The sequence below is a fragment of the Tamandua tetradactyla genome, chromosome 16 (assembly GCF_023851605.1).
Source record: "Tamandua tetradactyla isolate mTamTet1 chromosome 16, mTamTet1.pri, whole genome shotgun sequence".
NCBI classification, from domain to species: domain Eukaryota; kingdom Metazoa; phylum Chordata; class Mammalia; order Pilosa; family Myrmecophagidae; genus Tamandua; species Tamandua tetradactyla.
Window position 1 is genome coordinate 77,035,301 of NC_135342.1, and position 72,089 is coordinate 77,107,389.

General features: G+C 42.8%; 1 long non-coding RNA gene across 2 annotated transcripts; it reads right to left on the reverse strand.

Annotated features, from left to right (window-relative positions):
- Window positions 1-31,924: 31,924 nt before the first annotated feature.
- Window positions 31,925-54,142, reverse strand: LOC143659823 (uncharacterized). Of its 2 annotated transcripts, XR_013163767.1 has the most exons (7): window positions 53,636-54,142; window positions 52,926-53,046; window positions 52,117-52,819; window positions 49,461-49,515; window positions 44,270-44,411; window positions 43,132-43,211; window positions 31,925-32,262 (listed from the first exon to the last, which is right to left on the reverse strand). It is a non-coding gene; the product is annotated as an uncharacterized LOC143659823 (long non-coding RNA). The 2 variants fall into 2 exon arrangements; XR_013163766.1 differs by lacking the exons at window positions 43,132-43,211; window positions 44,270-44,411 and having other exon boundaries at window positions 53,636-54,137.
- Window positions 54,143-72,089: the final 17,947 nt, after the last annotated feature.

Genomic DNA, 72,089 nt, shown 5'->3' on the forward strand with positions numbered 1-72,089 from the left:
CCCAGTGACAGCTAGTTGACCACCAGATGTGTGAGTGAGGCCATCCATGGCCAAGCAGCCACCAGCCAACTTGCCAGCTGCCCACAAACACATGTGCTGGCCCTGCTGAACTCAGCCAAGCCTGGCCCCAGTCTTCAGAAACACCCGTCTGACTAAGACCCATGAGCGGTGTTAAATGCTTATGGTTTCAAGCCACTAGATTTTGGAGTGGTTGATTTTGCCACAGTAACTGACTGATCCTGGTCCAAATTTGGCAGCAATTCTTTTAGTCATTTTTGCATCATGGAGTAAACTGCTAGTCAACAAATATTTAAGTATCTACCTATGCCAGACTCAGGGGATATAATGGTGAGAAGGAAAGAGGTCTGGCCCTCACAGTGCTTACATTTGAAGATTAGAGAAGTAGAAATAGTTAGAAACTTAAAGGGATCTATGCAACCACTGGAGTGCCACCAGGACTGGGGACTGTGTTACCAGGCTCCTGGATTATGACTGTGAAGTTTTATTTTTATGGCATTAAAAAACCCCTCACATAGTTCAGAACATTTATTTGGATGCATTCTCCTCCTTGGCAGGGATTGCCTCCCAGGCTCTCAATGTCCTGCTGTATCTTTGAACCAGGACATACCTGAAGGCTACAGATGGGCTTGTGACATCTTTCCCTAGCTGCTTTTGCAGGTTGGAGACACCATGGTCAAGACACTGAAGAGCTGTCAGCACTTGAAACTAGAACCCTGAAAATGGTGAAGGAGCAGTTGTGGTTGGAGCTACTTTGTAGTTACTGCTGCCTGCTTGGTCGAGGTCCTTGCTTTCAAACTCAAACACTAAGTTCAGTCTTAACTAGTTCATGCCTCCAAGGGATGGGAGGGTTCCTGGAGAAGGCACAGAATCACAGAGAGGTGAACACTTCCCAGTTATGATGGTTCTCTTCCTTCCACGAGAACTTGAGTCTGAGATGTATCTTTGGCTAAGGGACTGTCTGTAAGAGGGTCTACCTAAAAATGATCCCTTGGAGAGCATCAGCAGGTGTGGAGTAGGGCTGTTCACAAGTCTACCACCGCTCATCCACTGTGTCAACTTTTTCGGAGCACCTGCTAGTGCCCCATAGATGTGGAGATGAACATATTCACAGCCCTTATCCTTCTCACAGGGTTTGGTCTAATATGGGACACGGATAGGTACTTAAGTTCAGCACCATGTGCTAAGTGTGTCTGTATATGTACGCATGTGTGTATGCGTACATTTATGCTATTAGAGAGAGTGAGAAGGGACCGGAAAAAAAACAAGGACTAAGTTTGATGACATTATAGTGTAGTGCTGGAGAACTTACACTCTGCAGTTAGGGGACCTGGTTTTAAACCCTTGTTCTGCCCCTTAGTAGCTGTGTGGCTCTGGGTACATCTCTGAGCCTCAGTTTCCTCATCAAGGAAATGGGGATAAAAATAGTGCTTATCTCTTAGGGCTATTGTGAGAATTAACTGGGTCAATATATTTAAAGTGCTTAGAATAGTACCTGATATGTACATAAGTACTGGATGAAAGTAAAAAGCAAAGTAAAACCATGTCTTGAAACATAAAACAGGGGGATAAGGAAAAGAGAAATTTAGGGCAGAGGCAGAGGAAGGTAGGTTCAGGGGCAGTCCCAAAAATGCTTTGAATGTTCCTGTGGGATATTCACACTTATTCTAGGTAGTAGTTCCCAAACTTGCCAAAAAAAAAAAAAAGAAGGATGTGTTAAAACAGATTTCTGGGTTCTACTCCCAGTTTCTGATTCAATGCGTCTGTGTCAGGGCCTGAGATCTAAGATTTTGCATTTGTAGTAAGCTTCCAGATGGTGCTGCTGTTGCTGCTATTGGCAATCCACACTTTGGGAATCCCAGGGCTTTACCTCCAGGGTTTGCATGTGCTTTTTAGTGGCCCACCAGCTCCCACCTCCATTTGGTGAACTCTTGACTTGAAGTCTCTGCTAAAATAAGCCACAGGAAACCATCTTTGAGGGCCTTTCCCTATTAATGTCTCCCTATTGATATTTCTATAATGTATTAATATAAATGTATATTAATGTTCCCTGTTAATATACATTTCTCCTCGGGAAGGGAAATCAGCTCATTCCCTGGTATCAGGGCTGGAGGAGCAGGGTGAGGGCAGAGGAAACCCTTGGTAGGTTCTAGCTGGGACTTGGACAACACATATTGTGGACTCTAAGTGCAGGTCGCCACCTACTACTATACCCAATACCACCTTCAAACCTACCTCCTTCCCTTTTGCTGCTTGGCCAGGTCCCACTGAGGCTACTCAACTATTGTACAGGGTCTTCAACATTTTCTATTTTCACAAATTCATCCCCCTGAAAGCTGACCTCTATTTTAAAGTCAAATTTCTGTCCATTTTACACTCACCCCAGTTGCTTCTTGGTCAGTGGTAAGAGGTGGGAGGAATTGCTGATTTAAAAATGTATCCTTCTATCGAAATTAACCATAATCTTGAGTACAATGATTTTTCTGAGTTCCATGAGTCTAAGGGTGGTTTTGGGGACCCCTCAAACTGCAGTAGTTGGTACACTGTTAGTGTCCAATTAATGTTCATTGGATGCTTAAGAAACTGCTTGAGATCTTTCCCATGAACCCTTGAAGAAAGTAGATTTGCTCAGCTGTGGCCCATCATGTAGTCATGCACAAAGAGAACAATTTCTATGGAGTCAACATCTTTGTAGGGCCCATCTGTGGTCTTTTCCTCTCCTGTAATACCTGTTATAGATGCTCACAGGGCGTAAAAGAAATTACTAAGGGTTCCAGGATCGAGGTTCCTAGAAACTGTTGCAAATTGATATTCCAGGGTCATTGTGTTGGTCCTTGAGGGAGGATTAGTGGGTTGCGGTGCCAGCTCAGGGAGCAAGATCTGATCTGATGGAACACCTTAACAGTCATGAAACATGTACTTTAATTTTTCAGCACTTGGAGATTGATTTGCATTGATCCACCTCATCAGTCCAAATCTCTGGCTGCAAGAAACAAAAGCCCATCAAGGTAGCTTAAGAGAAAAAAAGTCTTGTTATAAGCATATGTATGCACTCACAAATGCAAAAATAAGCCAGACGTCATGGATAATAGAAAGTTGGGAATGGGAAGGACAGTCTACTTCTCAGGGACTCCATGACATTATGTTCTCTCTATTCTTTTTTATCTCATACCTGCCCCAATGTAGCTGCCAGACCTGACTACATTAGAAGTCAGCAAACTTTTTCTGTAAGAGGCCATATAGTAAATATTTTTGGTTTTGCGGCTGGACAGTCTGGGTTGCAACTACTCAATTCTGCAGTTGTAGTGCAAAAGCAGCCATGAACAATATATAAACAAATGGGCATGTCCACGTTCCAAAATTTTTGACTCACAAAAACAGGGGGCAAGCCAGTTTTGGCCCATGGGCTGTAGTTTGCTGACCACTACCTCATATTATGATCTCAAGCATCCACTGTCAACAGATAACAGTCTGTGTCCTCTTTGATCAGGTCCCAGGAGGACCTTGGCTCAGCTCTATGGAGGGGCTATTCCTGGATCAGGTGGCTCCCCAGTCCCATCAGCCAAAGAGGGGTGGGCTCATATGCTATAAGCTTGGTTGTGACACTCTCATTCAATTCCCTCCTTTAACTTCTTGAGCTTTTATGGTGATCCAAGTCATGCATGAGCTCATGTCAATCCCATCATTTCACCATTTCCAGTCATCCACCCATGGTATAGGTGTTCTGTTGTTAGGAATAAAAGCAAGTGAGAGGACTTTGGGTCCTACTTTTGGCCTCAGAGGCTATGGATCAATGACATTTATTCATTCACTCATTCATCTCTGTGTTAAGTTCCTATTACGTTTCTTCCAGAATGCTGGGTGCTGTGTCCCTGCAATAACTGCATTCCCTCTGTGGTGGTTAAATGGGATCCCTTTGATCTGCTTTTGCAGATTGACCCTGTCAGCTGACAAGGTTTAATGGTAAAGTGTTGTTCAGTTCCAGAGGTCCCTAATTTGCCTGAAGATTGTATTTCAAACTCTGGGAAAAGCCATCCTGAAAAATGTTCTCATGTTCTTGCCACATCCCTTAGGAAAGAAGATACCCTGAGTGTCTTATTCAGATTTTTAGAGAGAAGTCTTTGGGGCAGATGTAAGCCTGCTGGCTAAGCTTTCTGAGTCTCAATCCCAGTACAAACATCTCTTTAGTCATTCAGCTCTGAGCCAGATCCAGGGACATGTGTGCAGGTCAAACGACTCACACGTAATGGCTCTGTGAAGCTGTTCTCCAGGAGGTAGGATTGCGACCCAGAAAGGAGTATTTGAGATCTTCAGCCTACTGTCTATAAGACACTTCCCTGGCACCCATCTTTTCTGCCATTAGTGGTTGGTAATTGCCAAAATAACTTGGATTGACAGCTAGGTGAATAATGGGGCAGATGCTCCTAGCATCTTAGAGGCCATTTCTTACTGCACTATAAATCAGAAAGCAGATGAAGACAGCATTGAGTTATGTTGTGTTCCTTCACCTTATAGGAGGATTTAATGCACCCAGGAGCATCATGCTTTGGCAAGCCTGAGGCAGTCTGCCTGTTGGTGATCAGGCATCAGGGCTGTTCTATCCATTTACAAGCATTTATTGAACACCCATCACTAATGCAGCCCAGGCAAGCTAAACAAGCATGGCTTTCTTTGTTCAGTGCATTTCTCTATAGGAAGTACTGGTATGCAGAAATGCTCCTTTTAAAATGCATCCAACAAAGACCTTGTCTGTGCTATCATACTCTCTTGACTGGTTTGCTACAAAAGCTTCTTAAGAAGTCTCTGTTGCTCCACACCGCCACCAGGCTATTCTTTGCACTGCTGCCAGAGGACCTAGATCAGAGCATGCCACTGCCTGCTCAGAACCCTCCAATGTCTTTTCTTAGAATAACATCTCAACTCCTTGCAGTGGCCTGAATGATCCTGCTCTGAGCTTCCCTTTGACCCCTTTGCTCAGTCTTCCCTTACCCCTGTACTGTAACCATGTGGCACTCTTGTTGGTCTTCTCTTAAAGCCTGGAAAGCTTCAGGGCCTTTGTGCTTCCTGCTCTCTCTGCCTGGGAGGTCCTCTCCCTCCACCTTTAGCATGGTATGTCCTCACACTTCATTCAGGTCCCAGCTAAAGTTTACCCCCTTGGGGACCCCTTTCCTGACCACTCTATCCAAAATACCTTCTGCTCTCCTATCCTTGTCTCCATTTCAACCTTTTTGCCCACAGTCCTCCATACCGTTGAAATCCTACTCCATGATTCTATGTTTCCTTGTCTTGCACACTGGAACCTAGCCCTGTGAGAGTGGAGACTTCCCTGTCTTATAAACCACAGCAGCAACAGCCCCCGAATAGGACCAGGCTTGGAGTGGGTCCTCGGATAGTTGAAAGTACAGAAAGTACAATCCAGGAGCCACTGATCCAGGAACAGCCCCTTTATAGAGCTGAGCCAGGGTCCTCCTGGGACCTGATCAAAGAGGACAGACTGTTATCTGTTGGCGGTGGATGCTTGAGATCAGCACAGGGGAGTGAATGAACTCCAACAGCACCGTAGGAGGTGACAGATAGAAATATGCTTAATTCTCTCACAGAGTGTTGGGAGAACCTATACTGAGTCTTAAAGGAAACATCATTCATCCATTCATTCATTCAGCCACTGATTTAAAAACGGACTGAGCCCCTTCTGTGTGCCAGGCACTGAGGTTCTAGAGGAGACATAGTAGACAAGGTCTCTGCTTTTGGGGCTTATATTTTAGCTACCATTGATTAGACAAGTCTTATGAGCCAAGCACTCTGCTAAGGGCTTTCAAACCAGCGTGAAGCCATGGTGTGAGCAAGACACCAAGACAGAAAGTACAACCCAGAGCCCATGGAAACACTGAATGCAGCCATCTGGGAGCACCATGCATTTTCTGGGCTGACTGGGGCTCCCTGGGGAAACTCATAAATTCAGAGGCCCTCAGGGGGCCCCCACTCTTAGGTGAATGCTCTGCTGTCACTGTCTTGACATTCTTAATTTATTTCTGAACGTGTGCTTTGTAAGTGAAGTCTGAAGACAGATTGGATTTGTACAATATGTGTGCCAGCCAGTGCTGGCACCTTTGCATATAGCATGTAGCAGCCTCATGAGTACAGAATTCCGGACAGTTCAAACCAGAACCTGCTTGGGACACAGAAGGAGACCACTGGTCTCAGAAAATGAAGGACCAAAGAGCCCCATCCTATCCTTTCTTATTCACTTTACTTCCCTGTACTGGACAACCCTGATGTGGCAAATGATGTCATAGAAGGAAAGGGAAAGATGGGGCAACTCAGGGGTTCTTTCCTTTCAGCCTTTCCTTACTTGTCAGAGAGCCAAAGGGAGAGAGGGCTGGTGGAATGTTTGTACATCAACAAGGGAAATAAAAGGAGTTGAATTTGTTTCATGCAGTGTTTTCACCTTCCTGGTAAGAATGAAATATATATTCAGGCATGAGCTGTGAAATATGAATTATGTAATTTTGGTGATTCTGCCTATGAGTCAAATGCTTCTATGTTTGCATTTAAGAACTGGCATTGCACAAAACATGGATGGTAAAATTCATGTTAATAATGTAAAAATATTAATTTTTCTTTACTTAGAACAATGTTAAATAGCAAATAAAACGTCCTAAGCAATTGAGAAAGACTGTGGAAGTAAGGAAAAAATCCTTTATATTTTTAGTGTCTTTAATGGCACCTTTTTTTCTGATTTTGAACAGGGGCCTGCAATTTCATTTTGCACTGGGACCCACAAATTGTATGGGCAGCTCTGCTCAGAGGACAGCTGGGGCTGAACCCTGCAGGTCCTTCAGGTGTGTGGCCTCTGATGTCCCTACTCTGCTAGGCTGTGACAATTGTGTATCTCTAGCTTCACTTCTGAGGCAAGCAGCACTTGTTTTTCTTTTCTTCTCTACTTTGCCACTGTTTTTCAGATGATTTTAAAGAACATCTGCCCTCCCCCCATTTCTGCCCTCTCCCCTTCCACCATCTTCCGACATTTCCACTTCCGACATTTCAGAGAAAAATACAGACACCCCAAGTAACCACCATACACCCTCTGGTCCTCTGCTGAGTGTCACCACTGCAGAACCCTGGCTAACACTTCTCAGCAGGATGTGTTTCCTGGTATGTTTGAGGGGAAATGGTTAAAACAGCTTGCTCTCTCAGGAACCTATTCCTTTGTGGCTGGCAAACTCCACATGCTTTCTGAAAAGAGGACCTTTTTTTTTCAGTGAAGACAATTTGTTTCATGAGAATAACATGAAGGGCCTATCGTATTTCTGTAACTCATTCTTTGCTCTGCTAAACAGGCTCTTTGCCTGCCCCATTAAATACATAAAGTACAGGACTGAAATTTCAATGTGGTTGGGAAATTGAAGACTGGCGTGATGGTCCATTTTATGTGTCCACTTGGCTAGGCTATGGTGCCCACTTGTTTGGTCAAACAGGAGAATAGATACTACTGCAAAGGGATTTTGTAGCTGTGGCTAAGATCTACAGTTAGCTGACTTGAAGTAAAAGAGATGCCATCAATGTGGGTGAGATTTCCTGGGGAAGAAGAAATTCTGTCTCAGGAGTACAACATCAACGCCTATCTGAATTTCCAGTCCGCCTAGTCTGCTCTCTGGATTTTATTTATCTATTTATTTTTTGCATATATACAACCTAAAATTTCCACCTTTAACCACATTCAAATAAATAATTCAGTGCTGTTAATTAAATTCACAATATTGTGCTAATATCTCCACCATTCATTGCCAATACTTGTCCGTCATCCCAAGTAGAAACTCCACATTCTAAGCCTTAACCCCTTATTTCATACCCGCCACACCATCACTTAGTAAGCTAGACAGAATAGTATAGTAAGCTATTCTTATAGAAGCTTATTCTATAAGAATTCTAGATTCTTATTATATGAGTTTGCTTGTTCTAATTATATCTTATCAGATCATACAATATTTGTCTTTTTTTGTGTGTCTGGCTTATTTCACTCAACATGCTGTCTTCAAGATTAATCTGTGTGATAGCATGCTGAATTGCATTTCCCTAATGGCTAATGATGAGCATCTTTTCATGTGCTTCAGGGCTATTTGTATATCTTCTTTGGAGAAATGTCTATTCAAATCTTTTGCCCACGTTTTAATTTGGTTATTTGTCTTTTTATTTTTGAGTTGAAGGATTTCTTTGTAAATTTTGAATATCAAACCCTTACTGGATGTGTGGTTTCCAAATATTTTCTCCCACTGTGTAGGCTGTAGTTTTGCTTTCATGATAAAGTCTTTTGAGGCACAAACGTTTTTAATTTTGATGAGGTCGCATTTACCTACCCTGCAGATTTTAGACTTGCCAGCACCTACCATTGTGTGAGCCAGTTCCTTAAAATAAATTTCCACATATAGCCATCCCATTGGTTCCTTTTCTCTGGAGAGCCCTGACTGATGCAAGTAGATTGACTTTTTTTTTAATTGAAGGTATCATGTGAGGGACAAGATAGAGAGACATGTGTCCTAGGAGGTGCTTTCTCAGACCTGGACCCATTTCTGTCTGGCAGAATGAGAGGCAGTGCTTCTTACACTTGACTAGACCCCAGCCTCCACACTGATAGAGATGGGTGAGGACAAAACAATGCTCTTGACTCTGTAAAACTGTGGCATATCTTGGGCTTCTGTTCTTGCTCCTGTTGACTGTCAGTTTGGATCCTAGCCAGATCCAGGCAGGGAATCAAGCTCTCAGAGTAAGTGTGGTAGTACTAACTGAAGAGCCTGAGGAGGGAAAGCTAATAATACGTGTTGAACACAGCTCTATTCCAACGGCAGGACCTTGGTAGGCAGGCGCTGCATAGTGTCCCCCAGATGAATGACTGAAGGGATTTGAGCTATGGTCAGGCACAGTCAGACATGGGGCTGGCCATTATGGAATTTGCCTCCCTTAATTCTCATCAAGCAGCATTTGAAAAGGGGATTATGACCCCATTTCATGAGCAGGAAACCGAGGCTCACTGAGAGAAGGCAATTAATTAAAAATCATTTAAGTAATAGAAAACAGAGTTGAAATTTCTATCCAGGTCTTTCTCCTTCTAAAACATGGATTCTTTCTAATATGCCATGTGGTCAAATCCCAAATTAGCAATCCTTTTTTTGCTCCCTCCCTCCTTTCTTCCTTTTTTTTTTTTTCCTTCCATGCTTCCTTCCTTCCCTCTTCCTTACTTTCTCCCTCCCTTCCTTACCCTCTGTTCCTTCCTTTCATCCCTCTTTTTATTCATCGTCTCATCTATCTTTTTTTCCTTCATCATTCCTTTTTTCAAAAAAAGTTGTTCAAGTACTAGTTTTCCATTCTAGCATTTATAAACCTTCAGTATCTATTCTGGTAAGATTTTCCTTTGCTTCAATAGCTCCCAGTAGAAACTTTATGTCATATGCAGACTGATTTCTTCACTGTTTCTCCGAACCTAATATAGACATTCCTACTCCTGCTTCCTTACCTCATCATTTCCCTTTCTTAGACATCACTATAGTCACCTTCAGCATTCCCACAGCAATCTTTCCTTCCTTTCAAGAATGGTAGCTACCACTTATTGGACATTTATTTTGTGCCATTTACTATTGTAAGTACTTTACCTGTATTTACTTAAAGTATCCTCAATCCTTTAAGAGGTGGTACAATTGTTATGTATGAGTTAGGGTAGGGGAAATTGAAGTAGGGGGTAGTGGGAGTGGGTGGGCTGGTGGGTGGGAGTGAACAGATTCCTCAGGCGCAGAGGTAGGGATGTAGCCATATTATTTACTACTGATCATGTCATTTGTTGCTACTTTTTTTCAGATAGTGCTTAGGGAGAGCCAATCATTTCATATGGATTGTCTCATTTTCCCAAGATGATCCACAATGTGAAAATAGACACTGAATTTTGCAATTCTTTATGTTTCCAAGAACTAAAATCTGTGCTCTCTGAGTGCATCATACCCTCCAACATGGCATAAATATACCCAGAAGTGCACATGGCTCATTAAACTATTAGAAAATGCCTTTTGGCCACTTATGTAAGAAATGAAAAGCATCTGAATTTTAAGAATCTGGTGCTAGAAGAGGGACTTTGGAAAAAAGTAACAACATGTAGCCTTGAAATTTTAGTTAAGCTAGCTTCTGTAATATACAAACTCAAATTGTGTTGTTCCAAAAATACAATGTTTATGTCTTGCTATTGTAAATGAGCCTTCCTAGTTGCCAGGTGATTCTCCTCCAAGTGATGATTTGGGACTCCTGGCTTGTGCCTCCACTATTTTCAGAATGAGGCCTTTGATATCATGGTATTTGTCTGCACCAATCTGAGGAACACGGAGGGTCCCTCAAGGGAGGTGTAGATGGGCCAGCCTGGGACTTGGTTTCTGTCACCTCCACTATATTCCATTGATAGGAACATTGCCATATGGCACAACCACTGCAAGAAAGGCTGGCAAATGCAGACTGTGTGCCCATGAAGAAGAGTCATGGCAGCCAATGCGTGCCAGGATGGTTAATCTGTTATATGATCTGCCAACTCTGACTGACTGAGAATGGCTGAGTTCATTCTCAGAAAGAACAAGTATGAAAGTTTATTATCTTTGTCTGCCAGAGCTAAGAGAGAGAGGGGTGCAGTACTCAGGCCACCCCTTTCTGTCCCAGATTCCAGTTTAATGTCTTCATTTTACCAACTGAACACTGCTAGGTGATGGCAATACGGTGATGGGTAAGTCATGGTGTCTACCTGCATGGAGTAAACAAAGATTCAGGAGGGAGAATTGATGATCAAGTGTGGTCCCTGCAATGAAGGGCCTTGGGCAGAGTCCTGTGGCAACATACTGGTAGCAGCCCTAGAGGAGAAGATAGGCCAGGAGTTGGTGACCTGCTCAAGGTCACACCATTTCTATGCAGCAGATTGAGGACAGGTGCTCCAGGAATCCTCATCTATAGAATGGGCTACTAGCACCTGCCTCCTGGGATTGTTGCAGGTAAAGTAAACAAATCTCACCACATGGATAAGGACTAAATCCACATGGGCTGCTGTTCATGTGCTTATTAATGAAATTCAGTGTGTCTGCACCCAGTGAATGTGCGATGTTTATTAAGGGCCTGCCATGTGCTTTAGTCATTGACTCAACAGAGACTTATTGAGCTACCACGTGCCAGGCTCCATTCTAAGAACTAGGGATATGTCAGTGAACAGAACAGACACAAGTCTGCTTTGCTGAGCTTACACCCTGGGCAGGGAAGCAGATCAGCTAAGTGAGTGCAAGAGTGTGGGCGAAGGTGGTGAGTACTGTGATAAGTGAGCCTAGTAAGAGGGTTTTACAGTGCCTGGAGTGGGAGGTGGCAATTAGAAAAGAAAGGCTACGGCCAGAGAGGGCTCATTGAGAAAGTGATACTTGAGTCAAGACATGGAGACTTGCAAGCTGTGATTGAAACTTTCAGAAACTCTATGAGGCAGGTCAAATCACCATTTGAAGGTGAGACAAGGCTTGTAGAGGTGAAGCAGCCTGCCCAAGGCCACCTTGCTGGTGACTGAGGGCTGGGATTTGAACCTGGCATGGACTTCAAGACCAGTGTTGACTGAGAAGGAAACAGCTGGGAGCAGGCATGAATAGGTACATGGCGGCCTGGTTCTGGAGTATAGACCCACATGTGGCAGCAGGTTCTGCTGGAGTCTTTCCCTTGGCCCTGTCCTTAATCACAGTCTGTTCCTGTGCGGTTTCTTTACTTTCACCCACCACATATCTAGACGTAATGAATAATATTTGGAGCTGCAAACCAGAAAGCATTTAGTGGTCATGAAGGCTTGATAAAATGTGTACATGGTTTTAAATATTCCATTGTGATGCATGGTAAGGCTCGGTTAAAAATGAGAGCATGTAAAAGCCTGTCATGTTTGATGGATGACGTGCCTTCAGTATTGACAGCCGAGAGCACATTGGGAAGTCAGGATGCTGTATTTCTGCTGTGTCCTGCTAGCATCCAAGTCGGTAGGGATGATAGATCGTGTAAAAAGCCTGGGTATTACACTGCCGTTACAGTGACATTAAGTGATGATAATGGGGCTCAGCCTTAGTTTGAAGTAAAATCAGTTTTGAGTAAAACATGGGCTAAAGGATCTTGTGCTGGGGGGCTGTTCCCAGGTTGATTTGCACTGGGGCCATGCATGAACGATTGTCCACCATGTCCCCAGCATCTGAGTCTGCTTGGAGGAGGGAAAATGAGGGAGATACTTGGTCCACTCCATGCCCTGCCCTCTGCAGATTTGGGAAAGGGGTTTAACAGTTAGCAGGGCAAAGGGGTTGTGAATGAGGTGCTGGGGATGGAGTGCCTGGATTTATGTTTCAACTCCACCATTTTCTAATGGCGTGACCTTGGGCAAGCCTCTTGGCCTCTCTATGCCTATTTCCTCATCTGGAAAATGGGACAGCATTAGGATGTATTTCTCAGGGCAGTCATGGGGATTAAATGAGGCAATCTATGCAGAGAATTTAGAACAGTGCCTGACATCTAAGTGCTAGAGAAATTCTGTTATTGTTCCTGCGATTTTCATTACCATCCTTGTTGCTATTATTTACAGACTCCAACTGTGTGGGAGACTTCCTATGTGTGGCTCTCATTTCTTTTTTAAAAGTGCCCTTGGAGCTAAATGAATCATGATATTATTCCCTTCCTACAGATGAAGAATGGCTCAGACAGCTGAAGTGACTTCCCAGGGACACACAGCATCTCTATGGGAGAGCCAGCCTTAGAATGCAGGTTTTGGATTCAAATTTGGAGTTACTTCTACTAATAATGACATCTTCATGCTAACCACTGTGCTAAGACTTCACATACATCCTTCCAAATCTTCACAACAGTCCTACCCATCAGGCTTCATCATCATCCCATTTTACAGTTAAAGGAACAGAGACTCAGTGATTTGGTCACCTGCCCAGGGTCATACAGCTGATGGTAGTTCAGTCAGTATTGTCATTTATGTTAAGCTGAGATATCCAGGTGCTAATCCCTGGAACCTTGGGATGTTCCCTTATCTGGCAAAAGGGATTTTTCAGATGTGGTTAAGTTAAAATTTTTGAGATGCAGAGACTGTCCTGGATTATCTGGGTGGGGCCTAAATGAAATCACAAGTCCTTGTAAGAAGGAGGCAGATGGAGATTTTACTATGGAGAGAGAAGCTATGGAGAGAGAGATTTGAAGACACTACACTGCTGGCTTTGAAGTTGAAGAAGAAGCCATGAGCCAACGAAAGCAAAAAATGCTTCGCTAGGTGCTGGAAAAGGCAAGGAAATGAATTCTCCCCTGGAGTCTTCAGCGGGATTGTGGGCCTGCTCAAACTGACTTGAGCCCAGGGACCCCATTTGGGGCTTCTGACCTCTAGAATTATTAAGAGAATAACTGTTGTTTCAGTCACTATGTTTGTGGTGATTTGTTTCAGAAGCAATAGGAAACTAATATGTTACCTAATTTTTCTGACTTCAGATCTGTCCATTAACTTCTATCTCTGTTCTGAAACTTGATTCTCTTCTCAGTAAATCCATGGCTCTCTCAGAGTGGGCACCCCTTCTTGAGTGTTGATGTGCCTATTGCAGGCAGGGCCAGCCCAGGCAACATTTTCAGTGTCACCACAAGTTACAGACTGAGTCAGTTTTCCCACTGCAGGTGGTAGGTCCTGCCCTCACCATTAAGGCAACAGTTCTGGCTGGCTGTCCCAAATTCCTCCAATCTCTCTTCCTTCCTCCAGGAGGTCACAGCCCTCACCAGCAGCCTCAGCCCTAAGATAGACCAGTCCTTTAATGAGATGGGATATTCTAGAAGCTCAAGGTCAGTTGATTGCTTTTGCCTCTGTCCTCACCTGCAAGAGATGGACAATCATCCTCCCTCATTTGGTTTAATAAAGAAGTGAAAGGAATATCTGGCCCTTTTTCTTCCATGGTACTGTGACCAAGCACTTAGTTCCCAGTTAGGGAAACTGGGAACGTGCCTTCATCCTTGCTGTTCCTTGGTCAGGTTTTTCTGAGCTATAGGACTCCCCATTGCTTGGTCTGGAACTCAAACTCAGGTCACGAATGAGCCTCTGGTTTGCTGTCACCAGAATTGTGTGGCAATGCTTCCTGTATCTTTTGTGGCCACTGGTTGCCCCTCTAACATTCTCCTGTGCCCAACTGCTCAGAACACCACAGAAGAACCAAAAGCCCTAACTCAGCTTGCTTAATAAGCAGAGAAGATTTCTTATCTCCCATAACAAGATGTCCTGAGTAGGCGAGACACCCAGGTCTTTTCTTACCATTTTACTCTGACAACCTTTAAAGAGTGGTTTATCTTTCTGTCTTCCTTGTAACAAGATGGTATGGGCATCATATCTAAGCATGAGGGTATCCTGTATAATACAGACCATTCCTTCCCTTCCTTCTTTCCTCCCTCCTTTTCTTCTTCCTTCCTTCCATGGTAGAAGAAAAGCTTTCCCAGATGCTTCCCCCGGGTCCTCCCCTGAGTCTCATGGCCAGCATCCCATCATAGACCTTTGCTTAACCAGTCACTCCAAAGGAAAGGGAGTGGATCAAGACTAGTCTACCTCCTGGGAAGAAAGCTAAGACCCCCTCCCTTGGGGTGAGGAAGCTACCTGAGAAAAATTGGAACTTGTTTTAGGAAGAGAGGATTGCTGTTGGGTAGGCAGCCAACACTGCATCATGTAACTTTTAGCAGGTGCTTGGATTTCCTGCTAAACTTTGGATCTTCTGCCTAATCTCTAATTCAAAGATGGAGCACGGTGCTCATCTTGCATGCTAACTTAAATTGATAGTACTGACTACCTGAAATGCTGAAGATTTTTTGCCACATCTGGGTTCAGCAGGAATGACAGCCATTATTGATTAGCAATGTCTGCCAGGGGTGTGTGTTTAGGGGGAATTGGCAGGAAAAATTTATTCTTTAAAATGTTTTTTTCTTTTTAGCTCCAGGCTTTGTCGTCCTGGGCTGCCCTACCTCCCGAGGACTGTTTACACTTCCATTTTTTTTTTTTTTTTTTAGAACCATGTTTATGTATTTCACAGGCGAATGTATTGCAATTTATTGCAGAAAACTAATGGGCCATTTATGAATGGGTTTCTTGTCTCTCTGACTCCTGCTGTTCCCCCCACCCCCAATCCTTTGAGAAAGGACCACAAATTGCCTTCTTCCTTTCAATTGGGTTCAGGCAGTATCTAGTAGCCAACTGAAAATCCAGGGAAGCTGCTCACCATCAAAGAACTATCAATGCCAGACACTTGCTCCAGAGGTGGAAGATACATTCAAAACAGCTCAGATGTAGTTTTTGCTCAGCTTCAAAAGAGGCATCTGCCATCTATCTTTCCTGCCCCGAGACTTCTTACCCACTGAAAGAAAATTTCCATGCACGTGTAATTCTTTAATTCTGGGTCAGCCAAATAGGCAATATTTTAATTTTAAAATCTTAGCCAATTATCAAGAGGGTGGCTTTCTTCTGGGTATCAGCAGCACCATCTCCACAACAGCCACTTCTTCCCTCCTCCCTGCTTATCTTTGGAGAGGAGCCGAGCCCAGCTGCTTCGGAGATGCTATCTCCCCAGGCATACTAATAATGGGGATTTTTTTTTTTCCCAGAGCAAGTTTTCATTATTTTGGGTTTTTGTCTTTTTGTCACATGTCCAACTAATTTCTCTTTGTTTTGGGAACAAAGGATGGTTCTAGGAAAATGGAATTCAGTGAGACATTTATGTTATTTCTGAATTCTTCCTTCCTCCTCCCTTTCTCTCCTTACAGTAAATGAAAAGTAGTTTTTTTTCCAGATTATGTTTGACAAATCTCTGGACACAGTCAGATAATTTTGCATTTCTAGGCTCAGTGAACCACATGACAAAAGTTAATTAAACTGGCTGTGATAGGAGTATCTGCTGGTAGATTGGGAAAACTGCCATATAATTCAGAATAATCACAACAAATTTAGACACCTCAAATACTCCTTGTTGTTTGATAAATATACCATTCGGTACTTAGAGATGTCCACGAGCCACTGTGCTTTCTTAAATTGTCATTAAAGTTATTAAATTATTCTGTATATTCAGCAACTTACTGCTGTTTCTCTCTCCTCACAAGCTGCAGCCTGCAAAGTTTGCCAGGTACCCCAGTCGACATATTGATGGTGAGGTTGGCTCATTATCTAAGAGTGTTGATTATGTCTTCATTGACCTAGAATAGGCCCACTGTTTGAAAACTCCCCAGTGGATTCTGGTGTGCAGCCAGCGTTGAGAACCAGCAATCTGAGTCATGCTGTGTATCAGTCAGGATAGGCTCCATTCTGCTGTGGCAACAACCAGTTCCAATGTCTCATTGGTTTAACATAATGCAGGATGATTTCTTGTTCATGTTGCTTGTCTGCATTGGGCTGGCTGAGGGCTCTTCTGTTTGTTTTCTGTATTTAACAGCCAAGCTGATGGGACCTTCACCATTTGGAGTATTACCTGTCTCTATGGCAGTTATAATGAATATAGTGACTCACAAATGGGCCCTTAAAGTTTTCTTCTGCACGTAGCACACCTCATTCCCACAAAAAGCTAGTGCTATGTCTGCAGTTAGTAGGAGTATGGAGACCCTCAACTGACACACAGCTTAGCTCTGGTCCATGCCTGAAGGAAGGTTCTTCTCCTGAAAGACCAGACCAGAGACAGATGGCAGTTAAACCATGACTCTCCATTCCAACATATGACTCAGAGAGTTCTAGTGCCTTCTGTGTTGGCACAAAATTGAGGCCACATCCCCCTAGGAGAGTTCAGTTATAATGGGGACAATTAATCTCATAGGCAAGAGGACATTTGTTTGAGCCAAGGCACTAGGGATCTCAGAATCCTTTCTGTGAACCAAGAATGGGGCTAATGATGCTTCCATTCTCACTTAGATGCAGCAGTGGCAGTGGAAAAAACTAGAAGGTAGAAGACACATAGAAGAGATATGTCTTGGTAATCCCTTCAACTTTAGAAATATGGAGATGTATCTTTTAACTGTCATTCACAGTCTCCTGACTCCCTATGGTAAAGTCCAGGAGCCAAATGGGTGAAAAATGTCCACATTTTACTTACATTATCTCTTTGGAGAGTACATGGAACTGTCTGAGTTCTGGGTAAGAATAAGAGGTTAGTTACCCTTTTTGAATTCTAGCCTCCGAAGTCATGGGCTCCAGCACTATGGAACCCAAAAGTTATGTAGAAGTCCTAACACCTGGTACCTGTGGATGTGACCCTACTTGGAAATAGTGACTTCTTTTTTTAAAGTTTCAAAGTATGGTTTAACAAGTAGTTATAGAGCAAACATCAAAGTATAGTATGGATTGCAGTTCTACATTATCAATAGAGTGATTCAGTAGTCACAATCACTTGTTAAATTCTATCTTCTCTGTTACAACCCTCTCCTCTCATTTGAGCCCTCTCCTGATCTTTAGGGACATTGGGCAATGGCCATTCTAACTTTGTCATGTTGAAAAGTGATGTCAACATTATGGGGTAGGGGGATGCAACTATTTGATATTCTTGGAGAGAGTAGTGTCTCTGGGTTTCAGGGATTATCTGGCCTAGAAATAATCTGGAAGTTTTAAGTTTCTGAAAAATAAACTTTGTAACTGAAGCCTTTGTAGAGCCTCAGATAGAGCCCTGGGTATTCTTTAGTTTGGAGCTTGGCATACTGTGGCAATTAGCAATATCTAGCTGAAGCTTGCATAAGAGTAACCTACATATTAGCATCTCAACTCTATTTAAAATCTCTTAGCCACTGATACCTTATTTTGTTACATTTCTTTTCCCCACTTTGGTCAAGCAGACATTGTCAATTCCAAGGTTCCAGGGCCAGCCTCATCCCTGGGAGTCATGTCCCACATTGCCAGGAGACTTACACCCCTGCATGTCATGTCCCAAGTAGGGGGAGAGTAATGTATTTATTTGTAGAGTTGGGCTGAGAAAGAGAGAGAGAGAGAGACCACATCTGAGCAATAAAAGAGATTCTAGAAGTGACTCTTAAGCATAATTATAGGTAGAAATATCTTCCCCATTAAAGAAACAAGTTTTGCAAGCTCAAGTCTCAAGATCAAGGGCTTGGTCTATTAACTTGGGAGTCCCTAGTATTAGATTATTAAGAATTTCCCAGGTGGGGAAGTTTAATAGTTCCATATTTTTTTTCTCTAATCCCTCAAGGACCTTTGCCAATACTTTCTAATTATCTGTCCAACATAATCTGGAATATATGAGGGTATTACATTGAGTTATCAGAATGACAAGGTCTCATTCCCAATTCCAGGCACCATATGTTTAGGTTGTTTAAATGAACTGAACAGACAGGTTAAGTTAGTTTTTGTGCTATAGAAGATTTAAGTTTTGGGCAAAATAAACCTCCTTACTCTTGGTATCATACAGTAGGTGAAGTTCTAAAATACAGACAATATCATCCTTTACCCTGTATTCTGATCTAAGTCCCACCAGATCAGTGTCATTTTTATTTCTAATTGAAGTCTGATCTCTTTTTTGGCATCTTTAACCATTGCTATATGGAGCAATGCTCACCTTCAGAGCTGCAGAACTCCAACTCTGAGTCTTAGGTGTCACATAGGTACCCCAATTTCCAGGGAAATACCAGTTTATATACATAGAGAGCAAAATCTCAGAATTTAGAAGTAAGACTTAAAGCTCAGGAATAAATATGACTGTTGCAAGAGATTACAATCTAGGCCCCAATGTTCTTATAAGTATTTTCTAGAAGAGACCATACAGTGTTTGTCCTTTTGTTGTTGGTTTATTTTGCTCAACATAATGTCCTCAAGGTTCATTTCACCTTACTGCATGCCTTATGACTTCATTCGTTTCTGTAGCCACACAATATTCCATCACATATGTACACCACACTTTGCCCTTCTGATTATCCATCAACGTACTCTTTGCCCACCTTAATCCATTCAGTATCATTAATAATGTCACCATAAATGTCAGTGTGCATATGTCTATTCAAGTCCCTACCTTCAGTTCTTCTGAGTATATTCGCAGTAACAGGATGGCCTAATCATATGGCAACCCTATATTTAGCCTCCAGGGGATCTGTTACATTACCCTCCAGAAGGCCTGTACCATTTTGCTACCCTACCAACACTGAATAGATACATCCCTCCACATTTTCTCTAGCATTTGAATCTTTTTTTATTCATTTATTTTGAATTTGCTTATTTTGTTGAGATAGATTGACATAGCATATATTCTATCCAAAATAAACACTCAGTGTGTTACAGAATCCTCACTTAGTTGTATAATAATCACTCTCAGTTTTAGACAATTTTTCTATGCTCCAAAGAGAAAAGTAACAGATATATCACACCAAAGAGAAAACCCTAAACACTCTTAAATAAAAGTCTTTAATAAAATAACCCTTAATCCCCTCTAATTATTTACCTATAGTGTTATTGCGGTACTAGTGATGTATTCCTGTTAAGTATAGTCCATAGCATGCAACAGATAACAGTTTTTTCCCCATATAACAACTCTATTATTAACTTTTTGTACAAGTGTCATACCTCTGAAGTTGTTCATAGAAGAACTTTATATTTGTAGTGCTATTTGGTGAGATACATGACTTTAAACAACCCCTTTCAATCTTATTCACCTTTAATACAGCATTACTACTTATAATCCCACTAATGTCTACCTCTATCCATTCCCTTATATTTAAGGTCAACCTCTTCAACAACTCTATACATATTAGATGCCCACTTCTCCTTCTCTAGCTTCTGTCTTTCTCTAGGTCCCCTATATTCTACCTTTTAAGAGTCTGAGTTTACATTTTCTAGGGGGCCCATATTAGTGAAGTCATACAACATCTATTCTTTTGTATTCAGCTTATTTCACTCAGCATCATGTTATCACATGCTTCAGGACCTCATTTCTTCTTACTGCCGTACAATATTGTAGTGTGTGTATTTATACACTCTCAGTTATTAAACACAGTTTGTTTATACACTCATCTGTTGATAGACACTTGGGTTGTTTCTATCTTTTGGCAGTTGTGAATAATACCACTATGAATATTGGCACGCATATGTCTGTTCAGGTCACTGCTTTTGGATCTCCTGGGTAATAGTGAGTAGTGGAATTGCCAGATCATAGGGTAAATCGCTATCTAGTTGTTGTTTGTTTGTTTTTTTTTTTTGCATGGGCAGGCATCAGGAATCGAACCTGGGTCTCTGGCATGGCAGGTGACAACTCTGCCTGCTGAGCTACCGTGGCCCGCCCTCTATTTAGTTTTCTGAGGAATCTCCAAACTGACTTCCACAGTGGCTGTACCATTATACTTCCCCACCAGTGGCTGAATATGTTTTCCAATTTCTCTAATTCCTCTTCAACATTTATAGTTTCCTGTTTGTTTAATGGCAGCCATTCTTATAGTTGTGAGGTGGTATCTCATTGTGGTTTTGATTTGCATTTCCCTGAAGCTAATGAAGATGAACACCTTTTCATGTGCTTTTAAGCTACTTGTATTTCCTCTTTGGAAAAATGTCTATTCATATCTTTTACCCATTTTATAATTTGATTGTTTGTTCTTTTGTTGTTGAGATGCAGAATTTCTTTAAATATATTCTATATCAAACCCTTATCAGATACATGGTTTCCAAATATTTTCACCCATTGAGTTGGTTGCTTCATCACCTTTTTGACAAAGTCCTTTGAGGCACAGAAGCATTTGATTTCAAGGAGTTCCCACTTATCTATTTTTTCTTTCATTGCTTGTGCTTTGGGTGTGAAGTCTATGAAGCTACCTCCTAATCAAAGTCTTGAAGGTGTTTCTTTATATTTTCTTCTAGGAGTTTTATGGTACTATCTCTTATACTTAGGTCTTTGATCCACTTTGAGTTTTGTTGTAGAGGGAGTGAAGTAAGGGCCCTCTTTGATTCCTTTCACTGTGGATATGTAGTTCTCCCAGCATCATTTATTGAAGTGACTCTTGTCCCAGTTTGTGGATTTGGGAGACCTTGTTGAAAATCAATAGACCATAGATCTGGGGGTCTATTTTTGAATTCCAAATTTGATTCCACTGATCAATATATATCTTTGTCTCATTTCCTTGCTGTTTTTCACTGTGGCTTTATAATAAATTTTAAAGTCAGGAAATTTAAGTCCTCCCGTGTCATTCTTCTTTTTTAGGATGTTTTTGGCAATTTACGCCCTCTTTCACTTCCAAATGAATTTGATGACTAGCTTTTCCAAGTTTGCAAAGTAGGTTGTTGGAACTTTGATTGGTATTGCGTTGTATCTGTAAATCTATTTGGGTAGAATTGACATCATCACAACATTTAGCCTTCCAATACATGAATGAGAATATCTCTCCAGCTATTTAGGTTTTCTTTGATTTTCTTCAGCAAAGTTTTGTAGAAGTGGAGGTCCTTTACATCCTTAGTTAATTTTTTTCTAGATGTGTGATTCTTTTAGTTGCTATTGTGAATAAATTTTGTTTCTTAATTGCTTACTCAGGTCATTACTGGTGTATAGAAATTTTTCTGATTTTGAGCTTTAATCTTTTATCTTGCCACTTTGCTGAATTTGTTTATGAGCTCAAGTAGTTTTAGCATGGATTTCACAGGACTTTCCTAATATAGCATCATGTCATCTGCAAATAATGCAAGTTTTACTACTTCCTTTCCAATTTGGATGCCTGATTGCTGTAGCTAGAACTTCTAGCACAATGTTGAATAACAGTGATGACTGTTGGCATCCTTTTCTCATTCCTGATCTCAGGGGGAAGGCTTTCAGTCTCTCGCCATTAAGTATGATGCTGGCTGTGGGTTTTTCGAACATGCCCTTTATCACATTGAGGATATTTCCCTCAATATCCTACCTTTTGAAGTGTTTTTATCAGAAAAGGATGCTGAATTTTGTCTAATGCTTTTATCAGCATCAATTGAGATGATCATGTGATGTTTTCCTTTTGATTTGTTAATGTTATGTTACATTGTTTGATTTTCTTATGTTGTACCACCCTTGCATTTTCTTATGAATGAACCCTACTTGGTCATACTGTATAATTCTTTTGCTGTGTATTGGATTCAATTTGCATTGTATTTTGCTGAAAGCTTTTGCATCCATATTCATTAGGGAGATTGGTCATTGGTTTTTCTTTCTTCCAATATCTTTATCTGGTTTTGGAATTAGAGTGATGTTAGCCTCATAAAATGAGTTGGGTAGTATTCCTTTTTCCTCAATTTTTTGGAAGAGTTTGAGCAGTAAAGGTATTAGTTCTTTTTGGAATGTTTGTGAAATTCCCCTTTGAAGCCATCTGACTCTGGGCTTTTCTTGGTAGGAAGGTTTTTGATGACTGATTGAATCTCTTTACTTGTGATTGGTTTGTTGAGGTCTTCTATTTCTTCTCGCGTCAGTGTGGAATGTTCATGTGTTTCTCGGAAATTGTCCATTTCATCTTTGTTATTTCTTTTCTTCTACTTGCTTTTGGGCTAGTTTGCTATTCTTTCTATAGCTTCTTCAGTTGTTCAATTTGGTCTTCGGTTTTAGCTCTTTCTTCCTTTTTAATGTATGTGTTTAGAGGGATAAATTTCCCACTCAGCACTGTTTTCGCTATGTCTTATAGGGTGTTTTTTGTATGTTGAATGGTGGGGGTCATGTTTCATTCTTTTTCCATGTGACTCTCCTGTTATTGCAGCACCAGTTGTTGAATTTTGGGAGGGTGGGGGGTGTACATGGGCTGGGAATTGAACCTGGGTCTCTCGCATGGCAGGCAAGAAGTCTACCACTGAACTACACTTACACCCCCTGAACTACCCTTGCAGCCCCTCCATAGGTTTGAATATATTGTATTCTTCTTTTCATTTGTCTCCAGATATTTACTGATTTCTCTTGCAATGTCATCTTTGATCCATTGGTTGTTTAAGAGTTCATTGTTTAACCTCCATTTATTTGTGAAATTTCTGTTTTCTTTGGTAGTTGTGGATTTCCAGCTTCATTCCATTATTGTCAGAGAAAGGGCTTTAAATAATTTCAATCTTTTAAAATTTATTGAGAGCTATTTTGTGCCCTGACAAATGAACGATCCTGGAGCACGTTCCATGAGCGCTAGAGAAGAATTTGTATCCTGGTGTTTTGCATACAATCATCTATATATGTCTGATAGGTCTAATTCATTTATCACATTGTTTAGGTTCTCTGTTTCCTTATTGATCCTCTGTCTGGTTGTTCTTCCTATTGAAGAGAGTGGTGTATTGAAATCTCCCACTATTATTGCAGAGATGTCTAGTGCTCCCTTCAGTTTTGCCAATGTCTGCCTCGTATACTTTGGAGCTCCTTGATTGGGCGTATAAACATTCATGATTGTTATTTCTTCCAGTAAAATGTCCCTTTTATTAACATATAGTGTCCTTCCTTGTCCTTTATGACATCTTTGCATTTAAAGTCTCTTTTGTCTGATATCAGTATAGCTACCCCTGCTTTCTGTTGGTTATAGCTCACATGGAATATATTTTCCATTCTTTCACTTTCAGCCTATTTGTATCCTATGATAAGTCTTTCATAAACAGCATACACTGTGTACAGGATCATACTTTTTAATTCATTCTGCCACTCTGCATCTTTTAATTGTAGAGCTGTTTGCCTCTGAGCCAAGGCAGTGTCTGACTAGGCAGGGCTGAATTATCTGTGACTCTTGGCTGCCTCTGACCTGGCAGGGCTGAACTATCTCATGGTGCCCTGCCTGCATCTGCCTAGGTGGGGCTGTAGCTGCGGGGTTTCTATGTCTTCACTTTGCCTGCCAAAATCTGGCTCAATGTGAGGCTATGTCCACCACTTTCCTTGCAGCAGAGATTCCTTCAGTTGCCTCTAGTCTGCCACCTTCCCTAAGGCAAGGCTTGGGACTCCTGCTGCTATTTCCCTCTCGAGTGAGAAAGGGGCACCAGGACGCAGGACTGGAAACACAGACTCTGTCCACATTTTCTTAGACTCTTTGGCCCTCATTTACTAATACCTTTAAATATCTTTTCTTGTCCCCCAGGTCTCCAAATACTTGGCTTGGGTAGTCTCAGCCTGGCAGCTTGCTACTTTTAGGGAAGATTCTGTAGTCCTTTCCTAGTCCTCCATTTTGTACTCTACCCTCCCCCGTGGCTTCAGTCCTGCTGTGGGTCTCTGTGGGCTTGGGTCTCTGTGTCTGGATTTAGGTGGGGATCTGTCTCACTGCTATGAGAGGTTTTATAGTCTGTCCCAGGTGGGAGGTGGGAAGGATCCCAGCTGCTGTCTGTGCAAGGTGTGTGAGACCAGGTGAGGGGCAGTGTGGGAATGGGAGGAACTGGACAGTTCAGGGTGGGTGCTTCCTACCTGATATTTTTTTCTTTCTATCATTCAGCTTTTGTAGAATCCTTTTCCAGTCTATACCTTTCTCCAGAATTCTGTACAAGTGGGAATAGTACTGTTTTCCCCACTGTACCTCTAAGGAGAGGTTATCAGTAGCTATTTACATTGCCATGTTGATCTGTGTCTCAGAAATAGGATCTGTGCAGATGGAATTAGTTAAGTTAAAATGTTGTACTAGAATAGGGATAGCCCTTAATCCAATATGATAGGTGTCCTTATAAGAAGAAAAGGAGAAGAGAGACAGAGAGAAGGCCATGTGAAGCTGAAGTCAGAGACTTCAAGCCAAGGAACACCAAGGGTTGTTAGCCATGTCCATAGGCCAGGACAGAGGCATGGAACAGATTCTTCCCTAGAGACTTCAGAGGAAGCAGGGCCCCGCAGACACCTTGATTTCACACTTCTGGCCTCCATAACTGTGAAATAATAAATTTCTGTCATTTTAAGTCATCCAATTTGTGCTCCTTTGTTCTGGCAGCCCCAGGACATTTAATGACCATGCTGATTCCTGGCCCCACCTGAAGGGACCCTGGCTCCAGGAATGTTACAGGTGACAAGTGCCCAGGCAATGCTGCAGTGGCTTGCGGGACCACACTGTGGGAATACTGCTGGAGGCCTGGAAGGAGCCACTGACATAGAGAAGCAGCTCAGCGGGAAACCTCCCTGCTCAATTGCTCTCATTCTGGCCATCCCCAGAGTGGGAAAACTCTCAACGCTCTGGCCATCTGCTAGTGTGGACACTCTATAATCACAGTTATTTGAGCCCCTTTTATGATGGATGGTCATCAGCCAGTGATCACTGCTCATGCTTTGGTGAAAGTGCGTTCCTTTCACTGAAAAGTCAAGAGGAGATAAGGAAAGAGCCTCAGCAATTACTTGGTCCAATATCCCAACTTCAAAAAGGAGAAAACATAGGCGGAGAGGAAGATATGGCCGAATTGTGCATTTTCTCAGTGGGGGCATTGGAGGAGGACTGCCAGCCCCCACTGACACTGTCTGTAGGAGAAGGCACTCCCAGGCACACAGAGGGACTTTGCTGTTGCCTTAGAGGAGATAAGGGGGCTTGTTTTAGGAGGTTCTGTCCTGCCTCTCCACTGACTACCTAAGAGAAAACAGGCTCAACATATAAAAGAAATGCCGCATTTTCAGAGTAGCATCCTGGTTAAGCTGTGGGCCTTGGAGCCAGGCTCCCTGAGCTAGAATCCTGGCTTTGCTGCAGACCAGCAAGGAAACCCTGGAAAATCACAGCTTCTCTGTGCCTCTGCTTCCCCATTTGTAAAAAATCAGACTACTTCATTTTTGTGAAAGTTAAGTGATACTTAGGAAAGTGATATGTAGGTACCATTTATTAAATGCTTACTATTACTATGACCTGTTATTTCAAGACCTTTTCCAATGTTAACATTAGTAATGTTAAATGGAACAGTAAGGGAAATGGGAGGGAATTTCACAATCTTTGTCTATAAAACAGACATATTTAAGAATTATACCAGCATTTGTCTTAGTTGATTATATTACTCATCATCTTTGGATGAAAGGTCTTGGGCTAAATGACATTTTAACCACATTTCCCCCCATCGATCACTTAAAAAAAATCTAAACCTCCAGACAGCAATGAAACTTCCTTATGGGCAGGGGAAAACATTTCAGATAAGATTTTCGAGCATCCCACATTGATCCCAGGTGATTTCCTTGATAGGTATGTCAATGACAGAGGTACAGAGGTTAAGCCAAGTGGATTTGAGATCGCAAATTGGACCCTTGGAGCAAGCTCTCTGCAGCTCCGCATCATTAAGGGTCCACAGGATGGAGGTGCGCCTAAGAAGCAGCACTTACTGCATCCTGCATTTATGCTCAGGGCCAGGTGCTAGGTGAGGGCTTAGTTAGTGCAAAAGGAAACATCCAGGACCACCTCAGGGAGGAGGGGACATGGCCTGGCTGGGAAAGGCAGTCATCCTTTCTTAGTGCTCCTGCATGCATTTCAGGGATGCAGGTGGTACTGTGCTCCCCTGTGTGCCTGCAGTCCCATGCAGGTGTCCAGCATCCCATGTGCTGAAGGTTCATGACCTCAGCATGGGTCTCAGACATTTGATCAGTTGTGAGTGGAAATGTGGTACAACCTGCATTTTGGCCCTCATAGGCAGAGAAAAAACTCAGGATGAGAGAGAAAATGGTCTCATCACTAATCTGTCCATGCTAATAATTTATCAGTACTCCAAAATAAAACCTTCAACATCCTGCTGAGGAACACTTTCTATAAAGAGCAAGTCCGAGCTTTCCAATGGAGAATGTGTGTGAGACCCCAGCCCGAGAGCAGGTGTGTGTGTCCCTGTGGCCTCTTGCTGAGGCTGGGCAGGCCCCGATGCTGGAGGGAGTCAGGGCCCCTGGCTGGGTGAACATCTAATTCCTAAATGCTTCATCAATGAGCACTCACACTGCATCAGGCATATATTTTACATAGAGTTATCCATCCTGTCCTCTCTGTGAGGATGTAGCTGCTGTTGCTGCTGTCAGGGCTCTATGAGCTCAGGTGGGCATAGCAAGGCTGGGCGACCTGCTTGAGTTCTCACAACCAGAACGTGGGCAGGAGGATGGACTCACCAGCCAGAGGCCCAAGGACAATGTAGATAGACAGACAGACACTGGAATGAGTATAAGGGACACATGTGCTGTTGCAGTCACGCCCTTGCATATGAGGAGCAGGTGCCCCAATGAGGGGAGGGGGGATAGATTATGAGGGCAGAAGCATGTCTCAGGCAGGTGAAGAGCAGGGAGTATAGCTGAGCCTCGGGGAAGCTGGAAAGGTCTTTCTTTCTCACTGTCTTGGGCCCTGTGGATCTGAGCTCATGGAGCTGATTTTGGCCTCCCTTGGGGAGGTTGCTGGATTTCCTCTGCCGGCAGGTTCTCTCAGTGGCTTCGCTGTCTGTTCCCTGCAGAAGTAACTGGTACGTAGCTGTGGTCTGCAGTGGTATCCACCCCAGCCCTGACTCTCCAGACCCCTCAGCCCCAGAGTTCACCACACTGACTGCAGGCTCTGTCTCTAATTAAAAGGGAGAATCTGCTCGGTTTTGCCTAGCCAGTGAAGCAGGTGAGTCAGGAGACTGCCAGTCATTCAACTTCACCTATAATCAGCAGCAAGTTAGAGGCGGGAGTAGGGAGGTCTGAGAACAAAGGTTCCTAAATATTTAGGGAAGTGTATTTTAAATCCAGTGACCCACCCCCACCAGCAGTGTAACGAGGCCTATAAATGTCTTCTCAGAATAATGTTTTAAAATACAGAAAAGTATATGTAGGATGATAAAGAAAGGCAATTACATTGAAATACAATTATTGAAATGTTAAATAAAACAAAATTTGTGATGTGCTTTTTCAGTAACACATTGGTGAGATCTAGTTGTGAATCTAATAACTACTATAATGTTGAATTTCGTGATGTTGGCAAAACCTGTGTAATATAAAGATATCTGTGATTTCTATTGGTGGAAAAAGGTCACAGGCACTGCTAAAATAACTCTCGTTTGTTGCCTACCTTCATTATTGAAGGAAATGCTAAATTTTAATTAGAAGCCACTAAAAATAAAGACATAAAACTTTTTTCCCATCTGAGTTCATAGAGCCCTGACTTCTATGTACAGGCTCCTATACTTTGCTGCAGTATTCTCATTACATGGACTACCTGCATCAGAATAAATTGTGGGGCCACAAGGAAAAGGTTACAGGGGAAGTTTGCTTTTGAAAATGCAGATTCCTTCCTTTCAGCACCCCAGAAGTGCTGACCCTGGAACTTGAGAGACGAAACCAGAAGCTGGAACAACAACCTCAGTTTTGTTGAGCATGTTATCTTAGTCTTTTATGTCCACTAAATTTGAGAACGACTGATTTAAAGTAAATGATTTCAAACCCATTACCATCACTTTCTTTAACCATAAAATGCAGTTGGAGTATGAGCCAACTTAGTCATCTAAAAGTAAAATATATTTCAAATGCAAACATAGCTTTTGAAATGTTTAGAAATAATCTAGTGATGCTGAGTGTGGGCGGTTTCATATGCTTTCTTCAAAGATGCCATTTGGTTCATTTAAGGAGAGAGCTTCAGAGTATTTCTGCAATGGGTGGAGGTTAATTGAATTACGCTATGTCAAGGAACAAACATTTTTTCTGAAACAATCCTGTAGCACAGACTCCTGGAGTGCAGACCGTGGCTTTTTTTGTTTGTCTAGAGGCCAAAGCAAAGGGTGATACATCGTATGGGGAGAAAGAGGGAATGGTGCAATTGTAGTGTGAACGCCTCTGAAAAGAGGCTGAGGGTTGGCTCTAATCTGTGAATGAAGAACCTCCAGCTATAGCACATAAGGTACAGATCAAGGTCAAGGGGCCACTGGGTGGGCAGAATATTGTCATAGCTGTTGGACTGAAGACATTAGAGCACAGCAGAAATGAGCTGAGAGCAACAGGGAGAGGGCGGAGGAGCAGGACAAAGCAAGAGGATCAGTTGAAAGCAGGGGCTGCTGACACACGCCCGACAGGGAGCAGGGAGGGGACCCTGGGCTTTTTGTAAAAGAAGGATGCCTTCCTTATCCTTGTGACTTTTGGGTCTTGGAACTCTGAGGGACTTGCTTGGGACTCCTGATGTGTCGGCGAAGGCCTAGTGTAAGGCCTCTGTCTGGCCGCAAGACAGTTCACATGACATGGGTGGGAGCATTCTGGGGGGAAAAGGGGTCTAACAGGCAAGCACATTCCCTCATTGTCCTGTTTTTGAGGTAGCAGCAGTACAGTGTAGAGGCTGATAGTATGGGCTCCAGGGCTAGCACTGGAAACCCAACTTGGCCACTCCCACCTGAGTCACCTCAGGCAAGTGTCTCGTTTCCTCATTTGTAAAATGGAGATAATAATCAACTTCCCCATGGGATTGCTATGAAGACCAAGTGAGGTATCACATGCAAAGTGCTTATAATAGTGTCTTGAATACGGTGAGCTACATATATATATATAATAAGTAAATGCTGGCACAATTTCAACATGCATGCATTTGATGAATTATTTACTTTAAATACCTCAGTCACAAACAGAGTGCTGGAATCAGATAAATCCAGGTTGTGGTCTCCATTCTGCCCTAGTTTATTAACTGTTTACTCTTGGATTTGACCATGGCTTATTGCTTATGAGCTGCTTGACTTTTTGGGCAAGCTAGTCAACCTTTCTGAGCTGGTTTCTCTACACATTAAAAGGAACTAACATGTCTTTCTTATAGATTAATGGTGACCAACACACAGTAGGTGTACAGCAGCTGTTAATCCCATCCCTTCACCAACCGAGATACTTCCTGAGGTCAGGCCATGCCCAGAGCTCATTCTTTATTCATCCAACATTTGGGAGCCAATTCTGTTTTATATAGTGCTTTAGGCCTTCCACAAAGAAGAAAAAGAGCTAGTTCCTGCTCTTGGGGCTTTGTGGTTTTAATTCTCTGAAGCTTGCAAAGTGCTGTCAAAGTGAAAAGCATCATATAATAATTCTTGGGAAGTAGAATCCCTGCTCAAGTAGCTTAGAGAAGCTCTTCTCCACCTTTACTGTGCAAACCATTCTTGGCCTCTGGATTAAGTGCGGAGTCTTATTCTGTCCTCTGATGGGGCCTGAGAACATTTCTAACCAGCTCCCAGGTCATGCTGATGCTCTTGGTTCATGGACTACACTTTGAGTAGCAAAGACAGAGTATATAGTTGAGTAGGCAAACCTAACCTATAGGAACCGATCCTCTTCCTCTGAATGCCTGCCTTCTAAGCCTGTGTTTACAAGTCTATGTGCCTCTCAGTACTGAGGGCTAATGCTTGTTTCACAAACCTTCCTGCCTGCACATGGTTGAGATTCATTTAGACTTGTCTCGTAGGAGGTGCTAATTTCCTTGGACAGTGTGTCTGGCTGATAGAGAAATTGATCAGAACTCTCTTAGAGGATTTAAAGAAGGGGTCCCAGAGGCCCATGCTGTGGGTTGTGTTTCTGGATGTTAAAATCCTCCTGTGTGAGAGTTGGAAGGGACAAGAGTAAGGCTGTCTGGCCCAGCAGAGGCCCCCGATCTAGCAGAAATGAATTCTCCTGAAGGAATCTTTGGCTACAAGTTACCTTTTAATTCTCTCCTCTGAATCTGAAACAAACCAGTACTTCCTGGAATGGTACAGAATTTCAGCTAGGTTTTAGGTGATTTTTACCTATTTATGTTGTCCCTTGTAGTTGTTCTGGCAAAACCGTATTTGGAGACAAAATCATTGAGGGACTGAAGAATGAGGAGACTGTGAGTAGAAGGATGAAATGATAAGGGGATATTTTAGAAAAGGATTTCTAAAACTTAGGTCTCATGGTGATCATGATGATGATGATGATGATGATGATGATGATGATGATAAGAGTAGTAATAATAATAATAATTTGAATAATAGTTTGAGTTGCTTGAATTGTTTGAGTGTTGGTTCTGCTCCAGGTCTTGTGCCATGAGCTTTGTGTTTATTCTATAATTTAGACCTAGGGAGGTAGGTGCTATCCCCATTTTAAGGATGCAAAATTCAGGAGTGTAACCAGATCAAGTAGTTCACCCAAGATCACATAGCTGACAAGGAAGTAAAGTGATACTTGAATCCAAGCAGTCTAGTTCCAGAACCTATGCTTCCAAACCCTACAGTCTTGACTCTTGCTAGTCTAACATCCCATATCCTGCCAGGAAGAGCATCTGGCCTGTCCTCCCAAAGCAGGCCCGAGGATCCTCTCTCACTTTAGCGCGTTCCGTTGTGAACATAGTTTCCTTTGGTAGAAAATTCTCTGCTCTTATCACTGGTTCTGTTTTCAAGAGTAAGCCAATATGACCCAGCAATTCCACTATTAGGCTTACACTCAAGAAATCTGAAAACTTAAGTTCACACAAAAACTTGTATGTGAATGTTAATACAAGTTCAAAACTTGTCCATGAATGTCTATTATTACTCATAATAGTAAAAAAGTACAAACAACCTAAATGTCCATCAACTGATGAGTGGATAAAAAATGTGTTTTATCTATTGAATGGAATATTATTTATGCATAAAAAGGAATGAAGCACTAATAAATTCTTCAACATGGATGACCTTTGAAAATACTGTGCTAAGTGAAAGAAGACATGCACAGTAGGCCACATATTATATGATTCCATTTATATGAAATGTACAGAATAAGAAACTCCATAAGAACAGAAAGAAGATGTTGTTCTGTTCAATGGTTAGAGGAAGCGTGGAATGGGGAATAATTGCTGTTGGGTATGAAGTTTCTTTTGGGGATGATAAAAATGTTCTGGAATTAGTGGTGATGGTTGCACAACTCTGAACATACTAAAAAACCCACTGAATTGTACAATTTAAAAGGGTGAATTTTATGGCATATGAATTATACTTCAAATAAAAATTATATAAAAATAAAGCTCTCATTCCTGATTTTATAAAAAGATTAAACTGAACAACTCTACAGAAATTTGAAGCTGGCTGGCATGTCTTTATTGAAGATTCTCTTCTCCCAGGTAAACAACTCTCATTCCTAAACCATCTATCTTATGATGTGGTCCTTGCATCCTGCTCCAAACTGAAACCTTTTCTCCTCAAATAACCCAAGTTGACAGACAGTGTAATGTTTATAAAAATGTCCCTCCTCCAAGCAAACCACTGCTCCACTTGCTGGCTTAGAGTAGAATGAAACCTTCTTCTCCCTCCTTGAAGTCATTGTTTATCACTTTACTTTCTCGGTGTCCATGGATTTTACATTCTCAGTTTTGACTCATTGCAGCCCCTGATTCATCATTTATTTTTTTCTGAGAAACAAGAAAACAGATTTTATTGTTCTTTTGGGAAAGGTAATTTAAATTAGCTTAGTTAAAAAAAAGCTCATAAGAACAAACCTTTATACTATGTGGTATTTTGCAAAACTAGATACAATTCTCAATTTATCCATGCTCCATACCCCTGCTGATATGACTATGCAGCTCCCTCCATCCAGAGGTAGAGTTTATACATCCATCTCTTGAATCTGGGATGGCCCTGTGACTTGGCTGGCCAATAGAATGTGGCAGAAGGTTATGCTATGCCAGTATTGAGCAAGAAACCTTTATGCTTTGGCTAGTTTTGCTGCCCAGTTGCCATGGCACACACTCAGACTTGTCTGTGGAAGCACCAAATACAGATCACAGGCACCCACCCTGTGCCAGCTCATAGCCTGGCAGCATGCAAAAGCAGCGGTCGTTGGTCAGAGATGCATGAGACACCTCGATTGAGACCAGAAAGACCACCCACAGAAATGTAAGCTCAGCGAATGACTGTTGTTTTATACCATTAAATTTATACCATTGAAGGTTTATTTAACAAGGCCTGAATAAGGAGTTCTGCTTCTGGTTAGGGTCTAGGAAGAAGAGAGAGACCTTCGCTCCTTATGAAACAACCAGAAGCCATTAGATAACAAAGCATAGTTTAAAATCATTGAATAGCTACAGACACAAAGAAATCTAAAGGGACTAACCTTAAGTGGAGAAACCATTCCTAGACACGATGTTTAGCATACAGTAAAAAACTAGATGACTTGCAAAGAATAGAAAAATGTGTCTTAATAGAAGCAGATTCAACGGCAACCCAGATGTTAGAATTTTCCTCAAGAATGCTAAAATAACAACTGTAAAAGTATTTTAGAAATCTAGAGGAAATGAGTTAAGACTTGGGGAATTTCAGAAGGGATTTGCAAACTATAAAAGAGAACCAAATGGAAATACAAAATTTGAAAAATGCAATATCTGTAATAAAATTTCACTGGCTGGGTTTATACAAAATTGGGTACAACAGAAGAAAACATCCCTGAACTTGTAGGCAAGGCAATAGAAATCATGCAAACCAAATTAAAGAGAGATTAAAAAAAATTTTTTTTAAATTAACAGAATTGTGATGACTTGCAAGGCAATATCAAATGGTTAAATATAATGTAATTGGAGTCTTAGCAAAGAAGAGAATATGGCAGAAAATATGTGAAGAAATGTAGACTGAGGTTATCAAAATTTGATGAAAAACAGCAACTGACTATTCCTAAAAAGCTCGGAGAACCCAAATAGGAAAAATACAAAGAAAACCCATCTAAGACATCATAGTCAAACTGACAAAATGAAAGCTAAAAAGGAACTGTTAAAACATCCAGAGGGGAAAAATCCAGAGGACAATATAAGAATGGGAACTAACTTCTCACCAGAAACCATGTAGACCAGAAGACAATGTATGGCATCTTTAAACTTCTGTATCTATTATAAATATATATTTATATTAAGTAAAATGAAGACATTTTCAAATGAGGGAAAGCTGAAAAAAACTGTAACTAGCAAACTTACACTAGAAGAAATGCTAAAGAGAGTTCTTCAGGCTAAAGGGAAATGATACCAGCTGGGAACTTGGACCTATAATAATGACTGCAGAGCCCCAGAAGGGACAAATATGTAGGCCAGTCTAAAAGACTCTTTAAACTTATTTTAGTTTATTTTGCATGTGCAGGCACCAGGAATTGAACCTGGGTCTCTGGCATGGCAGGCGAGAATTCTGCCACTGAGCCATTGTCGCACCACCCTAAACTTATTTTATAGGTGTACTAAATACATAGTTAAACTTCTTTAAAAGATTATTGGCTGTTTAAAGCATGTTTTGTGGGATCTATAATATATGCGGAAGTAAAATTATTTGCAAAAATAGCACATAGGGTAGAAGGGATAAATGGAAAGAGGCTGTCAAAAGCATGTTACCTTGTTAATGAAGGACTATGGTATTATTTTAAGCTAGACTGTGATAAGTTAAAGTTACATATTGTAAACTCTAGAGCTATATTTTCCAGTATAGTTGCCATCAATCACACATGGCTATGGAACACTTGAAATGGGTCTAGTGCTATTAAGGAACTGAATTTATAGTTTTATTTAATTTTAATGAATTATACTTAGATTTAAAAACTGAAGCTGGGTACATTTTTTCTATGAACATTTGTATTGTTTTGGTAGGACTACATTTCACTTTAACCATTGGGATATGCTATAAGGATAAAATTCATACTGGATTTAAAAGATAGTATGATTATATTAGAATGTAAAATGTCTCATTAATACTTTTTATATTTATTACATGTTGAAATGATAATATTTTGGATGTGTTGGGTTAAATAGAATATATTATTAAAATTCATTTGCCTGTTTCAGTATTTTAATGTGACAACTAGAAAATTTACATATTCTATAAATATTACATATGTGCTCATGTTGTATTTCTATTAGGAAGCACTTCTCTAAATAAATCACTACAAATGTAACACAAGTAGTTTAGCTATATAGTAAAATAAAGGAGAAAAAATAGAATAATAAAAAATACCCAGTTTACCAAAAAGAATAGAGAAAGAAGAAATGGAGGAGATGGAATAAGTGGAAAATTAATACCAGAATGATAGTCCTAAATGTTATCTTATCAATAGGTACATTAAATATGAATAGAACAATTCATATAAAAGACAGATAATCTATTCTTGTCAGAATGGATTAAAAAGTGAGAGAAAGTTTAAATAAAAAGACATAGATTGATAATTTTTATTGATTTAAAATTTCAATTTATCAGGAAGGCAAAAGAGTCTTATAATAATGATAATGATACTGGAGCTTCAAAACACATAAAGCGAATAGATGACTCAGCCAAAGGAAGAAATAAAATCCAGAATCAGGCTGGGATATTTTAAAGCTACTCTATCAATAATTTTAAAGCTACTCCTTCAAATATTTTCTCTATGCCTGTCTCTTGTCTAACTTGTTAATTAGGAATTTGTTAGTGGCAATAAAGCTACTCAATCAAAAATTCTTTTTTCCTATCAAAAGTTGACAGAAAAATAGAATAAATTTGACCAATGTCATAATAGACATGATGCAGAATGAAGAGGGATGGAAATTGTAAATTCAGAAATTCTCAATGGTTATCTGCTTTTAAAAATTCCAAGGACCTATCCTGTCAATTTGACTTGAGTTTGCTAGCATTTTTGGTAGTAGATATTGATCTCAAACTTATATGACCAACTAAAACTTCTTTCTTTTCCTATGTACTCCTATTAAACCCCATTTATATGAATTTTCTTTAGGAAACAGTTTGAAGAGAACCAATGTTGTAAAAATTTTCAGCAGGCTGGAATATTTTTTTCCTGACTGTTGCCTATGTACTTACAACAGATATCTAGAAATAGTTTATAAATATTGTTCCTCTACATTCTTTTTGAATTTAATAGACTGTTTTAGAGATCTTTTTTTTTTGGTCAGTGTATAGAGTGTATAAAGATAGAGCTCATTCTTTTAAACTGTTATGTAGATTGCCTAGTATGGCTATTTTTTATAGTCTTATGGTTTACTTAGAAATTTATCTATAATTGGTCTTAAGGTTGTTTCTATATTTTTCACAATATATAATGTTAAAATGAAAATTTGTTTCCCCAAGTCTTTGTGCAGGTATGTGAGTTTTTCCCTAGGGCTGATAGCCAGAAACGAAGAGTAGTTATGCATTTTAAAGTTTCTTACATATGCCAGATTTTCCCCACAAAACTAGTTTAACAATTTATCCTCTTAGAAATAAACTATGAGAATAATGTCTACATTATTGGAACATTTTTCATGTATTTAGATTTCATGTAATTATAAATATCTTTTCATATATATATGCACTGTATTCCTTTGAAATTCTTATTCATATCTTTTGTCTATTTTTCTATTGTACTGCTTCCCTTTATTTTTTTCAATTGAGGGAAATTTAAAGAGATATCTATTTAGACAACAATCCTTTGTTAGATGTGCGGCAAGTCTTTTCTCCATGCCTGTCTCTTGTCTTTAACTTGTTAATTAGAAATTTGTCAGTGGTGTCTTCACTGCCCTGGATTTCTTCAGCTTTGTCTTCCCACAACTGCTCACAGATGTTTCTTGTGTCCACATATGGATCTCTCTGGGCATCCATCCCTTCTTTGGACCGTGTGCTAAAGGAAAATGTTGGCTCAGTTGAGTAAGCGTTTCTGCAGTAAGCAATGTTTTAATCAGAGCAACTGATTTGACTTAATTCTGGGGACATCTCTGAGTTGCAGGCTGGTCTGTAAAATTTACCACTGAAAGTGATGGCATGGTGGATCCACTCCCTTCCTTGGGAGAGATGGATGAGCAATTATTATCAGTATTGTGTGGCATGCTCAAACCCTAGGAGTTGCTGGCTTCGTGGTGCTGACAGCTTGGCTCTATCACTAACTAAAGATTAGGTTTTGTCAGCAAGTCCTTCCCAAAATGGCTCCTTTTAGCAGAAAGTGGCTGTTAGGACTTGAAAACTTGCAATACCGTTTTTGGCTTTCTAGGCAGAAGGCTTTGAATAAAGGGGCTTTAAGAGTAGGCAGACTTCTTGCAAAGATCTTCAAACTGGGGCACAATAGGTGTTGCCCATGCCTTTAAAGAAACTATTTCTTCAAGTTGAAAGCTGGGAAGTGCTACAGAATCTCAAATATGCCTCTGTTCAATTTCTCTTAGAAGCCTTCTCTTCTTTTAATGAACGAAATCTCATGATAAAAATGCAAACAAGTAGAGTAGAGTAAGTCTCCCTTCGTGCTCCTCAATATTCCTACTCTCCCCAGGGGTAGCTACAGACCAAAGTCAGGTCATATCTTTTGAGACAAAGGTCCTCTTAAAACAGGGCTCAGGTCGTACATTGTTCTGCAACTTTGTTTTTCCCCACTGCTATTTCACATACTCTTCCATAAATTATATACCTTTCTATGACTTAGGTTTGTCACCAGGCTTCAGGGAAACAGGCCAGTGATGAAGGTGACATGTTGTGGTGTGTTCCATGTGGAGGGAAGCCAGAGATGGTGAGAGCCATGTGACTTTGAGCTGAGAAGTAGAACAGAAAGGCCTCCTGTTGTCTCTGACATCCAAGTTGGCCCATGACAGATGTATAGGGAGAGGTTGTGGTAGGCTAAGTAATGAACCCCCTGCCAAATAAATAAATAAATAAAGATATCCACATCTTAATCCCCAGAACTTCAGCAAGTAATCTTATGTAAAAGGGCTTGCAGATGTGATCAAGCTAAGGATCTTGAGATGGGAAGATTTTTCTGGACTATCCAGGAGGACCATAATTGCAATTGCAAGTGGCCTTTGAAGAAGGAGGCAGAGTGGGATTTGAAACAGAACAGCAATGTGACTACGGAAGCAACATGCTATGCTACTGGTTTGGAAGATGGAGAAAGGGCCCATGAATGAAGGAATGTGAAAAATACAGCTCTAGAAGCCAGAAAATGCAAAGAAATGGATTCTCCCCTATAGCCCCTGGAGGGAGGCTGGCTCAGTTGACAACTTGGTTTCAGCTCAGTAAGCCATTACTGAGCCTCCAAAACTGCAAGAAAATACACTTCTGTTGATCTAAGCCACTTGGTTTATGGTAATTTCTTATAGAGGCAGTACGAAGCAAATATAATGGCCAAGTAAAGAAAAACATCAATAAGACAGGACAGTCTCGTGGGATTTCTGGCATGAAAGCAAGACCTGTTCTTTAAGAAATATTGAAGCAAAGCTGAGGGTTAAAATAAAGAGAATTGAAACTAGAAATGCAGGGGTCAGATCCTACAGGAGGTTGTAAGGCACACTTGGGAAGTTGATTTTATACTGAAGACATTAGGAGGCCAGAGAAGGCTTTTGAGTAGGAAGACAAGTAGATTTTAGTGTTGGGGAGGTCACCACCAGACTTTCCTTGCTCCTAGAAAAGAAGAAACATGGTTTGGTGGCTGAGATGGCAGCTTCCTAAAGGTTTTCCTACCTTTTTCTTCTTATCACCTTGCCTATTCTTCCTTCCTATTCCAAACGGAGTTGGCTCTCTATCCTAAATAAAAACTGAGCTGCCTCAGGCAAAACTAGATAGCTATCTCTTCAAAGCTGCAGGCAGAAAATTTCTTCTTGGGCTCCTAGCTTGGCTTTTTGAGTAAATGCAAGAGGAGCTAGCTTGTATTGAGCTGGGCTGTGGCCCTGAGTGGGATAGAAAGAGAAAACAGAGTTGAAAATGCTTTACTTCTTCTAATCCAGACCAACGATGTCCTGGGGCCAGCTGCTGATGGAGGACAAGGGGCAGAGATGAGTACCCATTCCCAAGGCCCAGAGAGTAGCACTCTATCACTGATGCTCAGACTCCTTCTCAGGACCAGGGCCATTAATAGAAAAAGCAGTTCGGGTATCATGGTTCTGTAAGGATTGCAGTATTTCCCTCAGCAAATCTCTGAATCTCTATAATGATTAAAGCTGACAGTCACCAAATCCCTCAGTCCGGAAGAAAGTAATGGTAGCCTTTAGGGTTCAGTAAAGGAACAGATAAACACCTGAGCAGGAGGCCTATCGGTGTGATTGGGGGATATCCTCTTCTCCCGTTAACAGAAGCTGTTGACCAGCAGAGAAAGATGGTGCAGAAGACAGGGAGCTTTCTATTATGGAGCTGCTCTCTGGATAGGAGATGAGCCAACAGAGCTGGGTGGGCTGCTTTGAGGATGAAAGTGTCGACGGGCTTCCCATGCCTGTGGCCTCTTCCCATTTTGGTTTGAATCACCATGTCCCATGCAAGTGGTCATCAAGACCGGAATAGAATCAGCATTGAAATGCTCGGTCCACTCTAGAGAGTGATTCCCCAGTAAGATCTGATTGCTGTTTACTAAGATCACAGGGACATAGATCAATTCAGCTTGCTCAACATTATTTTCCCATTTCCTCTGCCAGTAGCATGCTAACTTTTCTTGGGGAGCCTCTCCTTCCCACTCTCAATGCATGCAGCCTGGATAGCTGTCATCACCACTTCTAGATCTCGTTGCGGGTCTGAGGCTAAAGCCAGACCCATGAATATATGCTCTAATGGACCAGCCTGAAACTTTGCAGAAAACTACCAGAAAAAAATAATCTTGCTTCTTCTACTGAGGCTACTGAAAGGGTAGGATGTAGATTTGGAGCAGCCGGTGGCCATCTTGCCTCAACAAGTAGTGAGCTTGCCAAGAAAATACATCCAAGGCAAAGACATGAACCAAGAAGCACAGGTCCATGTTCCAGCTGTATCATCTGAGCACCTGGATACACCTGTGTCTGAACTTGGCCAATCCCAATAATCCCCATTTTGTTTAACCCACTTTAAGTTGAGTTTCTATCCCCTGCAATTGAAAGAAACAATTTCAGTTATTGCTATAACATTATCATTAATTGTTTTTAATCTGTTGAGAAGTTGCTATGTTGCAGATTGTACTGAGGACTTTTGTTTTATTAGGGAGTGGCAAGATTTGGAAGGACCCTTAGTGCCATCTAGCCCAGGCATTCTTATCCAGTGCTCATGGACCCCTGGGAAACCCCTGATATTTCAGACATCCTCCTGGACTCTGACTGTTCTGCACAGTCATAAGCACTGCATTTTTTTTTTCTGGCAAGAGGCTCCATAACTCTCAACGGATTCTCACATGGTTTGTGACATGATAGTCTTTTTACCTTAAGGCATCTTTCTTCCTGTTGTAGGAAAACCTGGATTCCAGTCTTTGCTCTTCCACTGAGAGAGTTTGGGGAAATTTTCTCTCAGTTTCTTAAAATTCAAGGATAGATGGAACTGAGCAAACAATTCTCACAAAGCTTTTCCAAATATAAATGAAGGGGCTTCAAAGTCAATTTCTCCTTTTTTTGCTGGGCTGCTTCAGACTCTGTCTCTAATACTGGCTTCCATCCCAATTTCTCTGAGCCTCATTTTCTCCCGTTAAAAAAGGGAAGATTTGAAATGTCTGCCCTGGATGTTTTATGGGTGGTCATGGCGAGGAACTGAGGAGGGTGAAAATGCCTCTTGGGTGTTCAGCTGGTCTCTGGGCCCTGCCTCTGGTTGCTGTATCTGTTGCGAGGTGTGATTGCTCGTTCGCGCTGGCATGTGAGTCTGGAATTTCTGCTTGCTTTCAATATCCCCAGCAGCAGTCACTGACACCCTGACAGCCTTATGCAAACCAGAGTCTGTTCATTAAGTTGCCAGTATGCAGTTCTTAACAAATACATTAAGGAAACATTCCGAATGTCACTTGTAGAGCAAATGAACAAAAATAGATGGGCCATTTGATACCGAGAGGGATCTTCTCCTGGTTGGCAGATTTTATTTCCTCTCACGCAAGGCTGAGGCCTCCTGAATGAGTCTGTTCATTAAGGCATGTGCTCAGGCTCTCACCCAGCTGAACATGAGAGGTGCCCAGAGAACAGTGGTGGGAGTGACAAACATTGAGGAAGGATGGCTCTTCTCAAGGAGCTCAAGTTTCGGTGACAATGTGGGAGAGACACTGGAGCACACGATTGCAGTCCTGTGCTGTGGGGGAGAGAAGGCTTGGAAAAGTGTGGTGGGAACACAGAGGAAAGTGACTTCATTCTAGGGGGGAGGCTATGTGGGAAGACTTCAGAGAGGAGGTGACACTTGATCCAGGTTTTGAAGGTTAAGGAAGAGTCTGCCAGGTAGAAAGGCAGAAGGGTCAGTGCAGGGAAGAGGGGGAGGGCACGCAGAGTATCGTTTGGAGAAGGAAGGAGGGTGCTTGCTGGGCTGGGCATGGACAGCTCTGGAGGGGCCTGAAAGAGAGAGAGTGAGACAATGGCAGGGGGCAGTGGTCAAGGAGGGCACTCTGCTCAGGAGGTTCCTGCTTCTGTTGGCCCATGGAGGGCTTTTCAAGCAGGCAAGCAATCTGATTGAAAGGTTATCACAAGGTATCTTCAGGACCAGTTGGGGGCATGTAGGGGAGAGGCGGAAGAAGTTTTAGGCTGTTTCAGTTCAGCTGAGACCCAGTTTCTGAAAGCTTTAAGTAAGGGAGTGGAAGGAGGAAGCATTAGATGTAGAAGTAAAAATATGAAGGGAATAAATTTTAAAATGTCCCTAAAGCAGCGGATCTCAACTCTGGCTGAAGAATACACTCATTTGGAGACTTATCAAAAAGTCCCATGCCTTCTCCTCTTTTCCTTTTAGTTAAAGCAGAATGTCTGGGAGGTGGGACCCAAGTGTTGGCATTTTTTTTTCTTCAAGTTCCCCAAGTGGTTTCAATGAGCTGCCCAGGGTGGAGAACCACTGCTTTAGGGCTTTTGAGTTACACTGGGGGAACTGGTTGACTACAGATTATGGAAGGCCACTTGCTGAGAGATTATGATGGAATTGGATTGCATTTTGGAAAAATCAACTTTGCATTTTAGAGCAGTTTTACATTTATAGAACAATTGCAAAGTTAGTACAGAGATTTTCAATAAAGCCCACACCACCTTCCCCTATTATTAACATCATCATTAGTGTGGTACATTTGTTACAGTTAATGAGCCAGTATTAACATCTTGATGTTAGCTAAAGTCCATACTTTATTCAGTTGTCATGTCCTTATTTTATTCCAGGATTCCACTACAGGACAGGTTCTTTTTTTTCTAGAGTTTCAAATAAATGGAATCACACCATCTGCCCTTTTATGTCTGACTTTTTTTATTTACCATACTGTTGTTTCATGTATAACTGTTTCACCATTTTAATTGCTGAATAGAATTCCTTCATATAGATATACCCAAATTAGCTTATCCATTCATCTGTTGATGGACATTTGGATTGTTTCCAATTTTTGACTATTATGAATAAATAGATCAGTGCTTCAACTAGAATTCCTGGTGATTATGGTGCTGATGGTCTGAGGAGGCCTCACTGAGAATGGTTTTCTTGTTATTTTGGGGAGAATTCCTTCTGGAGTTTCTCTTCTCTGTCACTCTTGTGTAACTTATCTTTCTAGCTTGAATTCTTCCCCAGACCCTGATCACTTAAGGAGAAGACACAGCTTTTTACCTCTCTTAGCTTGTTGATGGTCTAGGTGGTTTCATCAGATCATTTCTTGGCTCTAAGGCTCTGCATTTAGGGTGTTTCTTGGCCCATGAACTTCGTCCCATATTCTACAACTCTCTCTCTGTGCCTGGGGACTCTGCTTCTAACCAGCTTGAGAATTTCCTTTGTACTTTTCTCTCATTTTTCTTCTTCCTTCTGTGAAAGATATTATGGCAAACAAAAGTTTTGTTTTTATTTTTTTAAAGCCGTGGGCATATGATCCCCTTTCATGACTCATGTTTTATTACTGAACTCAAGGGAAAAGTAAACCACATTTACTTTTTAATGTGAAAGAAAGGAGACTTACACCAGCGGGAGCATGTAAATCCATCTTGTTTTGTTTGTCATCCACCCCATTTTCTCCTTTAGCTTCTCTACCCTTCTTGTAACTGCTACACATTAACATTGTATCAGCTATGGTAAGACAGAAGTCCCAAATTTCAAAGTTTATTTCTCACTCGTGAAAATCAAAGGAGTTTCCTGGTTGAGCAACTTCCTTCCTGGTGGCAATTCTGAGGTCCAAGCTCCTTCTATCTTGTGTGATCCTTCCATCAGTGAGTGACTCCCAAGTTTGTCCTGGGGTCCTCTCCATTCAAGAATAGAGAAAGGGGCAAAAGCATGCAGGATCCCATGTGGATTGTACAGGCCAGGCTTGGAAGTATTACTTCACTTGTGCCCATATTCTGTTAGCCAGAACTCCATCCCATGGATACCCCTTCTGCAAGGAAAGCTCTGTGCCCAGGAGGAAAAAGAAACAGGGTTTGGTGCATTTGTACCATCAATCATAGACATTGTGTTGCTGAGAATTTTCTGGTATCTTCTATCTGCTTCAGGGTCAGTCCTTGCCTCTGGATTCCTTTGGGGTAAAATTATGAAGAAAAAAATGCCATTGCAATGTAGGTTTCACAGGAGCAAAACCTTATCTCTTTTATTCCCTGTTGCATCCCCTGTATCTAGCACAGTTCCTGGCATTCCAAGGATGCTCAATAAATAAATACTGAATAGATTTTTATCAAATGAACTTATAGTTCAAGTTTCCTCTTGATTGGTTGCCTGTGGAACACACACAAGCCATCAGCAGGTGGCAGTGTGGTTTGAAGTGTGCATTCAGAGGCTGGGAGTGAGAACTGGCTGGTGGCCCAGCTATAGCTGGGCTGTGAGCTTCAAGTCTGGGTGGGAAAGCGGGTGGGTAGACTCAAGAGGCAGCACGAGGTCAATAAAGTAACAATTATGGGGCATTTCCCATGTGCTAGACCCTACAAATACCTTTGATATACTGACCCATTTAATCCCCCCAGCAACTCTGTGCAGTTGCATGTTTTGCAAATGGAATTGCTAACTCACAGAACAGTTAGGTAACTTGACAAAGGTCATGTAGTGAGAAAGGGGTAGAGTCAGGATTGGAAGCCAGGCAGACTGACTTGAAGTTCAGGTGCTTGATGCCTTGCCACAGTTCCTAAAAGGATGTTAGGTCTGTCTACCCAGGGAAATTACCCACAGGTTCTCAAAGGACCCTGTCAACAAGTGGATGGAACTGGCCTTCTTGGGTATTGAGAAGCCAAGTAGGGAGCCTGGGAACACAGGCTTGGGACCCAGCCACAGAGCAGGTTCGTCCTTACAGGGGGGTGTGGGGTGGAGGGCTGAGGCCTCCGGGTGGATTGGCACCAGCCACTGTCAGCCGAACAGTGAAGCATGGGAAGGGCCTGACTCATGGGTGTGTGTGTTGGGGGGGAGGGGGGGCTGGACAGCCACAAATGACCAGAGTCATGAGCCTGCTGGGAATGCTGGGGAAGGGATTTCAGCCCTATAAGCTTTCTCAACAACATCTGGCAGGACTCAAGATGTCTACAGAGACACCTTGGCAGCCTATGGGGCTGGCAGGGCAAGGACATGCAAAGGGTCCCAAGTACTCGCCCACTTCAGCCAGAGAAGTGCCCCATTGCCTTCTTTCATATATTGGGATTCCAGGTAGGAGTTTGGTGGGGGAAGTCTCTGCTACTAAAAAAAGTTTGAACATGCTTTAGCTAAATGACTTCTAGAGATCCTCCAAGCCCTGCTGATAGAAAGAGAGGGTATAGTCAGTGGGCCAACCCAGGAAGCCAGCTCAGGATGCAGCCTGGCTTTCCACCTGCCCTGGTTCTCTATCCCACTACCCTGCTGAAGCCCCCATTCCTCTGTATATGAAGTAGGAAAGAAAGGCTGTGATCCTCCAGCCAGAGGGAAGCCTGCTCCTGCTGCAGGATGCTCTCTGGTTTAGGTTCTGCATCCTTGTTTCCTCCCCGCCAAGGCCCCACACCATCCAGCTCCAGAGCATGTTCAGCTCATTATCTGAAAGAAATGGCCTGAGCAGCCGTCTGCTGAGACTTAGGAGGAAAAGTAGAAATAGTAACATTGATTTATTTGGGGCAGAGAGGCCTACAGGTGGGGAAAAGAGGGGGTGAGTGATCATAAAACCCATGGGCTCTGCAACCTGCTATAGGCAGAGCCCATCACACTGCTAGGTCTAGCCACAGATGGGGGTGGACAAGGGGCAGGTAGTCCCTGCCTCCCCGTCACAGGACAATCAAGGTGGAAGTCAAGGATGAAATAGGGGGCTCGGAGGCTGGGGTGCCTGGCTAACAGCAGTCCTGTGTTGCCTGCTGAAGGCTGTCTGTGTCTGTATCGATGTGTTTGGCAGCTGCTGTGCTGTGCAGGTGCTGTTTGATAACAAAGGTGCAGGATGGCGGGCAGGCTGATCGTTCCAGGTCACCCCCCACTTGGCTGTTGGCTCCACAAATGTCAAGAGACCCACCTCGCTCTGCTTCTCCTGTGGGGCCACTGGAGTCTTATGGGGTGGAGCCAGCCAGCCAGGTGAATCCTGGATGACAGCTGTCTTAGGGACGCCCTGGCCCAGTTGGTGTGATCTGAGCTGTCAAAAGAGGGAGATGCCTCCTAACCAGGTACATGTGGGGACTCAGACTACAAAGTCCATTATTCCACCATGCACACATTCTGCAAATTGCTGCAACTCAGAATAGGGAGAAGCACTTTTTTTTTTTTTTTTTAACTTTAAGCACTGGAGTGATTTTTAATATATATATTAAATCATCTTCCCAGGTAGTGCTTCCTGTGAGACTGAAGGACAAGCAGGAATTAGATGAGCCTGGCTTCCTGGGTAGCTCCAAGCCTTGGCTGACCTGTGGGCAGCAGAACAAGTCAGAGGAGCAGTCCCGCTGGAGTTTACGCTATTTCCCGCTGATGATCCGGGGCCTGGTGATTTGCATTTGAGCCAAGTTCATTGCTCTGGCTGTGCAGTGGGCTTCCACTCAGGCTGCTTCTGTTCTCTGGGGCGCTGGGAGCAACATCACTGACTGTCAGGGGTAGGAGAGTATGGGAGTGTGGGGTCATATCACCTGGTCCTGGGTTCTGGGTTACCAGTGTGTACCGGACCATGCCAGTTTCCGGGGCCCCTGAGGATCCTAATCATCCTTCTCAGGTGCTTTGTGATTGGGGTGGGGTAAAATGTTGGTTAAGTGCCTCCAGGATGCTTGGATTATTAGCCCATCTCTGGCCTACTAGTCGTATGCCCTTGGGCATAATCCTTAACTGATTCATATCTCAGTTCCCCTACCTGTCAAGAAGGAATGCTAATGACCCTGCCCTTTTCCATCCTTCTTTGTGCCCCAAAGACTCACTTACACAGCAGCGTCACTGAGCTCTTGTCCTCTGGGATGGGTTTGCCCAATGGGAAACCCATGAACAGGAAACTGACGGGAGTGAAGGTTGGATTATTTATTTGACCCAGATTCCTTCTCTTCAGGTCACTGTGAAGTGGCTTTGTTTTCTTTCCTAGCCATAGTTCCTCTGGCACCAGCTCCCATCCCTCTCCTTGCCATTCCAGACTAAGGTGGTGTGATGCCACTCTGCTGTGCTTAGCCTTAGAGGACTGCACTATGCTTGTTGGATTCCTAGACACTGCTTGCACCTTTAAATGGTCCCTTGATTAAGCTCTCATCAACTGCCTCGTTTGAATGTGCCGTCTTCATCTTGTAAGGATCCTCACTGATCTAGAAACCTCTTGCGATGATACTAATTCATAGAATAGCTATGCTGGTGAATTAGTTAACACATGTAAAAAGCTTAAAACAATGGCTGGCACATATGATAGGTTTGTTAACTGTTAGACACCCATATGGCTCTTAATTCTTCTTGTATTATTATACTGTCTTAGTGTAAAGGAACCATGTTGGGTAATTTAGGCACTTGATCCTATAGCCATAAGGCTGTCCCAGCATGCTTTCTTTCCCCTATGAAGCTTGAGATGACAGAAGCTTAGTCCCTAGCCTCCTTCTCATACCATGCATGACCCTAGCCTCTTCCTATGGTCCTTTTAAGCCTGATATCATGGCTCAGCCTGAGACCTGCTCCTGAAGCCCAAACACAGAGAGATATGGAGTATAACCTATGTTTTTAGTAATGCTTTGCTGCTAACACTCAAGACTAAAAGGTATGGTTGTGCAGCTATCAACAGGATCCTTCATCAACACTAAACATCATCACAACCATGCATTACCTTCATCTATTTTCACTAGAATGTATCCTCATAACCATGCATCAACACCACTATCCATACCACCTCCATTCATCATCACCAACATGCATCGTCACCACCACACATTATCTCCACCATGCATCACTACCATCATCCCTATTACCACTGTCCATCACCATCACACATCGTCACCACCATCCATATCACCACCCCCCATATCACCTCTCTCCATCCTCACCACCATCCATATCACTTTCATCCATCATTACCACCAAGCATCACCACCACACATCACTACCGCCATTCCTATTACCACCACCATTCCTATCACCGAGCATCATCACCACCATCCATATCTCCTCCATCCATCATCACCACTATGCATCATCACCACCATGCATTATCACCACCATCCATATCTCCTCTGTCCATCATCACCATCATGCATATCTCCTCCATCTGTCATCACCACCATCCATATCTCCTCCATCCATCATCACCACCATGCATCATCACCACCATGCATTATCACCACCATCCATATCTCCTCCATCCATCATCACCACCATGCATATCTCCTCCATCCATCATCACCACCATGCATATCTCCTCCATCTGTCATCACCACCATCCATATCTCCTCCATCCATCATCACCACCATGCATCATCACCACCATGCATTATCACCACCATCCATATCTCCTCTGTCCATCATCACCACCATGCATATCTCCTCCATCCATCATCACCACCATCCATATCTCCTCCATCCATCATCACCACCATGCATTAGCATCATCTATCAACATCATCCACCATCACATCCATGTATAACTATCAACCATTCAGTTTTTGAACTTTACCATTCCCCAGAGATTCCCTCATGCCTGTTTACAGTCACTCACTCTACTGCACTCTCCGGCCCCTGGCAGCCACTGATCTGCTTCCTGTCTCCATAGATTAGCCTTTTCTGAACATTTCAAATAAATGGAATCATATAATATTTGTCCTTTTGTAACTGGCTTCTTTCACTTAGCACGATGTTTTCTAGTTTCATGTATGCTGTAGTGTGTATCAGAAACTCATTCCTTTTAGTGTTGAATAATCTACTATATGGATATACTGCATTTATTTATCCATTTCCTGTTGATAAGCATTTGGATTTTTTCTACTTTTTGGCTATTATGAATAATGCTGCTATGAACATTAATGTGCAACACATAATTTGTTGATTAACTCCTGTTATTAGAATTGAAGCTTCATGAAAAGTGAAGTTTGTATGTATATGTGTGTATACATATACATATGTACATATACACACATCACAGTACATATATAAGCATGTGTATACATATAAACACATACAAGTATATGTACACACATACATATGCACACACATACATATGCACATATCTTTAGCATTTGGTAGGTGCTTTTAAATGAAATGATAAATCAGTAGTGGCAATGGCAAGATTTCATAGTGGCTAAAGATTCTCCACTGGTCCAGCTCGGAATACAGGCTGGTAGGGAAGAACTCTCACAGGGAGTCCTGGAGGGTCCATACCAGCATCACTGGAGGGGTGGGGCAGGGGGAACCCTTCTTTCCGGGGATTCTGAGCACCCTTAAGCTTGTGAACTCATGAACCTCTGCTGCTTGGAGGAGCCTGCCTGTTGGTAGAGAAAGGAGGTCCAGTCCTTCATTTGTTCCTGCCTAAACATTTTAGGTTTACAGCTTTGTTTATGACAGCAATGGCTTTGCATTTCTTTCCCAGTGACAGTCCCAGATGAGGCATCTCTATCTGGGTCTGATTGAGGCCAGAGCATTTTCCAAAAGTAACTCTGATTTTCTTCTTTTGCCTTGTGTACTCTCTCACAACTCATTTTGAGGTGCAGGTTATCTTTTGTTAAGGGAGATGCTTGTACTGTTAAAGAGGCAAGTAAAGCAACATGCAGCAGCCTCACCGAGGGAAGGCCTAGGGCCCTAGGTTTGGCCTCAGGAAGCCACAGCACCTTGGGCAGCATAAGCAGCAGGTTAGCTGTGTGAGGACGAGGGACCCTGTGTTATCAGGAAGGAGCTGTCAGCTACCCCTGTAGCAGCACTTGGGTATCCCAGCATCAGGACAGGCACACAACTCTCCTTTGCCTAGTACTGAACCAGACTTACAGTTAAGTTAGCATGCTTTTCAACTGTGCCGAAACATCATGAATAACTTTTTTTCCAAGAGGTTGTTCCTGGTTTTTAGAGGAAAGGTTTGCTCTTTACTTTGATCTGACTTCTAAAAGAATAAGACATGGTCTTTCTTTTTAATAGCAAAAGAGACTTCTAAAAAGTTTGGGTATTTAAATTTAAAGTCTCCCCCCCCAGCATTTGATAGCAGTATTAGTGTCAGTTAGGTGTAATGGATGAATACTTAATGTAACAAGAGAGACAGGAAATCTGAAAAAAAACAACTCCATATCCAAATGAAAATGCATGTTTGAGCTAAACTACTGCATTTATGCTACTTACTTTTTATTGCCAACTATACATTGGCACCAGTGGGTTCTGTGGGATAAAGAAGGCATATTTTTACCTGTGAATGTATACCAGTTCAGCACAGTGCTTAGCCCACTTGTATCCACAGGATCCTGAAACAGAATGAGGAGGCCAGGTATGTCCCTAAGTACATGTTACAGAAGGTAAAATACAATGCCTTTTACCCCCTTTTTTCCCATATTGTATACCTGCCTCTATTAGCACTTATATCATGTTGTAACGATATACTTACTTAAAATTTATAATACTACTAATAGTAGTGCCACTTATTTGGATGCTTAATTTTGTGATAGGCATGGGGCTAAGCCCTTTAAACAGAGTAGTTTGTGTAACCCGTTCCTCAGTCCTATGGGGTAAGTACTACCCTTGCCCTTATTTTACAGATAAGGAAACTGAGGCTCAGAGAGGTTATGTAAGTAGTCTGTGGCAAAACTTTGACTTGGCTACCCAGTGCCTGACTCTGAAGTCAATTCTCTCTTTTCTCCCTTGATTATGGCAGATCTCAATGAATGGGCCCTGGAACTGTGAGTTCCCTGAGACTCTCTCACAGGGTGAGGGAGGAGTTCCATGAGAACAAAGTGCTTTTCATAATAAAACTGATTTATCATTTGTACTAAATGAAAAATAACTGGTGACAAAGACTGAAGGTGCCTTAGCATGAATCAAAGCAATGGTATCAAACTCTATTGGAAATCCTCGCATTCTTCCCTGCCAGACCCTCCTGGTAGTAGAAAAAAAAAAAAGAAAAGAAAAGATTGATTGTTTTGCTGTTCCATATGTAACATCAACATTTGGAAGATCCACATAATGCATTGAACTAGTATTTCCCAATAATCAATGCCTAATGTAACAAATCATACAGGGGAAAGATCTATCCAAAGTTTATTATGGTTCTTTTAAGAGGATATGTATTTTAAATATTTTTCAGTTTTATTCCTAAAATGGTAACTATTTAACTATTACTCAATAAACAAAAGCTCCTTGGGGTCCTCAATATGTTTTAATATTGCAAAGGTGTCTGGAGACCAAACCTTTCTGAGGCATGCTGCCATAGAAAATTGGGAGTTATGGGAAGTTCTAAAAAGGGGGTCAAATTTCTTAGAGGAACCCAATTCTATGTCATTTCTCATCATGGAGGCTCTGGAAACCTCCACCACCAACGTATCATTGTTATTTGTTCCACGAGGAGACCAGGTCAGAATGAATCCAGTCAGGTTGACCCAGGTCTGAAGCTCTGGGTTGGTGAGAACTGTCCTGGAACCGGCACCTGGAAACCACCAGCCCACTTCTTATACAGTGGTACTTGTCCACAAATAGTGTGGCTCTAATCAGATAATCAGATAAAGCTCTCACCCCCATGAGAGGTTCATTCTGAGGGAGTGCACAGTCCACATCAAAGTAGGAGGTGAAGAATTAGAGATACATGCACAGGTTCAGACTGGAGAGGTTAGTTATAGGAAGGCATACCTTGTTGAAGGGGGAGGGCCACACAAGTCAGATACTCTGGTGAGATGGGACAAGAAAAACCCTACTATCCAACTCCTGGATAACATAAGAAGAATTTTAGGGGATAATCTTGCCAATAGGTACAGTTATCTAAGAGTAGCTTTCCTTGTTGAATGCTTGTTCTCTGCCAGATGTTGTGCTAAGTAGTTTGCTTGCACTATCTCATTTGATGTCTTCAGCAATCCTGTGATGTATTATTATCTTCTCCATCTCATAGATGAGAAATCTGAGACCCAGAGTGGTTAAGTGGCTGCTGTTAGTCATTTCCAGAGCTTCTGGTTCATGACTCTTCTGTTACTTATCTCTTTAAGTGAAATGAAAAACTCAATTTGCTGGATGGCAGTCCAAAAACATGCTCTCTATAAAGGACGGTGGGCAAAAAAGGCAGAGAGGCAGAAATGAGAATGCTGGAATAGGGCCTGGATATGGAGTATGAGGGAGAGGAGGCAATTGAGTTTGTTGTTGCTGCTGGTGTGAAGGTGTGTTGTGTGCCTTATGGTGTACAGGGAGATGTTAACCTGAGGCTAGTCCTCTTATTTGGCTACTCTTCAAGATGAAAGTCTGCTTTATGAAGACCAGATGAAATGAACATTCTGGTTTCCATGTAGCCAGAATTTTGATGGCAACAGTGAGACTCTACAATAGAGAGCATGCAGTGGACTGGAGGGATGTTGGCACAATGCTGAGAAGGGGATCAGACAGTGTTGTTCAGCCTGGGAATTATCAACAGAAGAGCATGGGCCATGGTGAAAGCAGTTGGGGTTGTCTAAGCTCTACCCCACTGTGTCAGCTTTCCTCCCTGACAAAGCCCTCATCTCTAAAGTGAGATGCTAATACCACCTTGCAGGACAGCTGTGAGAGTTAAAGGAGGCAAGACAGAGGAATTCGAACAGCAGAGTGACCAAAACACACCAAGTACGCAATCCTCTTTTTCTTCTCCCCCCTCCACAAGTTGCCTGGGGAGCAAATTCTGCCTGACCTTTTGCTTTCACCATCTCTGCCTTTCCTAGGTATTTTTTTCTCTAGCCTTTCAAAGATACCATTTACTGAGTACTTAGGATGTCATCTGATAACTAGATTGCCAGGGCTCATTTAGGGGTAATTACTAGCTACTTAGTTTTGGCCAAGGCATATGACCTAGTACCTCAGTTACTTCAGCTATAAAATACGAGAACAGTAGCATCTACCTGTAGGTTTGTTGCACATGTTCAATAATTATCCTTCTCACTGTTGTGGCTGCTTGTTGATAAGAACTGTCTTGAATAAGGTGTTGTGGTGTTGAGTCTTCCCTCATTTTGTGGATGAGCATCATTATCCCCACTTCACAGATGGGATTACAGGGCTTAGGAAATAGACCTAGATCTGCCAGGCTTTGTGTTTTCCCTGCATACCCCTTTCCTCTTATTTTTAACCAATGCTCTTTGTGATGTAATAATTGGCAGTGGCCTGGCTGACTTGAGGGCCTGGGTAAGGCTTTTAGGTGTCTGTTAATAACCTTGATAGCATCAAAGACTTGACGAGATCATGTATGAAAAAGGACGATAAAAAATTTGGAAGTGTGCTACAAAATATGTTGTTCATTTATTTAGGGTCCATCAAGTTCCTAAAAGGGATTTGAAGTGGCCTATTAGTTGTCATTACAGTGATGATGATTAATGATTATAATAATAAGACAGGCATAATTGGTTCAAATTGTGCCTTTTGAAATGGCCTCCATGGAGGCCAAGTGGTGGGAAGGGAAGAGGCAGCCTCTGCTGTGGGGAGCTGAAAAGATGGGCCTAATTGGTTAAAAGCAGCTTTGCTAATTGTTTTGGCAAGGGCCTGAGAGAAAGCTTTTGTATGATTATACATGAACCAGGGTCCCTCGAAGCTGTGCATTCCCAGCTAGATCTGTTCTTCAAAACACAAGCAGAAAAGAGAACAGATGTTCAGCCACTTGACAGAGATTTAATAAGACATTTAGAAAAATTATCATGTTCACTTTGCCCCTCCTGACCTCTGGTTGGAAGCTGGAGGAAGGCCTGCTTCAGATGGCTGATGTTTTGAGCTGGAATGGGATGGCACACTGTTTCAGCCAGAGTTTTCCATTTTTCCAAGACCCTGTTGTTTCCTGAAGACTTTGGTGGTAGAAGGGACATGTAAGAGGATAAGGAAGAAGCTTGATTATAAGCAACATGAGTGTTTTAAGTTCAGGTTGAGAGGAGGTTGGCTGTAACTGAGTGACTAGATATCCTACAAATTGGAAAGCAAAGGAATAAAACCAAGCCAGTTTACAAATAAACATGGTAAGTCTTCATGGCATAAGCTGGAGCACTCTGGAGGGGAGAGGAACCCAAAGATAGGATTTTTCTGGAAGGGGATTTCCCTGTTGTAAGCTGTATTAATCACTGAGAAAGAACAACATAGAAAGTAGCTATGAGAAACCAGCTATAACTGGCATTCTGTGCTAGGCCTGGAGAGGCCAAGGAAGGCTTGTCACTGGTCACCTGCTGTTGTAGGGGTCAGAGAATGACCACCTGGGCTCAGAGTTGACTTAACCACTCATTGGTTATGGACTCGGGTAAGCATTGTTACCACCATGAGCCTCCATTTCCTCGCTTGTAAAATAGGGAGAACAGTACTTCCTTCTAAGGCTGTTGTGAAAATTAGAGGTCATAAAGCAGGTGCATTAATTCCCTGTGGGTTCTATAACAAATGGCCACATACCTGGTTGCTTTAAACAACAGAAATGTCTTCTCTCACAGTTTTGGAGCCAGAAGTCTGAAACCAAGGTGTCGAAGGGTGGCACTCCCTACAGAGGCTCTAGAGGAGGATCCTTCCTTGCCTCTTCCAGCTTCTGGAGGCTACTGGGCAATCCTTGGTGTTCTTGGCTTAAAGAGAGACCACTCCAGTCTCTGCCGCTGTCTTACATGGTCTTCACCTGGTGTGTCCTCTATCCTCTTATAAGGGCCCAAGTCATTGGATTTAGGGCTCACCTTAAATCCTGGGTGATCTCATCTCAAGATCCTTAACTCATTACATATTCAAAGCCCTATTTCCAAATAAAGTCATATTGTGAGGTTCTGGGTTGACATGGATTTTGGGGAGATGCAATTCAATCCACTATGCAAGTAAGGACCTTAGAACACCTCCTGATGCATGGAAAGCACTCAGTAGATGTTGGCTACCATGTTTGCTGCTGTTGCTGTTACTATACTGTTGTTAAAACAGTGGGGGTCCCAGTAACTCTGGCTCACCTAAAACACAATATTTGTTAAATATATACATCTGTAAAATTCATATGCTGCTTTAGAGTTCAAAAGGATGGGTTAGGATGGTGATGTGATAATATATGTATTTGTTCAGTAATATATTTGTTTATTTTATTGTTTATGTAACTAATACATTTTATAGTATTATTTATAATAATACTAAATATGTTAATACATTTATATTTACTACCATTTATATAATAAATATATAAGTATAGTACGTCAAAATTATCAACCTAGTAGATCACTGATATTGGGTTTTTAAGCTCCTTTGACATCAAGGATGTTTCTGACTTATAATTTTCCTCCTTCTTCCCTGACATTGAGCCCAGATGAAAGAAAATTAGCACTGGACTCAGAGAACCTCAAGTTTGAACAGTGGATTTGCCCTAAATTCCAGGGTCTTTTGTTTCCTTGTCTGAAAAATGGGGTGGACAATTTTTCCCTTTCTCTCGGGGTTCCTGAGGATGCTCACGTGGGAAAGCTTGGGGCACAGCTTTGAGTTTGGAGGTGGTGGCTTCAGCATCTCTGGGTGAGGAGGACCTGCATTGGGGGGCCAGGTGGAACCACAGACCAGCATCAGTCCAGGTCAGGTTCAGGAAAGACAAGGGGAGCAATTTCAGAGCCAAAAACATAGGGATCGAGAGCTAGAGAAGATCTGGGAACAGGTACTGAGCCAACCAACAGGAGACACAAATACAACTGGGCAAAAACTTGGATCAGAATCGACAGGGAAGTCAAGATGATGGTTGGCTAGGACACTTGTGTGTTTTCACGAATGCATCAGATGGTGGTTGTCGGTGCCCTGGGTTAATTCAAATCTATAGACGTGTGAGTGCCTCCCATGGGTTGCAGTGCTAGCTGGTGGGAATTCACATTGGCGAGCAAAACATGACCACCCCTGCATTCCTGGAGCTTACAGTTCAGAGGTGGAGACAGATGGTAGTCAACAGTCACCTAAGATGTGACAGCAAATGTATTGAGCTCTAGGAAGAATAGCACAGTTACCTTCTGTGGGAAACCTGCTATAACTGAGGCTCTGAACTAGTCCAGGGGAGGGGAGACCCAGGAGGGCTTTCCCTGAGAAGGGTTGTTTGAATGGAGGACTCAAAGAGGAGAAGGAATTGACCAGGTATGCATGGAGTGGGTGGAGGCAGATGGCCAGGTGCACGCAGCCCAAGGACTAAGAGTGTGAGCCCCTTGCAGAGGCACCTTACTGGGCCACAGTTAAGAAATATGGCCCAAAAGGCCTAAAATATTTACTGTACCCCTTTATAGAAAACGTTTGTCCACCCATGGTGAAATGTGTGTTTTCCCAGGTGCCAGGATCTTTGAGTACTGCCCTGCTGTTGCTAAGTGTGCATGGTTGGGGAGAACAGCAGAGGAGTTGCCTTTTCTCATTTTCCCACAAAGATCCCCAGTCTGTTTGCTTTAGCTCTCCAGTTTGGCAGTTTGGGACCCGCAGACATGTTTATTTTGGCCCAGACGGTGTTTTAATTAGGGTAGGGTAGTGGAGAATTGCCACTATTTAAACCTTGGAAAAGTCACATAAAATTTTGGAGTTCTAGCTCTTGCGAAATCAGGTCTGGCAAGACTGGCTGGCCTGCATCTCCTCAGTGCAGCCCCAGTCAGGAGCTGAGTAGAAGCTGCTGCTGCTGCTTTCAGATGCAAAATGCTCTTCCCAGTTCAGGGGAGAGCTACAAGTGCCTTCCCTGCCTGGCCCCTGCAGGCACTTGAGTTTGAGACCCTGATCTCTGCCCAATTGAGGATGATAAAATGGGAGGGAACAGAGCCCCTTGATTCTTAGGAGGAGATTGTTTCAAATTATACTCCTGAAGCCCAGTTAGGGAGAAGATCTATGGTCTGCATGAAAGGATTCCCTTCAAACAGGGCATGCTATAGCCCTTAAGAGGCTTTCTTTTTTTACTAGTATTTAAACCCTTTTGCAGAGAATGTGTTGTACAAAAATCCAGTGTAAAATTTGGATTAAAGTGAGTTTGTTTCAGGTTGAAGCTGAAGTGTCCACCCTGGCACTGTCGGCTTGACCTGTTCTTCTCCTCCCCCAGGATGGCTCTGGGTCATCTCTCGGAAAACCAGGGGGTTCTCGGAATAGAGTTTGAAAAGTCTTGCCTAGAGTGTTTGGTAGCGGCTGCTGCCAGTTGGAAAGATGGTTTGTAAATGGAAGGGTTGAAGACAGCCTGTTGGTTCCTCATCTTTGCAACTCCAGGCCAGCTTGAAGTTGGACCACACTCAAGAGGCAAATCTGTGCCCCCAATCCCACTTTCTGCCCCCACCACTGAATGAGCAAGACAGCTCCAGTAGCAGATGGTGAGATTCTGAGTTAAGCCAGTACAGGCATGCAAGGTCTGCTCCGTCGTGACTTGGAAGAGACTTGTGGCTGTAGTCAGGAGCGTGACTTCCTGTGGCACACTGTGTAGAAAGGCATGTAGCCTTGAAGGTGAGCAGCTCCTGCTAACCTGGTGAGGGGCTGCTGCACAGAGCTTGAGAACTGAGGCTTTGACCAGTCTCTGCAGGAACTGGCCGGGGTATCTCCCCAACCAGAAGGAGGTATTGGCATGGCATGACTGTACCATCACCTTCTTACTGGTGCTTATCACTGCAGCATCGCTGTCAACAGCCCTGACATTCAATGTTTCAGATTCATTTTTCACAATTGCCTTGAAAGCCTGGCCTGTCCCATCCACTAGTGTAATTCCTCTGACAGGCAAGGGAGCTGGCGGAGAACTGCCTAGCATGGCTGACTCGTGGGAGGCATGTGGGGAAAAACACAGGCTGTTGCAAAGCCTTGTTGGGAGATACGCAGCTGTTGCCTCCTTCTAGGAGGAGGGCATCCTGCTTCTACAGGGCCACATGTCCTCTACCCACAAGACAGCAGGGCTGGCCCCTGTGCAAACTGTGCTCTTAGCAAGCTTCTAAGACCCTTTAAGTTTCAGTTTCCTCATCTGTGTAACAGAAATGATGATGTCCATTTCCTAACCTTATCTATACAATGGAAATAATAGCATCTGCCTCCCAACCTCATCTGTATGATACAAATAATAATGTTCACTTCTTGACCTCATATGTATAAGAAATAAAAACACTCACCTCCCAGTGTTGTTGTAAGAATAAGAAAAAATACTCCTAAAATGCCAAATGGTACATTTAATAGATAGCAGGAACTACTTGGAGCTATCTGGAGGCCCAAGCTAATTCATAATTTTAAGCCTCCAAGTATATTTGAAAATAAAAAACTTTCTGAAATGTCATAAAAATTATGTTTGCATTTTGAATGTATACTTTGGACAGATGAATGCCTTTAAAACAAGTATGAGAAGAGAACGACAGTATTAGTCTCATTCAAGGTTCGCCACTAAAGTTTAAATTTATGGCTCTGGAAGAGATTGGGTCTGGGCCAAATGTACCAGTCCCATGCCTTTAACAGACCCTAAATAGGTGCTTAATAAATGGTAGCCATTATAGCATGATAGAATAATATTATATCGGTCCCTTGAAATTGCAACAATGTTTGAGCTCCAGTTACACTGAGCCTAGAAATCAGCTGAGTCTTCCCAAATTAAAATATTTGTAAAGGGCCGAAGTGCAGTGAAGGGGCTGCTGGAAAAGGGGCTAGCTCCAGTGGCTTGCAGCTGCTGAGAGGTTCTGCGGGCTGCAGTTAGACCAATTTAAGTTGACCCACAGGCTAGACTCAGCTTGTCCTCTGTCTCAGGCTCCTGGGGCTGCTGTAACAAAGTACCACAGTCTAGGTGGCTTGAAACAGTGGAAGTGTATTTTCCTACAGCTCTGGGGGCTGGAAATCTGAAATCAAATAGTCTGCAGGACCATGTTCCATCTTCAAAGCTGTAGGGGAGAATCCCTCCTTGCCCCTTCCAGCAACTGGTAGCTGTTGGATTACCCTGGTGTTTCCTGGGTTGCAGATGTATCACTCCAATCTCTTCTTCCATCAGCATATGGCCTTCTTCTCTCTCTTCTGGAGGTGAGATTGTTTGCTGTGAGGCAATCCCTGCCGCTTACAAAATGCTTCAGGCTGGATGGGGTCAGACTGTGAGTCTGTTGAGCTGGTGGCTTGGCAGCAGGGTGACTCCAGGGATAATCCTGCCCAACAGCCTTCTCCTTACCCTGGCCAGTAATCCCATTCTTTGGCCATCAATGAACACATGCATGGGCTTACTAGGGAGAAGGGACTTGATGCTCTTGGATTTTGCTGAGGTGGAATAGCCAGGTCTCTAGATCCCAACCCTGGCGAGAAGGTTCGGTGCTTTATCACTGACCCAGGACACCAAAAAGCACCTGCTTCATATACAATGACAGAAAGCTGTCGTGAGCTGGGCTGGGGGAAGACAAGGGTGCTGAAGATAACTGTAGCCCCCTGACTTGCTATTTCTAAGACTTCCTAAAGTTTGAGCATCAGCCCACACTTGCCAGGAGTGTTGCCCATTCTTAAGAACTAAAAGTTAGGGATTTGTGGTCAGGCCAATATTTGAATGTCCTTGAGGACAACAGGAATGGGGTTATTTTAAAGGGGGACTGTTTATTGAAATGTGTCCCCCAGAAAGACATGTTCAAAGTCCTAACCCCCAGCAACTTTGACTGTGACCTTATATAGAAATAGGGCCTTTATAGATATAACCAAGTTAGGATGAGGGCAGACTGCATTAGGCAGGGCCATAAATCCAGTGCCTGGTGTCTCTATAAGAGAAAGAAGAGTGAGATTTGGATGCAGAGACACAGATGTACATAGAGGAAAGAAGGTCGAATGAAGACAGAGGCAGAGAACAGAAAGATGTAGCCACAAGCCAAGGATACCAAGGGTTGCTGGCAAATACCAGAGGCTGGAAGAGGCAAGGAGGGATTGTCCTCTACGGCTGTGGGAGGGAGCATGGTCCTGCAGACATCTTGATTTTAGATTCTGGCCTCCAAAACTGTGAGAGAATACATTTCTGTTGTACTAATACTGAGAAAATCCAGGAGATGTGATCTTAGCCTGTAGAAGTGCTCAGAGTCTGCTGTCTGGGTCCTGGGCCACCAGAAACGAGGAGGTTTTTTGGAGATAATTTTGGAACCACTCAGTACTTCTGTAATCACTCCTTGGACACGTCTAGCATTTATTGTTATAATCAAATGGAATTTACTACAAAGTTAATTTGAGATTATATTTGGTGATAGGCTTTATCATTGTTGTAGTGAATGGCAATTAGGAATAAAATGGGAAACAATTCCCATAAAAGATTGTGATTAGCATTGCTTATGCAGACAACCCAAGTTTTTCTAGTCTCTGCACCTTGTTGCTTCTTCTGTTTTGGTAATTAGCATTATTTTGTGTTAATGCCAGTCCTAGTTCTTTGCACTATCCCTGGTTCTAATTTCATGCTCAGGGTTTCCCTGGCCTGTTCCTCCCTATTGTGACCCTGGGTTGAGGACTAGAGCACTGCTCTTGGTCCATCTGGCCAGACCCCTCGGTGGTTTTCTGTTTCTAGAATCCCCATGTATTTCTTCTCTGTCCCTCTCCTGCCCTGGGTGCCAGGGGAGGCAGGGGAGCCTGCGTGGGGGGAGGAAGCTCCTGATCCTGGTGGGAGCAAGGGGACCTTGAGACCAAGGTTGAGAGAGGCTAGATCAGGGATGGGGAGAGCGGGAACCATGGGGGTGGCCCCCTGCAGAAAACATCGGGAGTGCTTGCCCCTGCACCAGCCCATCTAATGTCAGAGCCATCTAAACTGATGCTGATAAATTTATCAGCTAGGAGGCCAGAAGAATGGCTCTTCACCCCTCTGTCTGCAAATCATCCCTTCCTTATTTCTGATGCCCTGGAATTCCTAATCATAGACAAACACATCATTGTACCCTAAGGACAATGAAGCTTAAACTGCAAAAACTGGGATTTATCCACGCAAGGGTGTTGTTTCAGGCTCAAATACATTGCCCCATCAGATCATGGTTTTGAGATGAGGTAGGGACTAAAGAGTGGGGGAATCTCTGAGTGTCTGAGAGGTTGGGGTAGAGTACTAAGTGTTGAGGTGCTCAGGATGGGGAGGCTCTGAGGGAGGGAAGATAGAGTTCTGAAATTTGCCATATTTGTCTTGAGAGAAGGCTGGGGTGCTGCGGTTTGCCTTGTCACAAGCCTTGACTGATTGGGAACTGGGCCACTGGGCTACCTGTGGGGCTATCCATGGCTGCCATGTCCTTCTGGAAAGCTAAGTCAGAGCAGCTCTGGCCCCTCTATCTGGCATTGATAGTGAAAAGGTTTGTGAGGATATAATTCCCCAGCTCTAGAGGTAAAATATTTCTCTTCTCAAATACTGCCCCACTCTGTTTAAATCTGTCTTCCTCTGGAGCACTTACAATGTAAATGATATTGCTCCAATCCTAGCTCAGACCTTCTAAAGATTTCCCAATGCTATTAAAATCAAACTCCAGCTCCTGATTTTAAAGCTGAACCTGATCTAGTCCTTACATCCCTTCTGCTGTCTTCTCCAACCCCTTGCTTCATCCATTTCTCCATCTATCCATCTGTTTCTCCATCCAGCCACCCATTTCTCCATCCAGCCATCCATTTCTCCATCTATCCATCTGTTTCTCCATCCAGCCATCCATTTCTCCATCCAGCCATCCATTTCTCCATCCAGCCATCCATTTCTCCATCCAGCCATCCATTTCTCCATCCAGCCATCCATTTCTCCATCCAGCCATCCACCCCACACCCACTCTGAATCAGCCTATTTTCTTACTGTTCCGTACACACCTTTAGTTTATTCCCGCTCTGTCTTAGCTGATCCCTTTGCCTGGAGTGCACTTTCCTTTGATACCCACACAGCTCCTTGCTCCTTCACTTTATTTGGGTGTATATTCTAGTGTCACTTTCTCTGAGAAAGCTTTCCTTACCATCATCCTTACTTGGAAGGGGGCATGTGGGGCTTCTGAAGTGTGGTCTTGTTTTGTTTTTTGTTCTCAGTGCTGGTAACATGAGTGTGTTTGGTGAGTCAATATTCAGTCAGGTGTAAACTCTGATTCGTGTGCTTCTCTGTGTGTACTTTATACTTCAATCAAAAGGTACACATATATACCCCAGCTCCCATTGTACTCTATTCCTTACTTTGCTTTATTTTTGTTTATGGCACTTATCACTACCATAAATTATCTTGTATCCTTATTTGCATTGTCTGTCATCGTCCACCTCCATGTAAATTTCATGAGACCAGGGACACTTCTTGTTTTCTGCTCTATATCCTGTGCTTAGCAGAGTGTCTGGCATCTAGAAGGAAATAAATCATTATGGAATGAAGGGCAAGTAACTGGTTGGATGCCTAAAGCAATTATAAAGTGTATTATAGAAGGCGGTGTCTTAGTTGCCAAGGCTGCTATGAGAAATACCACACAGTGGGTTGACCTAAATAACAGGAATTTATCATCTCGCAGTTTTGGAAACTAGGAGTCCAGCATCAAGGTATTGTCAGGGCAGGCTTTCTCCTGGACACTGTCACATTCTGGGCAGTCCTCTGTCACATGGCAATTTCTCCCTCCTGTCTGCTCCCCTAATATCCCCTGACTGGTAGATTCTACTTCTGTATCCAATTTCTTTTTTTTTATAAGGACTTCAGTCATATGGGTTAAGGCCCATCCTCATTTAATTTGGCCTCATCTAAATAGGAACTTTGAAGATCCTATTCACAAATGAGTCCACACTTCAACTAGTAATGACATCTTCAAAGGTCCTATTTACAAATGGGTTCATACCTGCAGGACTGAGGGTCAGGACTTGAACATATCTTTGTGGGGGACATGATTCAATCCCCAATCCTGGGGGTTGTCTAATTCAGGTAGCACTTTCAATTGTAAAGGTCTCTGGCAAGCCTCAGCTTCCATGGGGGCTCTCTTTCCTCTCCCAGCCTTCTGCCCCTCTCTGATCTTCTCTCTCAACTCTCCATCACGCAGAGCTCAATTTCTTCCCATTTGCTGCTTCTTATCATGTTGGTCTCCTCAAGAACCTCATCACAGGGAACCCAACTTAGAGCCTCGTAGGGTGCCAAGTCAGTTACAAAATAAGAAATGTCTTAGGAAAGACTTTGGCCAGTGACTCATTCTCCTAAACCTCTGCCACACCTATAGTGCATGTGGTGGTTAAGGACAACTTTTGAGGCCTAGAGATCTGGTTTAAATCTTATCTCCACCTTGCTCTAACTGTGTAACCTAAGAAAAGTTAATTGGCTACTCTGTGCCTCAGTTCCTCATCCAAAAAATGAGATTGGTTGTGATACCTGCCCCCTACAGTTGTTCTGAGGATTGAAGTGAGATATGTGTCAAGCTCTGGGTGCAGATCTTGACTGATTATAAGCAGCAGCCGTGGTTATTCCCAACAGCAGTAGTATTGATTATTATTGATAGCCACAGACCCTCCTCAGACTCTGTGGAGCCACCTTGTACCTTTACATCTTGCCACTGCCTCCTTTCCCATGTGTATGCCTTTTCCTCCTGGGTATCCATAAAGCATGGCAATTTGAGAAATGAACTTCTGATTTATTTTCTCATATCTTAAAGAAGACGGTATGTGCAAAGATGCTTAGAAAACCATCAAGTGTTTTATGGATGTGCTTGTGTGCTCATCGACCCCCCTTTGCTCATTAGCTTCTTTTGGAGACAGTGTGACAGAGCAAGGCTCATGCATGCGCTGGAGTGACACAAGCAATCACTTAACTTCTTGAAGCCACAGTTTTCTCATTTGGGGAATAAGGATAACAACAGGCCTGGCTGTAGAGTGATTTAGAGTATCCTAGGAGGTGGTAGCTGTGAAATCACCTGCCTGCAATAAGGCAGATGTTCAAATGTTCCTTCTTTCTACCCCTCTCCTTTCTTATCTCATGTGTGTCTTAATTAAATCTCAGAAGGTTTTTCCTCTCTCATGCATAATTTCCCCAGTACTTTTTACAAGTCATAGAGAAGTTAAGAAAAAAGTTTTTCTGCCTTGACCACCAAGGACCATGGAGGAAGAGCAATGCATTGGGCAATTCTTCGTGAAGATACAGGGCTGAGACTGATGAGCTGAACTGCAGATAAAGTTCTCCTGTTATTTTTCTATTTGATTGCATCCTTGTTTCCCTTTAGCTGTGTTTTTTTCCCCACACACACCACATTGGGTGGTTATAATCATAGCAGCTGATCGATTTTAAACCATAGGTCTCTCATTGCTTGGAAACATCCAGTAAGCTATAGTTGACTGATTGCCAAGCTAGAGAAATTCATGCGTCTGGAAAGGAGGAGGAATAGTGTTTCTGGGTTTGATTTCTATCTCTTGTTGTCTAGAGAAATGTATTTTTTAATCCTTCCAAATATCTTGGTAGGGTTAACTCTGTTTGTAGTCAGCTGACCCTCACAACTTTTGTAATCAACTGTGGTCCCCAGACAAGCAGGAGCAACAGCATCTGGGAGCTTGTTGGAAATGCAGTATCTCAGGTCTTACCTCAGGCATACAAAATCCAAACCTGCACTTAATACCTCCCATCCCCATGCTACCTGGGATGATTGTTGTACACTTGAAAGATGGAGAAGCACCATTTTATAAGATTGAGATCCAGGCTAGAGCCAGCAGTGTCTGTGCCTGGCACTGGCTCTTTCAGGCATGTGTACCTCTGGGCTCCGTTTGACATGCAGAGGAAAATGACACATCCCTAGAGAATACCACCCACTGAGAGACTGGAAGCTCCCCCAGTTCTGCAGACCCCTCACCGGCTCTCCTGGCACCAGATGCTTTTGGCCGTGACCTCATTCCCACCTCTCTGCAGGTCTGGGGGCCTGCTGGGTACCAGCCAGTGTGCTTCACTCATTATTGAATCTCTCAATGCCCCCAGTGCCTCCTCCCTAAGAGTTTACTGATTGATTTAGTTAGAGGAGTCCAAGGGTGGAGGAAGGAAGGACAAATTAGTTTGTTTTTGCCTTGCTTATCTGTCTAGAGAAAGCATCCCTGCTCTTTCAAATGCTTGATAAATGGACTTGATTATCCTCTTCAAACCCAGCAAGCACGTGGTTGATGGAGCATCTGCCGCTGCCAGCAAATCCTTCCCTTTGCTCTTCTCGTCTCTGTCCCAGTGACAGGGGGTTTTTGGAGACCACAAAGCCACAAATTTTTGTTTGGGAAAACTTCCCATTTGTTCAACATTTGTTCATCCGTCAGGTGTACCATCAGCTGGAAGTTCAGTGGTTCCCAGCATGATCTCGGAGCCCAGGCTTCCTGATTGCCTCCTGACTTGTCAACTGGGAGGTCTTGGAGATGCTGTTGAGCTCCCTGTGCCTCAGTTTCCTCATTTGTAAAATGGTAGTAGTTAATGTATCCATTTCATAAGGTATCCACCTGGCACCTAGGAAGCGCTATCTGAGAACTTGCTGTTCTGTGGACATTCTAGGTCAGGCACTTTGCATGTGCTTTGCATGGGTGCTTTTCCTCAAATGTCCCCATTGCACTCTCTCCTCTTGCAGGCTGGGCATAGGCTGTTGCCTCTGCCTGAAATGCAGCCCCTGCTCCCGAACCCTGCTGATTCCTGCTCCTTTCACATCCAGCTCTGCCAGGAACTTTTCCCTGCTCTCCCACATCCAAATCAGTGGCCCTTTTTATGAGTTCCTATACACCCTGTGCAAACATACTCTGTTTAATGCCAACCTTGTGCAGTGTGAGATGCTGTGCTTTGTTAAATGCTGTTTGTCTCTGAAATATGTTCTCAAGCCATATATAAACAACAAAATATTTAAATATGAAAATTCCATTACACTACCTTATGTGTTTTTTCTCCTCCTTCTTCATGTCCTGAATGCTAATCTGTCTCAGGCAGTAAGAGCTGGGGGATGGGCAGACTGCCCTGCCTACCCTTGATCTACGAGAGTCCATGCACACCTGGGAACGCTCTCAGACAACCAGCCCCCACAGCATGATCCAGAAGTGAGCGTGTCTAGCAATTACATGTTGTTCCCTCTGCAAGGGCCTTTCTTTCTGCCATTCATATCTGTGTCCTGGAGAACAGTCTGACCCCAGCTGCTGAGAAAGGATGTGTAGATAACAGCTCTGGCCCTGCTCCAGGGAGCTGAAAGGAGAGCATCACACTGGAGGCTCACATGTACTTTTGACAAAGGCTGGAGTTTATGGCATAGCCAAAGAGCAGCAGGTATTCTGGGGAGGTTGGGGAAGTCTCTGCCATTATGACATGGGATATAAATGCTTGGGTAGACTGACCGATGATCTCTTGAGACTACTCACAGGGAAAATATATAGACCCAACTTAGAAGAATTTCAGATTTCTTAGAATGTACAATGTCGGGCCACATATGCAATTGAACTATGTGAAAGGACCCCATTCCACAAATATGTTCCCTCAAAGAAATGATAGGCAAGTGTGTTTCTATAATAGCACTGCTCACACTGCATCTGATCAATTCTTTAATTGTTACCCCTCTGCACACTGCCTACACTGTGTGAAGGCAGGCTCATGTCTCTTATTCACCCCTTCAGTGACTCCCCCTCCAACATCTACACATTCATCCCCCAGCTACTAGGTATGTTGCCTGCTGATGACTCACAGCTCTGTTCTCCCTTGGGAATTGCCTGGCCCAGAATGATTTCTTTTCTCTGAGACCTGCCAGCATCTGATGAGTTGTACATAGTGATGGGGTGGGGCCATGAAAAGGCCTGGCCCCTTGCCTTAATCCAGGAGAACCCTCAAGGGCCACCCAGTTCCAGAAGTCCCCAAGCAATGGGCTGAGGCCTTTGTTTTTTGCAACTGCATCACATTCTTTCTCTGTTCAGTCTGGCCTCTTCTAACCCCTTGCAGGTGTTGTTCTGGAGAATGATCCCTAATAAACTTCCTACACACAAATCTGTGCCTTAGACTCTGTTTCCCAGGAGACCATCTATGGCCACTTGCCCCCATGCTTTGCCTTTTTACAGCCATGCAGCTTCAGTAGGTAGTTCTTGCATTGTACAGGCTATAAAAAGAAGATTCAGTGCACTTAAGTGACTTGCCCAGGACCACCCAGATACTAAGTGCTGAGCTGGGTAAATACTTGCCTAGAAGCCTTAATGGTTTAAATGAGAATGAATAAAAATAACCATGAAGAATAGTGTGCTGGTTTGAAGCTGTTGTGTACCTCAGAAAAGGCCATGTCCTTTTCATCCATTCCTATAGAGCCAGAACTATTGTGGGCAGGACGTTTTGATTAGATTGTTTCAATTGAGATGTGACCCACCCAATTCAAGGTGGGTCTTAATCCTTTAGTGGAGTCCTTTACAATGATGAAAGACAGAAGCTCAGAGAGAAACACTGAGAGACAGAGCTTAGAAAGAAAAGCCCTGGAGATACTAAGAGAGAAAACATAGATACTCAGAGAGAAAGCCGCTGGAATCAGAAGCTGAAAGAAAGCAGTGGAACCCGGGAGAAAAAGACCAGCAGATGTTGGCCATGTGTCTGCCCATGTGACAGAGATGCCCCAGATACTAGGGCTCTTTCTTAAGGGGTCCAGATATCATCCTATTGATGCCATAATTGGGACATTTTCACAGCCTAAGAACTGTAAGTTGTAAGTTAATGAATTCGCATTACTGAGCACCACTCCATTTCTAGTATATTCATTCCAGCAGCCTTGGTAAATCAAAGCAAACAGGTGCTCAAAATTTGGTGTTCTGTTCCTAAAGACTTAGGACTAGCACTGTATAGCTGGAGAAGAAGGGAAGGAAGCTTACAGAGAAGCTTACGTGGTTGGCAGCACTCTGTGATGAGGCTGGGTGGAGGATAAGCTTACCCTGGCTCAAAGATTAAGACTCTTCATCCTTGCATACTTGGACTATCCCCTTTTTGATAGCCTAACTTCATGGAAAGAACTCTTCTTTGAATCATATTTGATGTAAGGAGACATTAGCCTATAAATTAACTGTTCCCTAAGGACTCTTATTTCCTGTACTGGAGTACTTTTTGTTAGAAAACATTTTGACCACACACTGAGCTGATTATCAATGTAATTATGCTTTAATCACATCTGAGGGAAGTATCCAGCAAATCAACTCTGACTGTCCGCCTACTCAAAGAGAAGAGACTCAAACCTGTCAAATCAGAATGTAGAAACAGGTGGCCTCATTCACCAAGAGGGATTCTTCTTCCACTACACAGCTCTTTTGTCAATAAAATAGAGTGGATGTATGGGTCAAGAGGCATCCACCTGATACCTACATGAAATGTTCACAAATTGATAGAAATGGCTAGTCATTTTCCCCAGAGATTTTGGTGTAGGTGGTTTATGAGATATTTCTTTATTTCTCATTCAGTGTATAAGGATGAACGCTTTATTAGGCCATTAAATAATTAAGGGTAAAAAGTAAAGCCTTGTAATTCACTCAGTCTTAAATTCAGAAATTCAAGAGATCTGAATTTGGGTACCAGTGTGCAATATGATCCTGAAAAACCTATGAAATAGGTTAGGCTAGATTCTGCTTAGTAGTAAGAAATAAGTTCCTGCATCTCCATGAATTTTCATCACTCAAGGTCCTCTGCCAATCTGATGGCTCTCCAGGTCTAATCCCTTCCAAGTTATGAGTTAGGGTTCTGGGCTGGTTTCATCTTGGGGCTTCCTCTCCAATCACTGTTACCAGGGAAAGAGGGAGCAGAGAGCACCCACACCTCTTCTTTTATGCTTTGGCCCTGAAGGAACCCATGTATACTGTGCTCACAGCCCCATTGGCCAGTACTGATTGCATGATCATGTCTAAGTGCAAGGGGCTGGGAAAGGTTGGGGAACACAGAAATACTGGGGAAACCACGAATGTCTCTGTCATAACTGAGTCTCCATTTCTACATTTTCAAAGCAATCTTCTTTATTAATTAAATAATGGTTGCATTATAAACAGTACATTTGCTAAACCCTGGACATATAGTAGTGAGAAAGAAACACATATTCCTTGCCTTCACAGAACTTCTGCTTTGCAGGGAAGCTGGATGCATAAACATTTAATGGCAGCTAAGAGGAACCATGGGTGCTACAACAGAAGGAAACAGAAGGGTCAGTGACAGCTCAGGACCTCAAGTACCTGACCTGGTTAAGATGGTACATTAGTCAGGATTCTGTAAAGAAACAGAACCAGTAGAAGATATCTGTAAATATAAAATTTTATAAAAATGACTTTTTCAACTATGGAGATGTACAAGTCCAAATTCTGTAGGGTGAGCTGCAGGCTGCGGCAATGAAGTTGTTCAGTGAATTACACAGGAGAGGCAGGCTGGTTGAAGCTGAGAAGAAACTTCTCTCTTCTGATTGCTGAGTCATCACCTCACCCTTAAAAGTCTTCTGCTGATTGGATTAAATTCAGCTCACTGGATTCTCTCACTGCAGAAGAGAGAATGATCCCCTTATTTGATCATAGATATAATCACCCATAGATGCACTCTATGCAACCAGCCAGGTTAATTAACCAGCCATGAAATGTCCTTATAGTAACAGTTAGGCCAGTGCTTGTTTGACCAGACAGCTGGGCACCAGCATCTGACCAAGTTGACACCATCACAGATGGGTTAAAGACAGCTTCTTCTGGAGAATGTTTCTTTTAGTTGAAATCTGAAGGATGAATAAATATCAACCAGGCAGGGGGGCAGATCAGAGCAGAGAGACTGATATCATGAAGGGGAAAATATCTTTCCTTATGCTTCATAAGGAACCGAGAAGTTTCCTCAAGATGATATATATTTAGAGTGCCTTGCAAAGTGTTAAGTACTAGACACATTTGAAGGGGTTGCTCTTCAATACTCAGAGCAGAAATTTGAGTACAATTCCTGTTATTCTAGATGGGGTTGACTTTATGGACGTATGAGAAATTGCAGAACCAAGAGTTTAACCCAGACATTCAGACACATGACCCAGGTTCTTAAATCGTGAGATAACCCTACCTGGTTAGGAAGCAAGTTGGAAGAGAAGTATCAACAACATCATAGGGATGACCATTAACTTGCCCTAAGGCATATATTTGTAGAAGATGAAATAATAGGCAATTTTAGATAACTAATTTTTTTTTGATAATTGTTACGTTCTGATCTGTGACACTGCAGTTAAAACTACAAAACTGGCCTGAATGTCTGGTCTGTTTGTCCACAGCCAAGGCAGGGACAGGGAGTACTTCCTTTAGACTTAGTGGATCATGACTTCTAGGTCCTGAAATCATCCCTGTCGGCCCCAGGCATGGGCAAGGCAACTGACAGGCAAGCCAAGAATCCCATCCCCCCCTTACACCAACTCCTGGGGAATAGTAGTGAAAAAGTCAGGGAGGAAGAAGGAACGGGCAAGGGAAAGTCTGCTGTGCCAAGGAGAAAATGGTTCTCTTTGCAAAAACCCTGGCCTGTCAATTTTCCACTCATCCCAACTCATTTTCCCTCCATTGTCATGCAGGGATTAAAATATTCATTTCATGAAGAAATTGTCAAACTTTAGTGCTTTGAGATAATTGATGCTTTTCATCAGCTCACCAAATTGAGAGAATGACTTGACAGAGGTCTGCCGTCAGGCAGTCTCAGCTGAGAATTCTTTTATAACATCCCCAAGAAGATCCTCCTTGGAGATGCTGGTAAACAGCCCAGTCCTCGTGTGGCAGTGGAGAAAGCACATTCACAGAGTCAGACAATGAACAAAGGGCTCTTGCGGCCAGAAAATGCACTCACCAGGGACTTGTCAGTCCCGGGCTCTGTGTCTGATTGGAAGTACAATGACTTGGCTGTACTTAGCTGTGTCCAGTAAGGGGCCATTGGCAGTTATGCTCCACTAACTAGAAATCTCTCCTGCAATCAAATTAAACGTGGCCACAACATCCTCATGACACATGCCAGTTATCACAGAGACATTTTATTGCATAAATGCTCCTTAAACATTATTTACCGTGCACATAACATGATCCACTGAAAAATGGGCATATTATATCTTGTCTGTGGCTTTGGCTCTTTAATCCTAGGCAAGTACCCAGGGAAATAAGGTGGGCTGGACATTTTGTCATGGACGTTCATTCATGGTGCATTCCGAGTCTGGACTTCAGAGATGTTTGCAAGAAGGTTTGAGTTTTGTTGCCCACCTTATATTAGCCTTTTCCATATGCCACACTCCCACATCTCCTGGAGGGACCACAAATGTCCCCAGATTGCCTGGGAAGGCTCTGAGGTTGACATGGGGACTCACCTTCTGTCTCTATCTGGTGCAGTCATCCCATCTCCTTTGGAGTTGACAATGACAGTTTCCTGTGGCTGGAGCCTGTGCCTTTCTAGTTGTTAGATATTGTGGATGCCACTCGAGAGGCATGCACTATCCTCATTTTTCAAATACGGAAACTGAAGCTCAGAGGACATATGGGACTTGGCCCATATCTCACTGTTGTCAGCAGTGGAACTGGATTCCAGTCTAGTGCATTTTGGCTTCACAATCTTTCTTTGGTGGCTTCTAAACTTTTATCTAAAGTAGTGGAAATGTTTCTCTAGATGGACTCTTATGTCAAAGTTTGAGGAGATAAAAGAATGTCTATGGAGCCAGCCTGGGTGCAGGGAGGCCAGAACCGCCAGCACACAGCCCTCTCCCATTGCTGCCTCTGGGTCCCTAGACACCTCTCTTCAGCAGCACACAGTGAAAAAGACTGCCTTATATTGCACTCCTCCTAAGGGACCACAAGACAATTGAATCCATCTTTTGTTATTTGTTTATGGAGACTCTCCTGGGTCCCGCACTCTTCGAAGTGCTGGGGAAACAGCTGTGGCTCAATTTAACAGCAGCCTCTGCCCTCTGGGAGTTTGTTTTCTCCCCGAGTGAGTGGAGATGAAAATAAACAAAAGAAGTACAAAAAAACAGACTCTGTGTTAGATGAAATGCCTGCTATGAAGGTCCAACATGGCCAGGTGATAGGAGCTCTGTGGCAGAGGCCATGGGGCAATTTCACACAATGACCAGAGGAGGTCCTCCCAGGGAGATGACGTTTGGGTGAAGGGGTGTCTTAGTTTCCTAGGACTGCTGTAACAAAGTGCCACAAATGGGGTGTCTTATGGAACAGAAATGTATTGTCTCACAGCTCTGGAGGCTAGAAGTCTGAAATCAAGGTGTTGGCAGGGCCGTGCTCTCTTCAGTGGCTTTTGGGAAGGACCCTTCCTTGTCTCTTCCAGTTTTTGGTGGTTGCCAGCCATCCCTGGTGTTCCATGGTGTGTAGCTGCATCACTCCAGCTTCTGCCTGTCTTCACATGGCCCTCCCCTGTGTGTCTATGCTGCCGTATTTCTTCTCTCCTTATGAGGACCTCCATCACGTTGAACTAAGATTTCCCTACTCCAGTTGACCTTGTCTTAACTAACTCCATCTGCAATGACCAAAGCATGTCATGTTCTAAGGTTCTGGGGGTTAGGACTCTTCTGGGCATTCAATTCAACCATGACAGGAGGCAAGCTGCATGGATATCTTGGGGAGCGGGGTTCCCAGCTGGCCTCTAGAGAGCAGGTGCCACTCCAGGTGCAGTGTGTGTTTGAGGAAGGAGCCTGGGGTCTGAGTCCAGTGGGGAGAGAAGCTGAGTAGGACAAGCATTAAGTATAGATTTGAAACTGGTGTAGAAAGAGTCCTGGCAAAATCAGATCTGCTTTGAAAAGATGTCTTAGGGGCCCAACAGAACCCTTTTGTTTCAGTTACCCCCTCAACTTTGGGGTCCCTGCTTCCGTTTGAAATTGAGTGTGAGGGTGAAAGGGAAAATTAAAGGATGTGTGAGTTGTGAGTGTGTCTGAGTGTGAGTACATGTGAATGTGTGTGTTTGTATGAGAATGTGTGAGGTGTGATCTGTGAGTGTGTAGTGTGAGTGGGCATGTGTAATATGTGTGAGAGTATGAGACTGTAAGTTGTGAGTAGATCTAAGTAAGTACAT